At 40.3% G+C, this 62,439-nt stretch overlaps 1 protein-coding gene across 2 annotated transcripts; it reads left to right on the plus strand.

Moving 5' to 3' along the window:
- The first annotated feature begins 30,131 nt into the window (after window positions 1-30,131).
- On the plus strand, window positions 30,132-59,497 carry ACCS (1-aminocyclopropane-1-carboxylate synthase homolog (inactive)). Of its 2 annotated transcripts, none has more exons than XM_032226310.1 (15): window positions 30,132-31,094; window positions 36,349-36,962; window positions 40,915-40,974; window positions 41,773-41,843; window positions 41,974-42,043; window positions 45,750-45,816; window positions 47,703-47,800; window positions 49,958-50,035; window positions 51,039-51,139; window positions 52,150-52,239; window positions 54,428-54,473; window positions 54,603-54,744; window positions 55,279-55,421; window positions 56,450-56,603; window positions 57,220-59,497. In XM_032226310.1, the coding sequence occupies exons 1-15, from the start codon at window positions 30,437-30,439 to the stop codon at window positions 57,516-57,518; spliced, it is 2,691 nt and encodes an 896-aa protein (XP_032082201.1). In that variant the 5' UTR covers window positions 30,132-30,436; the 3' UTR covers window positions 57,519-59,497. The 2 variants fall into 2 exon arrangements, with proteins under 2 accessions (XP_032082201.1, XP_032082211.1); XM_032226320.1 differs by lacking the exon at window positions 30,132-31,094 and adding an exon at window positions 31,849-31,930.
- The last annotated feature ends 2,942 nt before the right edge of the window (window positions 59,498-62,439 follow it).

A 62,439-nucleotide genomic window follows, 5' to 3' on the forward strand; every position in this document is an offset into this window, starting at 1 on the left:
GGGCAACCAGCGCATGTCGTATCCCTAGTTCAGCCAGGAAAGTTTGAAAAGTTGTGGCTGTAAATTGCGGGCCGTTGTCAGACACCACTGTGTCTGGCAACCCATGGGTTGCGAACAACCGTCGCAAAGCTCGCACCGTGCTGTCAGATGTGGTGGAGTGCATTAGCAATACTTCCACCCATCGAGAGTACGCATCCACAACTATAAGGAAAACCTGCCCATGGAATGGACCAGCGAAATCAATATGTAACCTAGACCAAGGCCCTCGAGGCATCTCCCATTCCCGGGAGGGAGAGGAAGGAGGAGAAGGCCGGGACTGTTGGCATGTCTCACATTTGGCAACCCAGGCTTCAATGTCGGCATCTAACCCTGGCCACCAAACAAAACTGCGAGCAAGAGCTTTCATTCTACTGACCCCAGGATGACTTTCATGAAGGCGTTGCAAAATCTGTTGTTGCAGGACCGTTGGGATAACCACACGGTCGCCCCACAACAGGCAGCCGGAATGAATTGAAAGCTCTGCTTGTCTGTTTTTAAAATGTTTGAATTGAGGTGGTAATGTACCAGAAGGCCAACCTCTCAGGACCCAATTAAGAAGTTTTGCCAAAGTAGGGTCAGACCGAGAGTGGGCTGCTATGTCTGTAGCAGACAAAGGCAATTCTAGCTCTGCAATTGCCAAAACTGAAAGGCAAGGAACTGGTTTAACTTCCTTCAATGGAAGTGGGCAGCGACTCAGGGCATCTGCATGCCCTATCTGCTTGCCTGGACGGTATCGTAAGGCGTAGGAGTACGCCGCTAAGAATTCCGTCCATCGTGTCATTCTTGGGGATAGAATAGGAGGGGTCGGCTTATCACCTGCCAAAAGCCCAAGGAGTGGCTTATGGTCTGTAAACAAGGTGAAATGCCGCCCGTATAAGTAATCGTGGAATTTTTTAATTCCTGACACTGCAGCTAGAGCCTCCTTGTCAATTTGGCTGTAATTCCTTTCTGCTGATGTCAGTGTCCGGGAGTAAAAAGCTATGGGAGCTTCTGAACCATTGGGCAGGACATGGCTCAGAACGGCTCCCAAACCCACGGGCGAGGCATCACATGCTAGAGTCAGAGGCATCTTGTCACTGTATTGGACTAAGACTGCATCTGACGTCAGCAGGGATTTGACAGCTGCGAACGCTTGTGCTTCGCGGCTGCCCCATTGCCAAGGCGCTGATCGGTCCAGCAACCGATGCAGGGGCTCGGCCAGTGATGCCTTGTGTGGAATGAAAGGTGCATAAAAATTTAAAAGCCCCAGGAACGATTGTAACTGCGCCTTGGAAGTTGGAGCAGGTGCGTCCCTGATAGCTGCCAATTTTGAAGGGGTAGGGTGAATTCCCTGGGCGTCAATTGTGAAGCCCAGAAATTCCACTTGGGGAACAGCAAAGAAACACTTGCTGCGTTTCAATTTAAGTCCCGCGCCCCTGAAACGGTCGAGGACTTTCCTTAGAACTTTGATGAGGTCTGATCGGCTGTTTGCAGCGATCAGGACGTCATCAAAATATGGTACCACTCCTGGAAGCCCATGGAGCAACCGCTCCATGAGACTCTGGAAAATCCCCGGGGCAACGGATACGCCAAATTGTAGGCGGCGACAACGGAAAGCCCCCCGGTGGGTGACGATGGTTTGGGCAGCCGCCGCATCGTCATCCACAGGAAGCTGCTGGTAGGCTTGCGCCATATCCAGTTTGGCAAAAATACAACCCTGCCCCAGGGAATGGAGCAGATGTTGTACAACAGGGACTGGATATGGGTTTGCTTGCAAGGCGAGGTTGATGGTGGATTTGTAGTCGGCACAGACCCTAATGGAGCCGTCGGGCTTCACTGGAATGACAATTGGGGTCTCCCACGGTGAATGGTCGACTGGCTCCAGTATGCCCTGTGCCACGAGCTTGTCGAGCTCGGCTTCAACCTTGGGCCTTAAAGCAAAAGGCACCCTGCGGGCCTTCAGTCTGATGGGAGCAACCTGGGGATCCAAGTTGAGAGAGATAGGGTTACCCTTGTACCGGCCCAGCTGGCCATCAAAAATGTCAGCGTAATCTGACAAAACTAATGCCACATCAGCAGAAGTGTCTGTCATGGAATGAATTCCATGTATTGAGAGACCCAGTGGGCTGAACCAATCCAAACCTAGAATGGATGGCAAGGGCTTAAGCACAATTAAAACAGGCAAAGTTGTACAATGCTGCCCATAAGAAACTCTGACATTATAGGAACCAACAATAGAAATGCTAGACCCCTGATAGTCCTTTAAGATAGAGTCAGGAGGAGAAAGGTGACAGCGTTTAACATGGGGGCACAAAAGAGAAAATTTGTCCCACGATAACAAGGATTTGGAAGCTCCAGAGTCTACTTCCATGTTGCAAGGTTGACCTTCGATCAATGGAGTGACAATTATCTTGTTCGTACCCTCTGAGGAAGAATTGATGGAGACATCAGGAAGTGGCAGGCCAGCTTGCTTGACGTTGAAGCAATTATCCTGTCGCTGAGCAGACGCGCGGGGCTGAGGACTTCTGTTTGAAGCAGCTGCCCCATAAGGAGGTGGAGGAGCAGACGATGCAGCTGTAGCAGGCTGAGCAGCTCTACAAACTTTGGCCAAATGTCCTTTTTTCCCGCAACGGCGGCACTCTGCAGCCTTAAAGGGGCAGGAAGCCCTGGCATGCGGACCACCGCAGCTAAAACAGGCATTTGAATTAGAAAGTGGACGGCTGATAGACTGCTGCTGACGCGGTTGCTGTCTGCGGGGCTGTGCCCCAATCCTGTCCACCTGTAAATTAAGTAAATAGTCTGGAAGAGGGGCAAGCTCATCAATTAAATTGGTGATGTACGTTGGCTGTTGTAGTGGAGGAGGAACCAAGGCAGTTGAGGCTTGACCCGTTGGTAAACTGCCAGCAACTGTCATCTGCGCGAGGTAACGTTCTATCTCGCTGGATGATGAATCTGCCAACTCCGCAGCACGAGCCTCATCTATGGCATAAACTAACGTGACTTTAGGCTTGCCCAAAAGCCGGCGTCTGAGGAAAATGTCTTTTAATCCACAGACAAATTGTTCTGCAAGATTAGCCTCTAAGTCAGGGAAATCGCACTGTGCTGCAGCAACTCTTAAAGCTTGCAAAAACTGATTGACATTCTCTGCAGGCTTTTGGACGCGCCTGCGGTAAGCAAAACGTCTTGCTATTTGGGAGGGGGTAGGGGCATAGTAAGCCTGAAGCCCATCTGTGAGCTCTTGCCACGAGAGGTCATAAACCGCTCTTGGGGCGGCAAAAGACCTTGCAGTTGCAAACATTTCCGGACCGCAAGCTGTAAGAAAAAATCCGCACTTTCGCGCTTGAGAATAACCCTGGCGGTTATTTGCGATCAGGAAGCACTCAAACCTTTCCAGGAATGCTTCCCAAGTCTCACCTCCGACTCCAAAAGGTGCAAAAGTAGGCATACCAGCCATGACGGTGAGGAGAACTCTAACAACTGAGAGAAGAAAATTGCAGTTGATTTTCTTCAGGTTACAGGTCCCCAGTCTTCGTCGCCAGTATTATAACTGAAAAAACCAGGCAGGTCCTTTAAAATACTGTAACCTTTTATTCAGTAGCTGAAGTAGTGTAACAAAACTCGCAACAATGTATTAAATGAAGCCGGCTGGGCGGCTGCAGGAACAGCTGAAACAATAGAGCAATCAGCAAGGTTGTTGCTTTAACAAGACAGTTAACTGTTTAAACGGCTTGCCTTTTATACTGCAATCACCTGGCTCGTGTTACAGCTCGCGCTGATGACAGCTCGGCAACTGACAGGCACGTCTGATTGGCTAAGACGCACCTGGCTGCTTCCGAGCTGTCATTCGTAACAGCGAGGACTTTCTTCAATACACAACAGGAACAACTTCTGTGAGTAAAAATATTGATGCATGGATGTTATGTAATGAGGAAGATAAATTACCCAGTTGAGTCTAGTTTGTGGGAAATAGTTGTTAAGGTTTTCTAAATTACCAATTAACTTTTGCCATTCTTTACTAAATTGAACATCCAATTTTTACAGTTGTTGTAAAACATATAATTGAAGCTGATAGGAAGAGTTGCACCAATAGCAGCATGATGCTCAGGAGACCAGAGATGAGTGAGCTAATGAGAAGATGCTAGGAAGTGGAGGAATAATATAACTTGTTGCCTAATCTACATAACATGCCCAAATGTGATATAGCAATAGCAGTGGTGGGATTTTACTATCTGTTCTGTGGGCGTGGTTTGGTGGGAGTGACTTGGCTTGGCAGGCGTGGCAAGGGAAGGATACTGTAAAATCTCCATTCCCACCCCACTCCAGGAGAAGTTTACTGCAAAATCTCCATTCCCTCCTGATTAGCTAGGACTCGAAAGGGAGAAAATAGATGGGGGCAAGGCTAGTGAGAAGTGGTATTTACCGGTTAGGGTTAGGGTTAGGTTAACCCTAACCGGTTCTCCAGAACTGGTCAGAACCTGCTGAATACCGCCTCTAGATTTATACACTGCTTTACGGTGCTATACAGCCTTCTCTAAGCGGTTTACAGAGTCGGTATATTGTTTCCAACAATCTGCGTCCTCATTTTACCGTCCTCAGAAGGATGAAAGGCTGATTCAAGTTTGAGCCAGTCTTCTCAATATGTCTAGAATCCCATGTATAGGTTGGGGTAAATGCTACCAGCAGGTGACAAACAGTAGTTTTTGGCTGCCTTAAGTGAAAAGGCTGACAATTTAGCTGTTTAACTTGTCTAGGTAGTTTGCAGAATAAAATAAGTTGTCTGCTTAATTTGGTGTCTAATGATCTTCCTTAGAAGTTCTCAGAACTCTGTGCTTCTCTTTGTATGCAGTGAACATGCTGGTATTGTGCCTTCTTTGGAGCGAGTCAGATGATGCTTCCCATGACCTTATGCATAGCTGGAGAGAGAAAGAGGAAAAAAAAACATGTTTCTGAAAAATCAACTAAAAACAGCTTGGCCTTGAAGAAAGACATTTTCAGTAACTGTGTTGCAAGTATTTGCGTCAAGCAGCTGGATAGCCAAGCAGAAGCTTTCTCTACCAATGCCTGTGTTGAAAAGGTACATTGAGAAATCTGATGTGGGATGATTTGTAAAAATTTCTGGCACCTCATGCAAAGAGCAGTAGTGCTGTTTCTGCCCATCCCATCCTTTGCCTTTTCTGACAATGTTTATAGAATCTTCCCTCCAGTCAATATATAACTTTTTTTTGTTTTCTCAATTCTTGAGAAAGAATTCTTATTGCCAGGATACTTGGGTTGAGGTGACTTTGTCTGATTTCCAGGGGAATTCCTTGGGATTGTTTTCTTTTTGGTATGTTGGAATTTTGCCTGCTCTTTTCAATACATCTTGAGAACCCAAATATGAGGCCAAGGAAAAGGTATCTGGTCAACACACAGGATATAAGGGAATTGCAATATATGGTGTGACTGCTTCTCTACCTTGTCCTAACACGGGAGAAACATATTGGTGTAATACTCTGATGGTGAACCTATGGCATGCGTGCCACAGGTAGCCATATCTGCTGGCACGCAAGCTATCAGTTCCAGTGCGCATGTGCACACTGGCCTGATTTTCGGTCTTCCAGAGGGCTGGGGGAAGCCATTTCCAAACTTCTGGAAGGTCCATTGGGCCCATTTTTCACCTTCCCCAGGCTCCAGAGGCTTTCCTGAAGCCTGGGGAGGGTGAAAACGGCCTTCCCCAGCCCCCTGAAGGAAATACCAAGCTCAGCTGGAGACAAGCAATGTGGTGTGCGTGGCAAGGAGCATGTAGGGGTTGTGTGCACATACGTATGTGGGGGCATGCTTTGCATTATAAGTGCTGGCACACACGTACGCTATTGCTTGAGCACGCTCGGGTTTTTGGACCTAACAACAAAAAGGTTAGACAACACTGGTCTAATATATAAGATTTATAAGCTTCCCTTTATTCAGAGGATCTTTAGTTATTTCAATCAATTTAAATGGCTGCCCATTTTGCAGCAGTGAGTCTGGGCAGCTACGTTAAAACCACAATAAAACAATCAAGAACAATAGCAATAGCACTTAGCCTTATATACCGCTTCACGGTGCTTTACAGCTCTCTATAAGTGGTTTACAGGGTCAGCATGTTGCCCCCAACATTCTGGATCCTCATTAAATATACATATAGTGGTAGCTGAGGAAAGTAAAATTTACATAAATAAACCAACCTCATCCATCTCATGGTCGGTTGTAATTCATAAAAACGAGGCAAAACAATACAACCAAGTGCACTCTCTATTGGAGAGAAAGGAGGTGAGTCATTTTCTCTAGCTACCTTCTAACCATGAGTTGTTTACCTTCAGCTTCCTTAACAAAAGATATGCCACGCCTCAGACTATTAATGCAATTTCGGCCATTCTTCTGCCTTCATAATCTTCTTTTCTCTGAAAACTGTCTTAAATGAGCAACACTGCACCTTCGTTTGCACTACATCAACTCTGTGCTCTTACTAGCTTGTTCAACAAGATATACTCTGATAGAAGATTCTCTCTTCTCAATCTCGGGTGGAGATTTTCTATAGTTTTGCTTCCATCACCAGAATCTTTACCTTGAGATGCCAGAGGAAAAGCATGACAATCTCCCACCCGTGGTAGCTAGAATTTTATATAGATAGAGATCCCAAGCCTAGACAAGCAGCGATGTGAGTCACATGACTTGGGATTGCTACCTTTTATTTTGGTGTTCAAAATAAGCCTGCCAAGTATTTTTAGCAATAGCAATAGCAGTTAGACTTATATACCGCTTCATAGGGCTTTCAGCCCTCTCTAAGCGGTTTACAGAGTCAGCATATTGCCCCCAACAACAATCCGGGTCCTCATTTTACCCACCTCGGAAGGATGGAAGGCTGAGTCAACCCTGAGCCGGTGAGATTTGAACAGCCGAACTGCAGAACTGCAATCAGCTGAAGTAGCCTGCAGTGCTGCATTTAACCACTGTGCCACCTCGGCTCTGTTTTAGGAACATACAGAAGGGTTCCTACTTTTTAAATGGATGGAATGCCACTGAGGATACAATTATTTAAAATTATTTTAAAACAGAGGGATTAACAATTATAACCATTATCACTACCATTACCACCATCAATAATCAAACAATCCCCAACTGTTAATTAACAATCCAATAGCAGACTGTACCCCTATAATTTGATTTCTAAATATTAGGTACTAACCAATAATTTGTACAATCTATATAGTTATTGTGTGTCTAGAAAGAACAAGCTAATCTAAAATAAAACCGATTAGCCTTAAAAATAATCACTTTACTAAGATAACTCCATTATCAGTAATTACATAAAGCTTGGTTGTTCCTACCTTACAGCTTTTTTTTAATTCCAAGTGAATTCCTTCTCCTTGAAGGCTAAATCCAGCCCACAACTTGGAACAATAATTGGGCATCAAAGTGATGTGAGCTTTGCTTAGACTCTCCTTTTTTTACCCCCCCCCTTTTTTTTGTTAGTTGGACTGATTAGCTTCCTCAAAGTCTTAACTAGAAAACATTCATTTATCCAAACAGCACATGAACTGTTAAGTCTCTACTTTGCCTGTTACCTACATTTATAGTTTTGTTTCTCTATCTCCTCCCTTCATCTTACTCAAAGATAATAAAAGATGGAACAGTTTCTTCTCTGTATAAAGAAAATTCAGTGCTGAAGTTACAGTTCCTTTTTGTGGTATTTTGTTTTTGTTATCAAACACCCAATTTCTGAGTTGATATTCCTTAAGCAAAATGTTACTTCAATTCAACTAAGCTGGCAAACAGCCCATCTGTAGACATCTGTGCTGTTCAGTAGATATTCTTACGATGTTGGGGAGAGAAAATTATATATTTTTGCACTGCAATTACTACACTATTTTGCCAAATCGATAAAGCAGTGTATAGTCAGCTCTTCCCCGCTGCCCATATTCTTTTTTTTGTTCTTTCCTTAGCTTGTAGCAAGCTACCACATATCCCACCCAGAAGGAGAAATAAATTGGCTGTTGCCTTATAAAGAATGACGCAGATCCATTTCCTGCTATGGCTTTTCCAAGCACAATCAAGCATAGTTCTAACTTCAGATAGATATATTCTGTAATAACTGAAGTGAGTATAAGATAATTTTGATGTTATTTCCCATTGAGATACACCTATGGAAAGGGAGATGTATGAAAAAGAAAGTATAATGTAGAAAAGGTTTGCCATCAGCTAGGAGAATGACTTATAAAAAATGTTTGTTGACCGATTCAAGACATTATTTGGTTTACCAACTGGAAAGCTACTTAATGCAGATTTACTGCTGCAAAGATTGTAAAATAAATATTTATTGGCTCAGATAGAAGACATATCAATCTTGGGTCACTGCCCTCAACTTTTTCCCTTAACTGCATCTGGGCTAAATCCTGCCTATGCTGATGGATTCTCATAATCTGCTTGCTATGATGCTAACATACTTAGAGGGTCATTTTTGCTATTCCCTTTCAGAATAAACATTATGTGAAGTGCAGAAAAGGAGTAATAAAAGTGAGAAGGCACAAAATAAGAGACAAAAAGCAACTATAACTAAATCTAATTTACACCATCACTATTCACTGATGAAAATGCTCTCAAAAAGTACACTCTCTGTACCTTTTGATCCCTGAGAATCTTCCTTGTTTCCACCATGTCTATCTACTCAGTCATATTTTTCCTTTCCTTTTTTAAACTCAATTCTTTTCTTTTCAGATCCCCATCAATTCCATTTAACTATAACATTTTTGGTTCCTCCCTTCATTCTTCACTGTTCCATCCTTCATTTGTTTTCTAATTCAGTCCTCATTCATTCTTTCTCTATGACAAAACCACCTCAGTATACTTGGTCACCATTTCTGTATTCAAACCATGTTCACTATCTATTCCTCCTTGATTCTATTTTTTGTGGTTTTACTCCCCACATTTTTCAACTCACTTATTCCCACTGCATTCAACTTTTTATGTTTTTCCCATTGTACCCAGTTTTCAACATAGTGGGCAGAACCATGATACTATACACAGTCATGTTCAGTTTTTTCAACAAATCACTTATTTTCCTTACAACACACTACTTCACTAGCCTTTGCTATCATTTTTCTTCCATCTTTAGTATATACTTATTCATCTCCCACCCATCTTTAAAAGCCATTTTCTCAAATTCTATTTTCCCAAATTATGGAATTTGCAAACATGGATTCCACTTCCCAGTCAACCAGAGCTACTTTGGTTCCAATTAATTTTCAGATCTTTATTGCTCATTTCATCTATCTAATTGTCTAACATTTCTTGCAAACCTTGTGGTTTCTAAGTCAAAAGCCCAGAATTGGCTGCATAGAAAACTACCTGCTCATACATATTCTTGTCTGCAAGTAATATATAGTAGTGTTCCAATATTTGAGGGGCTGTCACAGAAGGGGGGCGGTCAAACTATTTTCCAAAGCACCTGAAGGCCAGACAAGGAATAATGGATAGAAACTGACCAAGGAGAGATTCAGCCTAGAAATGAGGAACTTTCTCACAATGAGAATAATCAACCAATGGAACAGCTTGCCTTTGGAAGTTGTGGGAGGTTCATCAGTTGAGAATTTCAAGAAGAGATTGAATTGCCATTTGTCAGAAATGGTGTAGGGTCTCCTGTTTGAGTGGAGGTTTGAACTAGATGACCTGTAAGGTCCCTTCTAGCTTTGTTAATCTGTTAATATTGTCCCTCTGACATCATCAGAAGCATTCCTTATACTGTACATTTGTTTATATGACACACTCATCTCTTACTCCCTGTTCAATGTTACATCATTTGCTAACAATTCCATTTATCCTCAAGCTGTCTTTCTTTCTATCATCAGCTATTCTTATAGCAGTCAGCAACAGCAACCAACTTCCAACTCCATATTTGTGTGAAACTATTCAAATTTACTTTCTCAGCAAAATCACAATAAACTTCCTTTCTCAGTTTCATGATTTTTATAGTCACCTGGTGAAGGGCAAAACTCATGCATCCATATCCTTGCCTAACATGAAACTGACTGTGGTAAAGAGTGATTACAAATTCAGTAAACCAACCAACCAACCAACCAACCAACCAACCAACCAACCAACCAACCAACCAACCAACCATTGATGCAAAGTAACTCTCCATTCTTGGCTTATTTGATCTATTATAGGTCATAAAGATGTGTTTTGTAATAGGAAGACCCTAGTTACCCCTCTAAGAGAAGGGGAAGATAATAATGCAGCTGACTAACTCTCATACTGGGTCCACACATTGGGCTAAGTCAGGAGTGAGCAGTGATCCATCTGAAAAAAATTCAATAAAAAATGCAGAACCCTGGCTACATTCACAGGTGCAATATATTTCCATCATTTTACATCATCAGTCTGCTTGCTGTGGTCTGCACTCCTCCTCCTGTTAAATGAGGCCCCTAGCAAATCATTTCTCTACTTCTACTAATTCCAAATTAGTTTAATCATGTCTTTAAAAAATACATAATTTTGAGATTGCATAAAGTATAATTTCCAAATACAGTGGTGCCTTGGTACAAAACTGCTTTGAAATTCATCAAATTTGGTATTCAACAGATTATGGCTTAATTTTTTTGTCCCAGTACTCATTGTTTGTTTGGTATTCGATGCAAAAGCTAGAACATGTAGGTGTCAGCTGGTAGGTGACTCACTAAATTATTCCTTATGAGAAAAAGTTGTTTGGTACTCATTGTTTTTGGTATTCATCGCACCATCCAACTGAACCAATTAATGAAGGCAACCAAGGTACCATTATAGAATACATTAAGCCCAAATCAAGAAACAGCCCACTTAGGCAGACCATAGAGAAGACCTATCAGGTGCTGACAGACAGTATGGTGCAAGTGAAAAAATAAGTCTAAGGAACACTGTTCCAAAGGTGCTTTTACAAGAGGCAAGTGGATCTTCTAGTTTTTCTTTGAAGAGGTTTCCCTTCTCATCCAAGAAGCTTCTTCAGCTCTGAAGAAGATGAAGAAAAGCTGAAGAAGCATCTTGGATGAGAAGTGAAATGTCTTCAAAGAAAAAACAGAAAGTCCAGCTGCCTCTTGATAAAGCACCTTTGGGATAATCATGATCTGGATGACTGAGAATCTAGACATCTAAAGAGCACTGATTTTCTGGATCATTTAAAATCTTCAGAATGTCCTACATTAGGAGTTAGTGATGTCATACTGGCCAGGAGCCAAATCAAAGGTACTGTACACATTTTGGGAGGGAGCAACTAGTCATTGGGAAAAGAGTTATGTTGGGTGGGTCAGTGCTTTTATTAAACTGACTAAGGAGATGCTTTTACAACAATAATGCATCTCTGTCTCTCTTCATTTTTCACTTTATTCTTGCAGTAAGTATTTATGAGTGAACAGATACTACAAAATTACAGATGGGCCAATGCATCAGATTCTTCGTTTGGTAACCCCAAATCTCAGTGCGAACCGGAACACAATGACATAATTCATTTTTGTGATGTGGTTTGCAACTTAAAAAATATATACAAATTGCTCATAAACATATTAAATCACAGGAAATAATTGGCAAAAATATCATACACTAGGGCAGTGATGCCGAACTTATGGCACGCATGCCAGAAGTGGTACACAGAGCCCTCTCATGGGCATGTGCACTGTCGCCAGCTGCTCTTCTGGTTTCCAATGTGCCAGGCAGCTGGAGTGCCAGAAAATGGCCAAAAATCAGGCCATTTTGGGGGCTTTTTCCAGGCCTTATCTGGGCCGTTTTTGGGGCATTTTTCAGGGCATTTGGGGGGGCCAAAAAACGGCCTGAAAACTCCCCCCCAAGCCTGAAAAATGGTCTGAAAACGGCCCAAAAAACCAGCCAAAAAGTAAGCATGCGCACACTGGCCAGCTGGTTTTACAGTGCTCCAGCATGTGCACATGCATGTGTGTTCTGGTTTGGGCACTCAGTGCTGAAAAGGTTCACCATCACTGCACTAGGGAAAGTGTATACAAACACATGTACAGAACTACGCATATCAGCAAGCATGCATAATACATCTATGAATTTTCATGCAAGCTTTAAAAACGACAGTGGAAACAAGGCCTTACACTTGAATTTATAATTGGAAAAATGTGGAGTCATGGGTGAGCTGACTACATGGAATTAATATTAACCTCTATATTTTTATCCAAAATAAATATGCCCCTCTAACCCTATCCCCCATTCCCCCCCCTTTCGATAAGTGAGGCATTAGGAAGACATGGTTTCATTATGGCACATGTAGCAAGTCATGAGACATTGATGTTAATACTGCAATAGCTATTAGATTCCCTCCCTTTTTGACTGCCTTCACATCTGGATATCAACAGGAATGAAAGTCTTAAGACTGAGCAGCCATGGCTGTGTGCATAGTCCAAGAAATACAGATGACCATTTGAAGCTAATTATAGCATTATCTTGTGCATGTTTACTCAGAAACTAGTCATAGGGTTCAGGGACTTTATTCCTGTAAATCAACGCAGGAGTTGTGCATCAGTGTTAGAACTGTGAAAAACAGGACAATTCTGAAGCTGTACTCATAGGCTTATTGACAGAAATAAAACCTACTGAACTCCATAGGACTTAGTTTTGGGGTAAATAATAGTAGCGTGCACACAAAAAAGAGCCTTATTTATCTTCCATCTGTTTCATTCTTAAATTTCCCATTGAGATGCATAAATAATTATAAGGGTTAAAATGAAGCAAAGGAGCCTTTTCATGGATTTGGAAATAGGACCACTTTAGCTTTGTTTGTGATGTCAGTTTCCACCCTCAGATATTTATTACAATTGGCATCAACAAGTCCTTTGACCTGCCACATGCACTGTGCTCTTCTCATCTCGACAATGAATCATTCCAGGTACTCTTTTGGCTTTGTTGCCCAATAGGCAAAGCTCACACAGCCTCATAATGCTAAAGGTTTACTCCATTGAGTGTAAACTATGTAAGGAAAGCTTCGAGGTGGCTTTCTCTTTCTAGAATAGCAGTAGCACTTAGACTTGTATACCGCTTCATAGTGCTTTACATCCCCTCTCTAAGCAGTTTACAGTGTCAGCATATTGCCCCCAACAATCTGGGTCCTTATTTTATCTACTTCAGAAGGATGCAAGGCTGAGTCAACCTTGAGCCTGGTGAAACCCAAACTGCCAAACTGCTGGCAGCCAGCAGTTAGCAGAGGAAGCTTGCAGTACTGCATTCTAACCACTGCGCTACTGTGGCTATAACAGAAACTTCCTGTCTAGTCTCTAGGTACCATATAATATCTGTTGATAGTTGGGCTCTCTTTGAACATAGCTGCGAAATCAGACTGAATTTTGATAGATGATCAAATAGTTTTACAATCTGTCAAAACCTACCGGTAATTTGAACCCCACTCCAAATTGAAGAAAGTGAGTGATTCCCTTCCCCTCCTGCCAAATACCATCTACTTAAATGTATTCCTGCTAGTTGGTGGTATTTGACAGTTGCAGAAGGAAATAAAACAAGGGCACTACACCAATGCCACTAGCAATGACATTAGCATTTGCTTCATTGTACCTTGGAACAGAATAGGGAATTTATACTAGAAGTAGCAAATGTTATGGTGATACAGTTTTCTGTGGGTTCAAGGAGAAGATCTCTAAAGTACTCTGGAACCAGTGGAGATCTTGGGCTCCCTTTTAAAATATCTGTAGACACACAGCTTATAGGGGATGCAGTGGCTTAGTGGCTAAGATGCTGTGCTTGTTAATAGAAAGGCTGGCAGTTCGAATCCCTAGTGCCGCATAACGGAGTGAGTCCCCTTACTTGTCCCAGCTTCTGCCAACCTAGTAGTTCGAAAGCATGTAAAAATGTAAGTAGAAAACAGGAACCACCTTTGGTGGGAAGGTAACAGCGTTTCGTGCACTTTCGCCATTTAGTCATGCCGGCCAGAAGACCACAGAGACGTCTTTGGACAGCACTGGCAATTTGGCTTTGAAATGGAAATGAGCATCGCCCCCTAGAGTCGGGAACGACTAGCACGTATATGCGAGGGGAACTTTTACCTTTTAGACACACAGCTAGAAATCATTTGGCTCTGATCTGATCAAATAATCTACTTGGTCCTTCTGTTGAGCTTACATTACAAAGCAAATTGCCTGTGGGTTATATAATGCAATGGCAATTACATTTACCACTCGAAGGATCTGTGGAGGCGTGACAGACTGAGAAGAAATGCTTCTCATACAAATATTAGAAAACTTGCTTGCAACACATATGAAAACATGTGCATCCTTTTGTACCTATTTTTTTTTTAAGGGAAACCTGTTTAGAAGTAAGATAAGCAGAATTTAAATGAGAACAATAGGTAATAAATTGAAACTGATGCACAGTACACTTCATTTCTGACTTTGCTCAAATCTTTCAGTAGTAATAAAATAGAAGTTGATCTTGGATGTCCACTGCATCTTTCATGTCTTGGCAGCAGACATGTATCCACTAATCTGTCTGATTGTTGTTTGCAAAGCAGAAATTATAAACATAGAAAAGTGATTTTGCAAAGTGGAAAGAAAGAAGTGCCAATGGAATAATTCTATTGACGTCAATTCCCTTATACCTTGTTCAGAAGCTCTTTTGCTTCCCGTACTTTTTCTCATTTACATGTCTTACATTTGGCTTCTACTTTTATTACTGCAGCTGACCCCACATTTTTGGTAGTTTCTCCATTTCCATTATAGCTCAGTGCTCATTCCTTCTGTCAACATCTTCACAAAACTGTTCTCCAGAGCCATATGCAAGCTGATGTTTTTTATTAGCACATAATCTCCAGATCACGTCCAGACTAATTTATTGCAATAATTTTGGCATTCCACAGAGATATAGAGGTCTGCTGCAATCTGATCTATGCTACATTTTTCTTAGTGTGACTTTTGTCTGGCCCACAACTGTTGGAGCATGTTTTGAAAGCTTCGTTCATCTTCTCATATTTTTCCCCATCCATCTTCATACAAGAGCAGAAAAGAAACAGGGAGTCTCAAAACAGCATGAGATGCTGAGAACATTTGATGTCTGAACTTCTGAAAACATGAACTTTCTCTTATGCCCTTAGCATCTATTGGGATTTGCTTTGACTAATGTTTTAAAATGTGTCTTTTAATTTCAAGAGAATGATTAAAAGTCAGCATGAAATATACTACAGCACCTGCCTGCAACCTCAGGCTTATTTCCAAGAATGAGTCACAGGCATTTATAGAAAATAAGAATACCTGGAACTCCCCTACCAAATCTGAAATCCAACAGGTTCTGACAGGTTCTTGAGAACTGGTAGTGGAAATTTTGAATAGTTCAGAGAACTGGCAAATGCCACTTCTGGCTGGCCCCAGAATGGGGAGGGAATGGAGATTTTGCAGTATCCTTCCCCTGCCATGCCCACTAAGCCACACTACACCCACCAAGCCATGCCCACAGAACCGGTAGTAAAAAAAGATGAATTTCATCACTGTCCCCTACCCAGAAGAAGATCAAACATAACCAGGGGTAGTAGAGTGCATTCTGGAGACATCGCCCTTTCTAATTTGCTTATGGCAAAGGGGTGTTTAGAGACTAGTCTTGCTCCCCATGGAAGCAAAAGTGCAAGAGTTTCCATTTAACAGAACTGAGGAAACCATGCTGAGGAGTACTTTGAAGTCATTTCCTGAAAGCATCATGACTAAGCAGGTCATTTAATACCTTATAGGCTTCTTTTGTGTGTCTGAGGCAACACAGCTTTTTTGCAAAAACCTATCACCATTCTGACATGTCATAGATTGAGACCAGACTGCTGGGATGATCAGTTGTTTCCAATTGATCTACTAAGATCTCCATTCTCCAGATATTCTTTCTCTCTTCAAATTTGTGATTCTTTATTAGAGAAAAGGTCTAGTCTGTGGTGGTATTTCATCACTGAATGGTCTCTGGGCACTTGTTTTAATGCCAGCATCAGGCTAAGATTTTTGGTTTTTTTATTCAGGACTTAAAAATCCTAGTTTTAAATTTCTCTAATACAAGTAGTCCTCAACTTACACTTACAATTGAACTTAAAATTTCTGTTGCTGAGATAGTTGCTAGGTGAGTTTTGCCCCATTTTACAACCTTTCTCGCCACAGTTGTTACATGAATCACTGCAGTTGTTAACTTTGTAACATGGTTGTTAAGCGAATCTGGTTTCTCCATTGACTTTGCTTGTCAGAAGGTCACAAAAGATGACCACATGATCCTGGGACAGTGTAAGTGTCATAAATATGAACCACATGCCAAACATCCAAATTGTGATCAGGTGGCCATGAGGATGCTGCAGTGGTGGGTTGCAGGTGGTACGCCCCAGTATGGGCGTACCAAAGCATGCCCGGAGCACCAGGTACCGTTCCGGTACAGTGCTCTGGAGGGCACAACAGCCCACCCACATTTCTTACCTGTCTTTAACCTCTTCGGCACTTCCAGGCATGGCGTGTACAACACCTGCATGATGCTCCGCTGAGCAGCTGGAGCGTTGCGGACGCGTCGCTGGATGGTAAGATGCATGAGTGTGCTGTGTGCATTCATGTGGAAGACACTGGAGCCCGTTGCAACCATACTGGTTGCAATGGGATCCGGAACCCACCACTGGGATACTGCAACAATAGTCATCAGAGTAAGTAACAGTCAGAAGTCATTTTTAGCGCCAGTTGTAACTTCGAATGGTCACCGAATGAATGGTTATAAATTGAGAACTACCTGTAATTATACACAATTTATTTCCTGAAATTTCATTACCTGAACCTTTAAAAAAAAATTCTTACCTGCTCTGCAAAAAATACTATCAAACAATCAGTAGATTTATACAATTAAAAGTAAGGTGTTTTTGACTCATCTTATATATAGCTTTCTCTTAGTATAAATATTTTTGCAATACATTTTCTCAAGTGCATTATATTTTTTGTTTACTTTCCCTAGGGTATTTTGAGTGCCTCTCAGAATTATCAAGCTATCATTGCTAAATTCAAAAACATTTAAATGGGATTTCTGTTTAACAGCCGACTTCTAATAATCCTGACTATTTTTGGAGCGGAACAAGTGGGAAGGAACAGAAAAAGCATATTTGCATGCCAAGGGAAATTCTAATCAAAGCAAAGGAGATACAAAACTGGACAAGAAAAATGGCTGAACCTGGGATCAACACTTTCCTAATTTACAGAGTTAAGATAAATTGCTGCTAGCTTTTGTTGCTATATAGGGACTCTTATCTTGCAGTTGGTACTATCGGCTAACATCAGCTGCTAGATTCCTTTTGAACACATCTGCACAAAATACTTGTGCCAAATATATACAATGTATGTCAAAATGAGGTGGGGCTTTTGTTTCATGGATGCACACATCATTTGGCTTCCCCACCACCACTATGGACATCCTCTCCTACTCAAAATAAAATTTCAGCTCTTGTATGCTAGGCCTCTTTATCGTTTAGCTAAGGGCTTGAAAATGTTTTCTTTAAAAAAATGGTGAAATGCCAAGTAGAATTCTTTTCCCAAAAAAGGTATTCTGTTTCCACCGGATAGTTCATATCCATCTTTCTGAAATGGTTGGTTTCACGATGAAGCTTGCAAAGTTCTTGCATCTATTTTTTTTAGTTTCTTGTCCTCAGTTTTTGAACTTTAAAAAGTTGGCCATATTACATGACAGCTTTGTCTCTCTTTTTCAATTTCCTAATATCTTATTTATATCTGTAAATATTTGATTTAGAACTAATTTGCTAGGAAAAAAAATGCTGGGCTGAGCTCCAGGCAGCTTAACTTCTTTCTTTATCTCAAAACATTCCTCAGTCTGAAGGCAGAAACTCTGGCAGATGAATATTTAGGAAAAACAGTGGTGTTGTGTTACTCACATACATACACGCACACACTCCCACACACTCCCACAATCTCAAGTTGGATTGAACTGAGTTACCTATTACTTCACTTTAATGGCACTAAACCTCTGATGGCTATTGCTTGTGCGTGCACTGGGCCAAATAATGTTTTTGCAAGAAATTTAATTAGGGAATATTCTCACTTAGGCCAATAGAGGAAAACCAGTAATATCAAAAACTAGTACCATAGCCTCATACCTCAGAGATAGGTTGAGTCAGGAAGATAGATTTGGTTTTCTGGTTCAGGCTACTTCTTGGAAACTAAGATTCCAAACCAACATGACCACATGATGTATCATATGCTTCAACTGTCCTTCTTTTTAAGGAATAATCTCTATGGTTGAATCTCTGTCCGTGGTAAATCAGTGTGTTTGAGTGAATTTGGGGGATTATTATTATTATTTTGTTTTTACAAGTTGCTAATGTGCAAAAACCCATGCAGTAGCTTTCTGTATGTCATATTCATTCTGTCCTCCTAAGGGGGTTAAAATGGCATATTCTCATTCTTATCATCTTCATTCACTGCAACCTATGGTGCTAGGCAAGATTGAACCATCCAGTTAACTTTATAGAGGAAGGATCTGTATCTTTCAAATCCTAATCTGACATCCTAACTCAGCCTTTTTAATTTATTAGGAATTTATATAGTGAGATTTGCAAGGCAAATTGTCTGGTTGGGGAGGATTGCTCTATCCATTGTACCATATTGTTGCTTGAATATGCAAGCATATAGATCCAAACTGCAGCATACTTCTTTAATTTTCAACAACTGTCCAGCATTATTTTCTATGTTTAGGAATATGTTTAGGAAAACACAGAACATATTTTCTACGTTCTATGTTTCTATGCTTCCATACCTCGGTGGTTAAAGGAGTTAAGATAACTGCAAATGTTTTCTACAAGTCACATAACTTTAAATATATTTTGTCAGTAGGCTGGGAAGAAGAGGTGATAGGTTTCCCCTAACTGCAAATAAACCCCAATGATCTCATTAAGCAAATATTATAAACTGTCATCCTCTGCTGCAAGAATATTTTGGGTGACTTTGTTATACTAGGCTAAACATAGGCAGATCCTTGAACTTTTCAACCCAGCTCATACAAGCCTCCTCATTGCTTTTTCCTGAATACCTTCAAGTTACCCATATCTTATCCAAACATAAACCTCAACACAGAAGGGCAAAGGTTTCCCACAGAGGACTAAACAGCAACAATGCTCTTTGGAAAAGAGCTGCCATCACATCTCTGGTAAGAGCTTCAAACTAGGTTTGGTTGTTTTGCAATGCCATTGCGGTACATTCTGGACATTAAGTTCATGCTGTAATCTGTTAGATGTTATTGTCAAATAGATACTTCCCAGAGCTTTGCAAAAGCATGCAGGACAGTTCTCTGCCGCTCTCTTGTACTTACTGTAAATCTTGAGAAGATTCAATGTCTTATTTGGAGATTTGGGTGGAAGTGTTGGAAAGTGATTGTCTAGGAAAATTCCTCACTACAACCAACAGTATCTCTGTAAACTAAACTTGGCCCTCACTTCTTTTAATTTAGTGATTCTAATCAGAAGAAGCTAGATTAAAGCTTTTTGTTCTTTGATGTACAATTTTCCAAGAGTCACTAACTTCATCATCTTCACCATCATCATAGAAGTAATCAATCTTGTGAGCCCCATTACTATGCAGAATTAGTAGTATTAATTTATATGAGAAGGAAGCCCCTTTTTTTGCTGGTTACTTACTTTTTTATGGAATCAGAAGTCCAGTCATTGCAACTACTAATATCTCCACTAAATATTCCTTTCCCCCATTTTTTTGGAATTTAGACTACATAATCATAAGCCTATTTTACAGTTTCATATATTTTCAACATCAGAACGGTCAAAATAACAACAACAATGATGATGATGTTGGCAATTTTCAACAGTGATGCCATCAGTGCTTAGAGCTTGGTTGAGTTTTGGTGCTTCAGCTATCTATACAAGTTTTGTAGTAACTTGTGTAGTGAACATTTTGTAATTGTACATGACATGAACTCGAACGGGCAGGTAAGCTTTGAAACAGAAACTATGCTTATTTCATTGTGATGCATGTAGATGATATTAACCTGAATGGACCAGTTACAAGTCCAACAGTTTCCTGTGTTGTAGCACTTAATAAATGTAGATATTATGTTTGTTTCTTATTTGCCAAAAATAAGAATCTTGTTTTTTATTATCTTCTTTGGCTTACTGGGCATTCTATTATCTTATTTGCCTTACTGGGCATTCTATGGCCAGTGTGTGACATTCATCCATTTGACTGTCCCTCTGTGCCCCACTATGGTGGCTGCGGCAGTGGCCATGGAGATCCTGGGGACTGCAGCGGTGGCAACCCTACTAGTTTGGCCCTCCACAACAGTCCTAGTTTTACTTGTGTCCCTTGGGGAAATTAATTGCCCACCAGTCTGTAAAACTCTGTTTCCACATGGAAGATTCTTGTAAATAGTTTCATATCTGAACCAAATCACTGATGCAGATTTTAAGAGGGTGCTGAAGGCAAGAGGTGTCTGCAAAAATCCCCCCTCTTCTTTCCAAGACAGATATCTCCTGTCTGCAGAAGAATACTGGGATACATACTACCTTTTGTGGACTAATTATACACAAAGGGTATAAATATAATGATTCAGAATCATTATAAATGGTTTGACATTCACTCACATTTAAAATACGTAAAATATGTTTTGTGTAGTCATGCCAAAAATACAATTTCAGTAACATTCATCTGACTCCACATTCCCTCATAAGCCCCCCGCCATCATGACAAGCACGACATCTGAGATCCTTATTGATCTGTTTCCCAGATGAGTGCCCACCGGATCCTAAGCAACATAGAGTGTACTCCCAATTAGTTTATGTAAACAAGTCAAACATGAACTTTGCAGCAATGCTTTCAGCAAAATGATAAAGATTCTTTTGAATCAAGGTTGAGTCAAGGCTGATAATTTTATGGAAATGTCCATGTAGCTTTCTGGCAGAAATGATTTACTGTCACCTTATTCTGGGATGCTTTTAGACTATCCAGACTAGCCTTGACTAGCCTTGGTCTCTTATCAAAGTAATATCCAGATGTGACCTTGCTTAATTTTTTGAAGAGCAGCCAAAGTCATCTAATTATATAAGTGATCTTCTCAGTTGATCTGCACCAATTACTCAGTGAGGCTGTGTTGTGGCTTTGAAAACCAGGGCCAAAGCAGTGCTATCATTTTCTATACTTTTTTTGCTTTCCTTTACAACAACAATAATAAAACAGTCACCTTCTGCTAGCTTGAAAAGGAGCAGAAAATTCTATTTTTTCAGAAACACCAACCAAAGTAGCATTTCATAGGAAGTATGTTAGAAAATAACCAGTTTCTCAGCAAGCCTATCCAGTACATTCCTATCAGTGTTTTAGAATGGCTTAAATATTTTTTTAAGCAAAGTGTGGAATGTTCTTGCTATTTAGATTTACAAATATGAGTATACATTGACCATTTTAAAATTAATCATTTGTTGTAGTGGAAGAGATGAGGTGGGAAGTAGGTGCCTTCAGGAAAAGCTTTTTTTTAATAAAGATTTTTTTATTTTATTTTTGAATAAACACAAACAGACAAAACACAAAAAAACCCCACACAAAAACATATTCCATTACAAATTGTAGAAAGTGTGTCGATTGGTTACAAAAACCTCCGTTCCACAATCATCACCTACAATTCATATCAAATCATATATTTTAAATCAAATATATTTATATATATTACTATCATCATATCTCAACCTTCATTTGACTATAATTGTTTTTATGTCCTTTTATATAAAATATTGCAGATTTAAAGCAAAATCACATAATGGCATTCCATTAGCTCTTCCAAATATCGTCCAGTAACATTACATCTTTATAACATGTTCTAAATAAAAATTGGTTATATTTAATAACAGAGTTTCTAAACCTCCTTTTGTAGTCATCATTTGTAATTTATATCAAATTTCCTCTGATCCAACCAATACATATATATGCATTATTATCATTATCAATCAATTATTTAACTGTATCCATCACTTCATTTTATACATAATGCTTTAAATTTAACTAAATTTGACTTAATTTTTTATTATAAGCTTTCATTACATCAACTTGTGTCTTTCCAATAATAGTGCAGTCTTATGTCTCTTGCTATTTGTGGCATTAGTATTCTGGTTATTTCCTTAGTAAGTTTAGTATGGACTTCTCTTTGCAACTTATTGCTTATTGCATATCTTGTATAAGCTCGAAACCCTCCATCTGCTTCTTCAATCAGCTTATCTTTGGTTATCACTAGTGCTTCTGACAAAATTTCTCTCCTTAGTTCCATCAATTCTTTTCTCTTTTCTTCTATACTTTGAAATCTGGGGTAGAGCTCCAGTCCATGTATCTCCCCTTTCCATATTCCACTCTTTCCATTTCCAACCACGCTCAGGTCACTGTCAGTATCAATAATTTTCTTGTCTCTTTGTTTATTTTTTCCTTCAGTTTTTAGAACTCTGACCTCCACTTTCTTCATTTGATGAACATCCTCAATTTTTCCATCAAACTTTACTGTTCTATGATCTATGTTCTCCAATCTCTTCTCAATTTTCTCTGTTACTTCTAATAATTTTTGAATTTCAAACATAATCTTTTGCAATGTTAAGGTTTCTTTTTCATGTTGCGCCATTCTTCCAACTTGTAAACACTGCCATTCTGACATTCAAAACTTTTTATTAAATTTAACACAAGTTCATTTATAATCTTTCTAGACAAGGCTTTGTTTTCACTCCACTCCAGCTGCCAATAAAGCTCCCAAAGAGAACCTGTATAAACAACCAATGCTCTTCTCACTATCACTCTCTGTAAACAAGCTGAGGAACCTTGAAATGCAAAGTCAAATGATCAAAGATAAAAAAGAAAAGACAATATTTCCAAGTCTTCCAAACCTCCAAGTGGCAGTGTTACTTCCTTTCCCTATGTTATTACAGCCCTCTTTGTATTCCTTTTATATCTTCTTTATATTCCAGGCTTAAAAAAAACAAAATTCTTAAATGGAGCAACAAAAACCCCCATCCAATTCAGCACTATAAAAATAAGGAAAAAGATTTTAATCTATAGGTATAAAAAAAGAATATAAAAAGTAGAAGAAAAACATTTCCAAAGGTTCCATCCGCAAAAGAAAATTTAAAAAAGGATAACACACTGTCTAATGTAGCTTAATTTCACCACTTGTTCCCTTCTGCTTTCAAATTTAATTTAGCTTTAATTTTTTTGGGGTAGTCTCTTTTATAATATTTCCTCACCAGATTGACACACTTTCTCTTTCCATTTTCCTCCCGTTCTGGAGCTGTCCCAACTTCAGCAACTTCAATGGCTGCGCTTCTGTCACCGGCAAAAAGAGATTCTCCTGGATCAATCAGGGACTTTGTGGTGTCCCTGAGATCAGCAGGACGTACTCTTCCCTGTCACCATCTCTTCGGGATGGTTTAGGTCCAAAAGAACTGTCCAGCGGCAAAAGTATCAACTGCGATCTTGGAGCTCCATGATTGCACGTCGTGTCGTTTTGTCGTCAGCTCCTCCTTCCAGGAAAAGCTTTTAACATGCTGTCATATTCAATATCCTATGGGTGGTCCTGGCAACAGGTTACACTTCGTTTCTTCTGACTAGCTGTGCTAAAAACCATCCATGTGGGATTCCGAACAATCTGTGGAAATCCACACTAAAAGACAGCAAGAGACGGTTTATTTTTTCCTTGTAACACTGATTTCTTCTCCCTCCGTAAAAAAAATTACTTTTTTTCTTCCTCTTCTGTCTGTCTCCTTTTTCACCTTCCACTCATGTTATCAGAATCCTCCCCCCAAAAACAATGATCAAGATGCATAGTTGTTGTGCCTCACTTTAATAAGCAGTAGTGTAGAATGTTTTAAGCAATTGACTGTGGATTGGACTATATGGACGCTTGGCTCCATTTGTGAAATTCACTTCAGGGTTAGAGCTCTTGTTTACACTTTCCCTTTTTCCAACTGGAAGCATATAGAATTCTGCCAACTCTTCCTGCTACGCATCTTCTTGATTGGCAGGGCAATGCTGGAAGGAGGACAAGATTGGACATATATACAGTCATCTATCTAAAGTTCCTTACAATGCATAGCAATAGAGCCAGTTTGGTCTAGTGATTAAGGCACCTGGCTAAAAACTGGGAGGCTATGAGTTCAAGTACCATGTTAGCCATGAAAGACAGCAGGGTGACTCTGGGCCAATCACTCTCTCTCAGCCCCACTCGCAGGGGTTGTTGTTATGGGAAAAATAGGAGGAAAAAATAGTATTGTGTGCATTTATCACACAATACTATTTGAGTTATTTGTAGAATGAATCAAAGCAGGAAATAAGCAAACAAATAAGGTTTTGTCCATCTTATACTGAGGTATACATAGTTTGAAGCCGAGACTCAGAATTTCCCAAAAAGAATGCAAGTGACCAGCTGTCTGCATGGAGCATAAATCCTTCCACTCCCCACCATCCAGTTAGAGCTGAAGAAGCTTCTTGGATGAGAAGAGAAACATCTTTAAAGAAAAATAAGAAAGTGCACTTGCCTCTTAAAAAAGCACCTTTGGGATTCCCAAACTTGTTCTATTTTATTATAATCTACAAATATAGGTGCACATAAACAAGCCACGATATTGTTGGAAACAGCATTTTAGCTGCTACATTTTAAAGAATAGATTATACTGTATAACTTCCCTAAATGTTTAAATAATTCCAGTATTAAACAATCTCTGGCTAAATCACTAAGTAGAATTGACGTGAAGTAAATCAATTGTTAGCTATTATCAGAACAATCATAAAATGGCAAGACACAAGACACAATTAGTTTCTTGCAACAGTTGAAATGTTTGCTGTCTAGGTTTAATGCTACTTCTGTCTGGGCAAAAAAGTTTAAGCCTGAAACTTACAAAGGCTAAAAATAATTCTTTCCTCCTGAAATAATCAACATAGAATTAATGGTGACGTTATAGCATGTCTACATGTACAGATCTGATACATCTTGGTAATCACAAGTGATAGGAAGACTAGCAACAGAAAGTGTAGCTTTCAGAGAGGTAGAGCAATTTATGAAGTATTCTGCTAAGGCAGTTAGGAATAATGTCTTCTTTCCCATGCCTTCTCCATAGCTGTAAATACATAGGAATGTGGCAGTGATTTACAGCTACTTGTGCCAATTTATCTAAGTTAACTTGCTTCACTATGTCTACTATAGTTAGCTTAAGCTTGTGGCTATTTAGGAGTAGAGTTTCTCTTCAATTTGATTTCTCTTCAATTCTGTCCTGACTTATCAGAGAGCAAAGATATTAAATTACACTGGCAATTCCTGGTCTTCTCTCTTTAGCCTCCCTCAATGCATGTCCATTGCTGTCCATCCCACTTTTACCATGGCTTTCTCAATATGCTATCGAAAAGCACTTCAAGAGTCTTGCCTCTGGCTCTCCTGGATTCATCAGGCAATCCTTTTTGGTTTACCAGTGATCATTTTTTACTCTCTTTCTTCTCTCTTTCTAGCCAGATCCCCACTTTTCTATGAGAAAGAGTCTGCCTGTGAGGAAAAAAAATGTTATTTTCTCTTCTCCTTTACAAAGAAGAACAACAGGCTTGTCTGGGAGTTCACATGACAGGCTGGCAGGTACTACTTAACTGCTTTATGTATTAACTTCTATTTTACCTTTTTCCCTGTTGATTTCTTTGGCTTACTACTTGAAAGAGAAATTCACGTGTCGTGATGTGTCTATACTTACAAAGATCAGAATCGTGTAATTCATGGAATTCATAGTAAGACTGTTTGGAAACAAAAGTTAGACTTTGAAGAAGCAGAGAAGAAGAGCATTGATGCCTTTGAACCTTGGTGTTCAAGAAGACTCTTGAGAAAATGGGCAGCCAAGGAAACAGACTGATGGATCATCAAACAAATCAACCCAGAGTTCTCAATCAAGATACAAATGACCAGGCTGAGATTATGATACTTTAGGCACATTATGCAAAAATCTAGCTCTCTGGAAAAGGTTCCAATGCTGGGAAAAGTGGAAGGAAAGAGAAGAAGAGGATGACCAACAACACTGTGGATTAATTGGTTATGTGGCAGCAAGAGCACCATTGGAAGATCTGAAGGACCAGGTTAGAGATGGAACAACATGGAGAAAATCTATCTATATGCTTGCTAGAAGCTAAAAATGACTTGATGGCACACCATCAATCAATTTAAAAAAATCTTATTCTCTGAATTTTGAACAATGTTGCCATGAAAGAGAATTGTGTGATAGGTAGATATGGGTATAATGAGCTTGCCTTTAAGGTTGGAAAGAAGAATGAAGAGTTTTCCAGGAAAGAAATTGCACACTGATGATGGCGCCACTATAAATGGAGACAACTACTGTGGCAGAATGAAGAGCTTGTGAGTAGACCATCTCTTCCTAATTTCTCTCTGACAAGGATAGAACTTGGGATCATCCACAAGTGCTTCAGACAGTTGCTCCTTGTGAGGAGATTACAAGACAGCAGTCTCTGGCAGGTTTAGAGCTGGGAGATGAGGGAATAGCATCTTGCTCAAACCATAATCAGCACCTTCAAAAGGACACAGGATTCACATTTATTTTATTTATTTTTCACATTTCTGAACCATCCATCTCCCTCAAAGAACAACTCTGGGTGGTGTACAATAAAGTATCAAGTGTAAGACAGTATACTATAAAATTAAAATGTTAAAGTTAAAATTTTAGAATTAAAATTATTTTTTTTATAAATTTAAGGAAGCAAAAATTAAACCCTGTTAAAATGCTTCTTTTTCTTATCACTTTCATAAATTGCTTGTTTACTGTTTTTCAGTTATTAGGAACTTTTGGATCAATAAGTCTGAAAACTTCAGGTATTTTCCTTCAAGTTTCCTTCAATCCTTAATAAACAAAGTTTTAAATACAACACATATACACAGAACTGATTAGAACTTTGATTTTGGAAAGTTATGAAATGACTTAAGTGTTAAGATGAAATATGATTCTGAATTCATTAAAATACAGTGGTACCTTGGTATTCATCATGAATTGGTTCTAGAAGGCACAAAGAGTACTGAAAAAGATGAGTACCAAACAAGTTTTTTCCCCCTAAGGAATAATGTAGAAAGTCACAAGGCAGTTGACCCTGACAAGTTCTAACTTGCATGTTGAGTGCCAAACAAACAATGAGTACCAGGACAAAATTTTTGTGTCAAAATGCGTTGAGTACCAAATTGGATGAGTTTCAAAACAGTGGAGTACCAAGGTAACACTGTATTATAGGATGGGACTTTGAAGGTTGGACACTAGAGGGAACAAGAACCAAAGATTATAATTAATCTTTTAACTGACTGTTACTCAGAATTGCTCTGAACTGTGAGATGGGTGGCAAATAAATTTGATAAATAAATAAGTAGATAAATAAATTAAAACAGAAGAACACTTCTTTTCTATTTACTTTTTGTAGGAGTGGCAGAACCTGGGGGCAGAGTTAAAAGAGGGACAGCCTCGAATCCCTATGTAATCACAAGTGAACTAAGTCCAACCCCCCATTGAAGTCCAACCCTTATCTAATGTTAGTTGAGAATATATGTGCATAGACATGAGTAGCAATAAATCAGTTTAATTGGATCTTCATGTGTGGACATGATCTTTCATGCCTGACATTTTTCTATTTTCTATTTCCTTTCTACATCCTCTATTTTTCTTTTTTCTTTAGTTTGTATTAATTCTTTGCCATTGTAGTTATAATTTCTAATAACATTACTATTAAAAAAATAAAACACAATGAAGGAGGAACAGCTTCTTTCTTGGTTTTCATGTGCAAATTCTCTGCTGGAAATTCCTATTTCAGATGCCTCTAGGTTTCATGATAGTAAAGGCATAGACATCCTTGCAAAGACATTAGGGAGACAATCACTGGAATTATCATCACCACCAAGCATGATCACCCTAATCTCACTTGAAGTTGGCCATGGTGCAATTATTGACCATGCTTATCTTTCCCCACCACCTGATTAGTTGGTGGCTCAGTTGTACAACCAGGGAAGGGTCTGCCTCCTCCCCCTCCTCCCTGGGAGTGTTATCTGGCCAGATGTCTTCCTCTACGCTTCTTTATTTTACTTTTAAAAAAACTTGGAAGAAATTCAGATAAGTGTGGGAGGAGCAACAGAGTCTACCCCTGGTAGAGTCCTGAAGATGTACGTTCCCCATTCCTGTTCCGATTGATGGATATTTTTCTTACAGGCTGGTGAAAGGGATGGTCCAAAGCCCAAGGAGGAAAAACAACTGTGATGTGTGTAAAGGATGGTAAACTCACAAATCAAGACAATACTGTCTGACAATGAAGCAGAAACAACAGAAGCAGGAAAGGGTTTGGTCACAAGAGCAAGCAAATATTATGCTAACTTTGCTTTGTGTCAATTCTAGGTTGAGTCAACATCACTTCAAGTGAATTGTGGAAAAATGACGCAGTGGGAATGGAAACATGATCATTATGTTACGGTATTGTATACCATGTATTGCTGTAGGCAATGGAAGTCTTGCTCCAAATAAATTGGCTGTCTTCTAGATGAGCCCCCTCCTTACAAAAAAATTCCCAGATATTATGATCTGCATCATGTTTCCATATGCCTTATCAAATCCTCTAAAGTTAATTTGCAAATCTTTGATTTATTGGTTTCATCTTGGGAAATGAGTTGTCTTTACTGACATGGTTTTTATGGGGTGGGGGAACCCTATCCACTTTGGAGAACTAAACAGCACCAACACAACAGCATCAACACAGGATTTGGCCAAATCCTTGAACTGCAGACACTGTACTTGTCACGCACAGTTTCCCACCCTTACTGAACCTCTAAATGTAGCTTGAGAAGTGAGCCTGCTTGCCTTTTCCTGGTTAGAAATTGAGGCTTCAGTGCCATCTGCAGGCAAGATTCTTTTGCAACTGGTGCTGCTTTCTGACTACCTATTTTCTTTCAGTGAGGTTTGCAAACGTTCATGCAACATGAAATGTTTCATTAAAGCATAAAGGAAAGACAAATTAAATCTTCAGAACTCACACCCCCCCAGCAATCTCTTTATACATGCATGCTTTTGATATTTCAGATTGATCCAATAATCACACTGTTTTTCTGCACTAGTTATTCATATGCTGACAAGATTGTGGTCAAAGCATAGGAGCTTGACATAACACAGTTTTGTTATTTGGTCCCTTTCCTCTAGAAATCAATATTTTGGACCTTTACAATTTAGTTTCTTCTTCTGAATAATTTTCTGAGAAATATCTGTGTATTGAAAAAAAAAAGCAGCAGCTGCCTGATAAACAAACATATTTTGTGATTGACTGCAGGGGTCACACATTGCATTAATCTGAACCACATCATCCATAGAATGCAACATGCAAATCCCAAGTTCACATAAAGCCTTAAGCACAACTTGGCTTACTTGTGTGTCTGTCTTGGCATGCTATATCAAATCACCTGCAGGGTTTGTAAATCTTGGTTCATATTTTTGCAAGTTATTGTAAACTCAACCAGTTGTGGTTCATTCATTAAAATAACACACTCAGTGTCTTTATCTTCTGCCTAAATCACTGCCAGGGTAGGTAAAAGTAAACACAACCTTAAATGGAGCTTGACACCAAGTGGCTGCATCTATACAACCTTCTTGTTTTCGTTATGCTCCTGAAGACTACATGGGAGCTTTTCCAAAATAAAAAAAAAGTGTTCAGTCGCTCTAAGAAAAAAAAAACAATTTCAACTCTCTAGCAATTGTACTACACTTTCAGAGTCTCAAACCACGGCGTTCAACGCACTGCAGCTAATTAACAACTGACACTCGGTTCGTCTCGCACGCTCTACTTACGCGGAAATGGTTCCCTCGCCTCTCGCTCCAGCTATTCAAAAGGGGCGGTCTGCGGAGGCGTGGCCTCCACAAGCCGCGCCCCGAATGCATTCTTGAGTTTCTGCCTTGTTTAGCCTAGCCCGGCCGGGTTGCGGATCGTGTGATTGACACGGACCAAAGTTATCCCGGAATAAAGGAAGCACGCATGTGCCATCACACCGGATGTGAACATGCGTACTTGCGCCCCCCCAGCTTGCTTTACCCGGGAACTCGCTTTGTTAAAAAAAATGGAATCCGTGCCGAGCCGTGCCAACTTATCCGATCCGTTCTGCGGCTTTTAGAGCTGCAGAAAGGGGTAGTGGGGGGAAAAGGCCATCTTTCTCACCCTCTCCCTTCTCAATGAACAAAAGCCTTAGGTTTCCCAGGACCAATACACTAAACCAAGCCAAGCCCGTTCCAGTCCCGGGAGGGCTTCCTTGCAACGCTCAAGCCATAGCCGCTGCATGGCTTTTCGTGTCTCCCCTCCTGCGCCTTTGGGGCTTTGACTTTTGATCCTTAACAAAACGGGAGGTGGGCGCGGTGGAGAGATCGGAAGCCGGGGAAAGCATGGATTTTCGAGGCAAGAAGTACGAGCGGGGCACTAACTGGTCGGATCCCGAGGTGGTGGAGCTTCTGCAGCTGTGGGCTGACGAGTCGGTGCAGGCGGAGCTGGAGAGCTGCCTGCGGAACCAGCACGTCTTCAACCGGATCGCTGAAGTGCTGCGCGAGAAGGGCATCCACCGTACCGGCGACCAGTGCCGGGAGAAGATCAAGAAAATGAAGCTGGAATACCGCCGCATCAAGGACAACAACAAGGCTCCGCGCGGGGGCAGGACGTGGAAGTTCTACGAGGTGATGGACCGCGTCCTGGCCAGCCGTCCTCCGCTCGTCTATAGCGCCACTGGCAACGGCAACGGCAGCTACGTGTTGACGCAGCAAGGGCTCCCGGGTGGGGTGGTGGAAGGCTACCATCCCCATTTGGGCCCTTCTTCGGCGCTGACCTTCCCACCCTCTCAGCCCCCCGAGCAGATGGAGATCAAATGCGAGGAGGTGGATTCAGAAGACCAGTGCTTGATGCCTGAGCCTCTGCCTTCTCTCACTACTTACCAGCCTGGGGGCTCTGCTGAGGAGCAGGAGATAGACAGGGCCTTCCTGGAGAGGTCCCAGCCTGACTCACCCATCTCCAGGGTGGAGATCCCCATTGAGACCACTGTCTCCCTCTCAGGTAGGAATGCCACATCGATTCAGGCCATCCTGCAGAGCCTCTGTCCTGCTCCTGAAAAAAAGGCTGAGCAGAGGCCACAATCCCAGGTTCTTTAGGAGCACATTGGGTGGCAGGAACCCTACAGCATCTCTGTGGGTTTCATTGCCCACAGAGATGCTAGTCATTATGAAAGGTTTCTCCAGGTTTCCTATCTTCTTGCTTTTGACCTGAGGAGAATAGCTGCATCTTTTTTGCAGGATCTAACTGGACATCCTGTTAAATGGGCATCTGCCAAAATGGTATGGGTATTGGGAAGCAGTTAAACAGCACACAGTAAATTGTAATCCTCTTTTCCAAAGTCCTACAATAAAGACTTAGAAAAAAACTCCAAGAGGAACACTACTGTCCTGGCCGCTAATCTTTCTTTCCTCCCCAATATTTCCTCCTTAAGAGTTCTGCCATTTTTAGGGAACGTTTCTCACCTCCTTTCTCACCTTCAACTGAACACTGGGGAAAAGAGAAATAGGATCACAGTGCAAGAAGTGAAGTTGGTCTGCTAACTGAGCAGTGCCATGCAGCAGGGTGGATTTGATTTCAATCAAGTCGATTTAAATCACTATTAAAAAGGCTTGATTTAAATAAATTTGATTTAAATCATAATTTTTAAAGTGCAACTGTCATCTCTGTCCCACAGCAGCTCCTCCTCTGACCTGCTGTTGACTCGCCGACAGGACAGTCCCATTCATTTTAATGGGATGGCTGGTGATGTGGCAGTGACACAAGGTGAAGGATGTGGCAGGCAGCAAGTGAGTGGATGCTCACTAATAGGCACTGCCATGATGGATCTGAAATGAAAGGTGCTCTTTAATATATTTATAAGCTGCTTAGAAAGTTTCACTTTCATTTTTACTGCCTGTCCTTCCTTTTCACAATTAAGAGGCTGCTGGTACAGATGTATTTCTCTTCAAACAATCATGCAGTTTGTAGTGTACATAGATTTGCAAAACAATGGAATAAGGGAATATTCCTGAACTTTGTTATATTTTTAAGTCTATCAAATATTTTAATATTTTAAATCAACATAACTGAAGCATGCTTGGAAACTAACCTTTGTAGTGTTTGATGTGCCAACAGTAGCTTTAAATCAGGATTTACAATATTTAAAACAGATTTAAATGAATTCAGGACAGAAGTAAATGGCTTTGGATCTCATAGAGACCGATCAGTTTTGATTACAAGTCAAAAGTACCCTGGAGGTTTAAACTCCACCAAGCAAATATGCAGTACTTAGTTATTTAAACACCCTCAACTCTTCATAAGCAGGCACAAAGTGAGTTTCTGCTACTGTTCTCGCCATTCATTTTTCCCTGGACCATAAGAGCACCTGAACAGAGTAGGCTTTGTTAAAGCAGAAGAAACATATAGTAATACCTGTGACTATGGATTGGTGGAGTTCTGTTATTAGTTTTAGGCCAAGAGGAAACAGCATTCTTGGGAACTTTCTTTTAGCAATCTCAGAATAATTTAGGAAAGGATTTTCCTAAATTTTGGTTGGGAGCAAAACACTGGGATTCATAAAAGAAGTTGATTACTTGGCAAATATTGTCTTTTTCATCAGTTTTGGTCTCTCAGAAGTTATTGGGTCTTAGAATCTTGTAGCGATGACATAGATATTTCAAATAGAATTGTCCATTTGACAATGTCTTAGGAAATCACCTTTATCCTTCTGAGGTCTCAAAATACTTTTACTCAGGGTTTAGTATAATCCAGGATTCTCTGTGTGTTTCTTTATACCGTATTTTTTGGAGTATACCGTATATACTCGAGTATAAGCCGAGTTTTTCAGCCCACTTTTTGGGCTGAAAAAAGCCGCCTCGGCTTATACTCGAGTCTACAACTGGATCCGGCAGTGCTGTTGCCTGTTGGAGGAGGAGGAGGCGAACCAGCCTGCCATCGCCAGCCACCGCTAGCCCTGCCGCTCTTCCCACCCCCTTCCAAGCCCCACAGTCCAGCGGATGGAGCAGCGAAGCCCCGGGGCTTCGCTACTGCTCCCCGCATTTTCTGCACGGGGATCCCTTGGAGAGGGGATTCCAGCCTGCCATCGCCAGCCACCGCTAGCCCTGCCGCTCTTCCCACCCCCTTCCAAGCCCCACAGTCCAGCGGATGGAGCAGCGAAGCCCCGGGGCTTCGCTACTGCTCCCCGCATTTTCTGCACGGGGATCCCTTGGAGAGGGGATTCCAGCCTGCCATCGCCAGCCACCGCTAGCCCTGCCGCTCTTCCCACCCCCTGCTCCATCCGCTGGACTGTGGGGCTTGGAAGGGGGTGGGAAGAGCGGCAGGGCTAGCGGTGGCTGGCGATGGCAGGCTGGAATCCCCTCTCCAAGGGATCCCCGTGCAGAAAATGCGGGGAGCAGTAGCGAAGCCCCGGGGCTTCGCTGCTCCATCCGCTGGACTGTGGGGCTTGGAAGGGGGTGGGAAGAGCGGCGGGGCTGGCAGTGGCCGGCGATGGCAGGCTGGTTCGCCTCCTCCTCCTCCAACAGCACTGCCGGATATCCGCCCAACGCTGCGGGGGCGCCAGCGGGAGCTTTGGCGGCTTCACCTCAGCCGCAGCGCTGGGCAGCAAATGTGCTGGTGCTGTTGGAGGAGGAGGAGGCGGCGGCAGCAATAGCACCTGAGGACAGGACAAGAAGCAATGGAAACTTGTCAGAAGGAGACTCAAGCTGGAAATAACGAGAAATCTGACAGTAAGAACAATTAAAATCCTAGGAAAATGTCCTTTCATGAAAAATTACTTTTTCAGTTAACGCTGCCTGACATTAGTTGGGTGAACAGAAATATTAGTTGGCCAATTCTAAAAGGGAGCACCAGAAAGAACTTAAAATATTTTTTAAGAGAGCTGGGTTTTTCATTTATATTATATGTATGAACAGAATTAACACAAATTGCAGATACCAATCAAACATAAAGAAAAAAAGGATGAAATAATGCTCATTTTAAAAAACTCAGTGAAAATAAAAACAATATACCAAGAAGGTGGCATACTGGTTGTGATTTGATCTCTTCGGGGGATCCCGGGGATCCCCTATACAAGTATTTTAATATTGCAGACTTGCAGTATTATAAGTCATACTGATATTATAGAACACTTTAATTAAGCGGGTCCCTTGAATAAACATAACTTTGAGTTTCAAATAACACTGATTTTTTATTTTTGAAATTTACCGTAGCTGCTGCATTTCCCACCCTAGGCTTATACTCGAGTCAATAACTTTTCCAGCTTTTTGGGGTAAAATTAGGTGCCTCGGCTTATATTCGGGTCGGCTTATACTCGAGTATATACGGTAAGATGCTCCGAAGATGCACCTAGATTTTGGGGAGGAAAAAAAGGGAAAAATATCTGCTTCTGCCTCCCAGCAATTTGCCTCCTTGCAACAAACATTACAGACAATATACACTGTTAGTAGTGTTATATTTCAGACTATACTTGTACAGATGCTGTTAAAATTGATGTGCTTTCTGTAAGTGTAGTTATTCTCTGCTATTTAAAAGAATAGCACTTTTTAAAACAATAGCACTGGGCCTCTTCAGATCAAGCATTTATTTTAAAAAGCTTCTTCATTTGTTAAGTTGTCTAGAACAGTGTTTCTCAACCTTGGCAACTTGAAGATGTCCGGACTTCAACTCCCAGAATTCTGGGAGTTGAAGTCCGGACATCTTCAAGTTGCCAAGGTTGAGAAACACTGGTCTAGAATAATAATAAAGCAGTCTTTAAAAATAAGTTTAATAATTTGAACATTCTATAGGCATTTGTAGTTGTTGATTTACCTCCTTGCAGCAAACAGCCTGATTAGCAGAAGAAAAAAAAATCTGCCTCTCAGCAATTTGCCACCTGGAGCAAACAGCAAGTTTCACTTTCAATTTCTCCCGATCATCAACTGTTACAGGCTGCAGGGATTGCTATAGTTTATTGAAGTTTCCGCAAGCCTCCATTTGCTACAAAGAGGTAAATTGCTGGGAGCCAAAGGCCAAAGGGTTGGGGCCAGTGGGTGGGTGGGACAGCATTCAGTGTATAAGACACACCCAAATTTTCACCCTCTTTTAGGTGGGGGGAGGGGGGAGGTGCATCTTATACTCCAAAAATATGGTAATACGATACCAGAAATTTTAATGGAGAAAGCAAACAAATCTCAGTGCTTCTTTAAGTTTTTTTTTTGTTACTGGCACTTACATTTTATAGAAATATATGTGGCAATACAGATTCAGCCAATCAAATTAGCTTGTTTAGCAGTAAACAAACTGGTAAGGTTTTTTTTAATTGATTAGCTTTATTAAAATGTTTATCACCTGAACTATATCGAAATATCGCAGGGTGGTATATATAACACAAGACATCAAAAATGTTCACAGGAGCTAGAAACCCCCCCCCCCCTTCCTCATATAATATGCTATTTTTTATATTCAGTCAGATGTATAGAGGGAATGATGGGCAGTGTGCTTCTGGGCAGTATATCCAGAGTAACACATTCAGACATAACTATATATTGGGCTGTGTTCCCCATTTCAGCAGAAAATGTAAATGAAGTTGGAAGAGAAACTTTAATGAAGTAATGTATAGGATGATGTGATGATGGAAGTTATTTAGTTGAATTAACCAAACCTTACCAAACCTCCAGTCATAATTATAAGTGGTTCCAAGTAAAAGGTTAGGGTCTGATAACAGTTTATTCATAAGGCTTTATTAAAAATAACTCTATTTTTAATAAAGCCTTATGAATAAACTGTTATCAGACCCTAACCTTTTACTTGGAACCACTTATAATTATGACTGGAGGTTTGGTAAGACTAGGATATCTCTCAACTTTTGCATGTAGCCAGTTTGCCTATTGAATTAATCTGGAACTGTACAATAGCCTTGGTCTGAAGAGAAATGTTGGATGAGATGCTGGCTAGATTTGCATTATACCCTAAGCCAAAATGGGATTTCTTCCCCTCATTTATTGTTTAGTGTATTCAGCAAAGCCAGCTACTGTAAAATATATACTTTATAATATATACACTGTGGATCCAACTGCATTCTTGTATCTGTGTACCATACATTATCTATTATATAAAGAAAAATGTACATTACTCAATATTCTTTAATAAAGTAACTCATTTACTCGGTTTGTCAGGAGTCAGATAACTAAAAGAGGACAGCAGATAGTCATTCAAGCAGCTTTGACCTTTGAACAAAAAATATGTTGTGTTTATTTATCGTTAATCTGCTTACTCTTAGGTTTCAGGGAACCTACTGCAGTTTCTTCATCCCGGATCCAGAGTCTAGGGGCTTGGCCTGGTTTTTCTACTTTGCACCGCTTGAGGAAGAAAAGGAAAGGCCAGCGGTTAAAAGACCCTATGGATGCCCTGCTGTTGAAGACTTTATCTGCCCAGCGGGAAATGGAGGAGCGCTTTCTGCAGATGGAGGAACGTCGCCTCCAGCGAGATGTGGAAGTGGAGGAGCGCCGAATCCAACTGGAGCAGCGACGCTTTGAATTGGAACGGGACCATGACTTCCGTATGTTCAATGTCTTTGCCCAAATGCTAAACGTCTTAAAGCAGGGCAATCAGGGCTCTTGTGCAACTGGAGTAGCTCCGAATGTAGACCTTCACCCAACAGTCTCCAATTCCACAGAAATAGGAGAACGGCTGTCAGAAGAAGCCAAGGCCCCCCAGTTAGAGCAAACCAGATCGGATAGTGCAACTAAGGTGTTGCATTCCTACCATGATGCTGATTTTCAAAACAGCCCTTACCTCTCTGTCCGAGGCAATATGGCAATTGCTTCGATGTTCTCAGAAGAGGTTTACCAGCTCTACCATGCTGACAAGTATGATGAGGACAAAAACCCCAGTGTGAGTAAAAAGTCTTGTCGTTACTTGTCTCTAAATAAGCTCCATCACTGGAGGTTTTAAAGAAGAGGTTGGACAACCGTTTGTCTGGAATAGCATAGGGACTCCTGCTTGAACAAGGGGGTGGATTAGAAGACTGTTCAAACTCTGTTATTCTGTTATTCTTTATCCTGATTTTCAATGACTACTTATTATTTGAGATGTTGAGAGCGTTTTGTGGAATATATGTCCAATGCAGAACGAAATAAAGAAGGACATTTGTTCATTGATGAACTATCTTGGTATATTATATAGATCAGAAAAGAAGATAATTGCTATTTTCTAAACCTACCAAGACATTAATTTATTGGGTTAACAACCATCTTGGACTAAATGGTTTTAAAAAACAACAGAAAGATGAACTTTCTTTAGGCAGTAGCCACACTAGGGGTGAAATGGTTTAATAATTTCCTCTATAACTTCCATGTAAATTTTCTTGTCCCACAAGGCAGAAATGAATATTAGATGAAAAGATCTTGCATTATTTATTTTAAAATGGCTTGATTTTAGAGTTAATTCTCCTAAATATGGCATATAACAAGCTTTTAAGACTAATTCTATTTTTTAATGCCAACCACACAAAATCATTGGGATTGGGTCTTGTTTTTAAGAGACAGAATGGCCCTGATACATACTTTACTTGACATATGTTTCTAAATTTGTTGTGCAGAGGATTTACATAGATGGCTAAATATTTTAAATCAAAGAAGAGCGGTTATGTTCCATTCCATCTCCATCAATGGATTCAAGGTAGATTTTCCCATCCAGAACCAAGCTAGACTATGACCTGTTAGCTTAAGTTAGTTGAAAGTTGAGGCACCAGAGATTTCTCAATTATAGCTCCCAGTATCTGTCAATATCCCATGCTTTCTGGGATGTTGAGAATTCTAATATAGTAGCATTTGTAGGACCATACAGGCACTGTCTGTAAACAAAATAATTTGCTAGAAATACCTATTTTTATGATGGTGTAGAATTCTTTGTTCCATTTCACCCTTCATTGCTGGTATTACATTCTTAACACTGATTATAGTGAGTTTTATCCTGCTGCCAAATTTAAAAGCTAGGGTCATTATAGATTCTATAATGATTTTCACAGTAGCTCTTAGCTTTTTCTCCAAAGCAACATTAGTAGAGTTTTCTGCAGATTAATTTTTATTTTACATGCTTAATATGTGACTCTTCCATCCTAAAGAACTTTTCAGAGCTGCTTACTGTAAAAACAAGCACACTTTGCTCCCATGATAAACATTAAAACAGCAGGGCATTCAAATTGTAGCAGCATTAATACTACAATTCATCAATAAAACCAGCTATGCTAGCTCTAATCAGCATGATCTTTTTATATTATATAAACCTCAAATAGCTACTTTCATTTCAAACTTCATTCAAAATGTGAGGTGCTTTTTAAAAAAAAATCAACTTAATTACATTTTTCTTAGCTGAGAAGCCCATTACAAGAATGCTAATCTTTTAGTTCATTCTCCCATAGCAATCAGTTAATACTGTGTAATATAGCTGAACTGTTGAACTGATTTGGTTTGGATTCAAATCCTCTCTTAGCCATTAATTTTAGGGTTTTTAAAATACTGTTGCTCATTTACTAGACTTTTGCAAAAAAAAATAGCATAAACCAATATATCTTTCCTTAGCAAATAGTAGCAATTAAATATATAAAGTATATTTTATTCATATAAACGTTACCTGTAAAATAGGCACAGTTAAGCTTCCCCTCCCCCCCATGAGGCCAATACCAAGGAATTGGTATGTATCTCTCTGTGTGTTTGTGTAGAATGCTTCACTGCAGTTTTTTTGAGTCTTATATGAAAAATTAAGCTCCCAAACATAAACAATGGTATGGAATAAACAATGGAAAATATAAATATTGGCAAATTTCAAATGAAATAGAATAGAATAGAATAACAGAGTTGGAAGGGACCTTGGAGGTCTTCTAGTCTAACCCCCTGCCTACACAACTTCAGACAAAAGGTTATCCCATCCCTTCTTAAAAACTTCCAGTGTTGGAGCATTTACAACTTCTGGAGGCAAGTTGTTTCCAATGATTAATTGTTCTAACTGTCAAGAAATTTCTTCTTAGTTCTAACTTGCTTCTCTCCTTGATTAGTTTCCACCCACTACTTCTTGTCCTACCCTCAGGTGCTTGAATAGCTTGATTCCCTCTTCTTTGTGGCAGCTCCTGAGATATTGGAACACTGTTATGTCACCCCAGCCCTTCTTTTCATCAAACTACACATACCCAGTTCCAACAACCGTTCTTTATATGTTTTAGCCTACAGTCCCCTTCTCTGCATTCTTTCTAGAGTCTCAACTTTTTTACATCATGGTGACCAAACCTGGGTGCAGTATTCCAAGTGTGGCCTTACCAAGGCATAATGAAGTAGTATTAACACTTCACGTGATCTTTATTCTATCCCTCTGTTTATGCAGCCTAGAACTGTATTGGCTTTTTTGGCAGCTGCTGCACCCTGCTGGCTCATATTTAAATTATTGTCCATTAGGACTCCAAGATCCCTCTCACAGTTACTACTATTGAGCAAGGTACAACATATACCAGTGATGCCGAATCTTTTTTGGCTCGCATGCCAAAAGCGGGGGGAGCGCAGCGGGGTCATGCAAGGGCGTGCCACACATGTATGTACTTTCCCCCTCTGTGCATGTGTGCGCAACCAGTGCTCCCCTGCTTTTTTCACACTTTTTTCACCAGCCCTACGGGCAAACAGGAAATGACTTCTGGTTTGGCTGTAAGGCCGTTTTTCGCCCTCAGGAGCTTTCAGGGAAGCCTCCTAAAGGCTCTTGAAGGTTCCGGAGGGCGAAAAACGCCCCTATGGACAAACTGGAGGTGACTTTTGGTTTGGCCAAACGGCTGTTTTTTGCCCTCCAGAGCCTTCAGGGAAGCCTCCGGAGGGTGAAAAATGGCCTCAAAAGAAGGGCGAAGTTAGCTGACCAGCGTGCACATGCGTGCTGGAACTGACAGGGCAACGCCTCACATGCCCCAACGAATGGCTCCACATGCCACCTGTGGCACGCATGCCATAGGTTTGCCATCATGGACATATACTGTACCTATGCATTTGGTTTTTTTTTCTTGTCTAAATGTAGAATCTTACTTTTTTCACCATTGAATTTCATTTTGTTAGATAGTGCCCAATGTTCAAATCTGTCAAGATCCTTCTGTATCTTAAACCTATCTTCTAGAATAGAATAGACTAGAATAGAATAGCAGAGTTGGAAGGAACCTTGGAGATCTTCTACAACATCCTGCCTAGGCAAGAAACCCTACACCACTTCAGACTTCCAGTGTTGGGGCATTCACAACTTCTGGAAGCAAGTTGTTCCACTGATTAATTGTTCTGTCAGGAAATTTCTCCTCAGTTCTAAGTTGCTTCTCTCCTTGATTAGTTTCCACCCATTGCTTCTTGTTCTGCCCTCAGGTCCTTTGGAGAATAGTTTGACTCCCTCTTCTTTGTGGCAGCCCCTTCTTTTCATTAAACTAGCCATCTTTATATTGACCCAAGTGCATTCAAGACAGTTGTGCTCTATTTCTGTAGAGATGTAGTTATTTCTTATATATAGTGCAATTCCACCTCCTCTTTTATTTGGTCTATTTCTTTTAAATAATTTAAATCCCTCTAGCTGTATGTTCCATTTGTGAGTTTCATCCCACCAAGTTTCCGCAATGACAACAATATCATATCTTTACAAGTCTTCCACACACACAAAACCTACATGAATGAAATATAAACCTCTTGACTCGTATGTATCTTCTATCACAATCCTCTTTTCGGAATGTTTATTGGCTCGAAATGCGAAAGTTTTATAGAACATAATTTTTGTGGTAGCTAATAGGATAGCAACTAATTCTTGTTTTTAATGAAACGTTTATCTGTATTCCCAGGGCATCATTGATTGGGCTATCAGTGAGAACAAACTCTGCTTTGATCTAATGTCCAAAAAGGTAAGAATATTGTAAATGCCCATCATTCGTAAGTAATAGTGATCACTAGGTAATGTCATTTTATGATGATTTCACAAAGAAAATAATTTCCCAGATGAGTCACATAAGGCTTATATTGTTTTTCTAGTTTATTACCTGTTTATATTAGTACTTTTTGACTTTGTTCTCTTCCTGAATAACCGCATGCTTCTTCCTTCATCATGGATTGTGGGCCTTTGAGAAACCTATTTAGGGAGACTTGTTGGGTCACTAATACATGAATTACAATACTAATCTAGTTTTCATCCATGAACCTCAGACAAATGGTTTCATGCTAAATGGATACGTTCTTTTAGTCCCTTTTTCACCATCCCAGGTCTTTATGGAATAAGAGGAGACGGGAGCAGTAGACAAAACCTGGTATGTTGTGATAGGAAGCAAAGCCACTGCTTTCTTTTAAATTGGTGGCAATGCACTTTAAGTACAGTATATGTATGCATTTTATACATATTTGTGACAATTACTCAATAATAGAGATCTATATCACTCAATAAAAACATAAACCTATTTCATACTATTCAAAGTCATGGGTTGTACACTTGTAGCTTCTTAAACAAACAACTCTTGTTTGAGTTCATACAACCAAACCAAAAAGAAAGGAATCACAATATGCACACCCACCCCAACCTCAATGTGTGCAAGATACCTTCCTAGTAAAGAAGGACATTATCAATCTTCATAGCTTTTACTTGCTAATTTCCAGACCATTTCCTGGCAATGTGCTTAATAATTTTGGTCTCTCCTTCTCATTGCTGATAGCTGGCCCAAAGTGCTGTGAACCTCACAGATCCTTCCCTGCTGCAATACCCTGATTGGAGGGGCCATATGTTGTAAGTAGCCTTGGTTATAAATCTTCACCCTCTTTTGTCAAAAAGTCTAAATCTCCGTTTCCATGATACAGCCTAGAGAGGAATGAAGATATCACTTGGAAAACTCTAATTGCTTTTGTATCTTCTTCAGTGTGCGAGAAGAAGTGGCTCGATTTTTGACTTATTACAGCAAAGCCCCTGCACCTCTCAAAGCAGAAAATGTAAGTCAACCTACTTTTTGGTTTGTCTGATTTTTTTTCTCTCCCTGCAAGTGACTACCATTATGTGTCAGAAAGTCTTCAGGTACTCCTTGCTTAACAACTGATCTCTCAAGATTGCGACTAATGAATAAATGAATGTCATTTAGCAACTGTTCAAAGTTTTGATGGACCCACCAAAAACCGGATTTGAATTCTGACATCCACCCCCATGGTTATGGGATTGCATTTTGGACGTTTGTCAGCTGGCCCGCATTTATGGCCATTTGCAGTGTCCTGTGGTCACATGGCTGCAATTTACAGTGTTCCCGTTTCTAGCAAAAATGTCCATTGTGAACAATGGGGCTGCTTAATGACCACAGTATTTTCTTAATAACTGTGGCTTTACTTTACAATCGCTGCATTTGCATAACATTTGCTGCATAAAGATATCATAAAATTGGATTGATGATATGATGACACACTTAACAACCAGCACAATTTATGAGCATAATTCTGGCCTCAACTATGGTTATAAGTTGAGGACTGTGTTAGGAGTGTGTAGAAAGCAAGTGGATGGTACTGGGAAAAGAAGTTGCAGAGTGGTGAAGACAGCAGAAATTATACTTTTGTGTCACAGGTTTTCTGATCTCTCATTCCTGCTCTCCAATTTCTCAACACGTGTATATATTGTAGCAATGCAAAAAGAAAATAAATGTTTTTTTCCCTTGGGGTGGACAAGCTTAATGTAGCTTCTGAGTTAGCTTCTGCCAACACAACACACGTGCACACTTTAAACCAGTGGTTCTCAACTTTCCTAATGCTGCAACCTTTTCATACAGTTCCTCATGTGGTGGTGACACTCAACCATAAAAAAATTTCGTTGCTACTCTATAACTGTACTTTTGCTACTGTTATCAATCGTAATGTAGATATTGATATTGGAAGCCTGCTAGCATATCACCCTTAAGTCCTTCTTTTCATTCAACCAGACATACCCAGTTCCTACAACTGTTCTTCATATGTTTGAGCTTCCAGTCCCCTAATCCTCTTGGTTGCTCTTCTCTGCACTCTTTCTAGACTAGAGTCTCCACATCATTTTTATAGAGGCAGCCAACATTTTGTCTGCTCCTACATTTTGGGTCTGAAAAGAATCACATCCTGGAGGCTGGACAACCTCGGCTGCTATACAATCACACACACACACACACACACACACACACACACACACACACACACACCCTTTTTCTTTCAAGTTCATTCACAAATATACACTCTTATAATTACCATTAATTATATCATTATCATTAATCATTTATCGTTATTTTCTTACAAATATATAGAATACAGTTTGGGTCACTTTCTTGCCACCCCATTTTATTTTGCAACAACCTTGCTCCTTCTATCTTCTCTACCTCCCTTCTCTGCCTTCTTCTTTCATCCTCTCCTTTCCCCCTTCTTCCTCTCTCTTTCCTCCCTCCTCCTCTCTTCTCCTTCTTAACCTCTCTCCTACTCTTACTTCCCCTCCTTTGCTTCCTCTGCTTTTACCCTTTCTTCCTTTCCCTCCTCCTCCTCCTTCCTGCCTTCTTCTTCCCCTCTCTTTCCTCCCCTCCTCCTCACTTCTCTTCCCTCTTACCCTCTCTCCTACTCTTGATTCCCCTCCTTTACTCCCTCTGCTTTACCTTTTCTTCCTTTCCGTCCTCATCTTTCCTCCTTTCCATTGTTGCCCTTGCTTATTTACTTTCTCTGATGGGTTCTCGGGGTGGCATTTCAAGAAATCCAACTTTATATTTTCATTCATATCATTTTCTCTGTTACATTTTATTTCTAATAATAATTCCACTTGTATCATTTTTTAAATTGCTTACTTGCATTGCATTTTTTTTGCTCTTTTCCTTTGTGCATGGTTTATGATACTTTTAGCAAGCAGGTTTTCATTGTGTGAATGGGGCCAATTCTTGATGACAGATCTGGTTGTGGATTTCGATATAGGCAGCTGCGTGGAAAACATAGCCGCGCGCACACCCCGCACAATTACAGCCCAGAGCAGGACCTAAGCCGCTTCCTCCCTCACAGGAACACTTTCCCTCCATTACGAAGTCTCCGAGGCTAATTGTATGGGGGGGGGGGTGCGCGCACCTATGTTTTTTACGGCATGGAGCCATGGTGACGGTCTGCGCAGCCATTCTGGAGCCCATCCACGGGGATTTCAAGGAACGCAAGGTGGAGTCTAAAGTTTAGAGTTGCGCTGGTCTCAGCGGCCCCTGTGAAATGGTCATTCGACCCCAAAAGGGGTCGTGACCCACAGGTTGAGAACCGCTGCTTTAAACCCAAGAATACATTAGGGCAGAAGCTCATTCATCCCAAGGATATAATAGCCAGACACAAACTGAGCAATGTGGTATATGCAGTGCAATGCAGTGAGATATGTGTAGATCTATAATTGGGGAAACAAAACAACCACTTCACAAACACATGGCACAACAGAGGAAACCCATCAGGACAGGATTCAGCAGGGTTCATCTGCATCTGAAAGACAAAGGTCACTTTTTTGAAGACAGCAAAGTTCACATTCTGGACAGATAGGACTGAATGGATTGAAAGAGAGATCAAAGAAGCCATCTATGCTAAAAGTGAACAGCCCTGTTTCAATAGAGAGAAGATTACAACACCACCATCTCCTGTTTACAACAGAGTCCTTTCAGCAGTCCCATTTGTACTCTGATTCAGAGGTGACTCTGAGGATACAGATAAACCCTCAAGTGACCTCAACAACTCTCAGAGCTAATGACCAACTATCAAAATACTAACGACCAGATGACTGCAAAAATGTAAATATTTACATACCCCACCGTTCAGTTAGAACTGAAGAAGTTTTTGGATGAGAAGTGAAATGTTTTCAGGGGGGGGGGGGAGAAACCCCAAGAAAATCCAGTTGCTTTTTGACAAAGCATAGACACAAACAGAAGGAGTTGCTGTAGCCTCAGAAGTCTGAACCTCAGGAGGTGGCTTCCTTTCTTAAGACCACTGCTTCCCTATGTGTGAGACTGGGGGACACCAGTCCATTTGATAACTGAGGGGGATATGCTCTCTGCAATGCAATGCAGAGTGGCTTTCAGATGCAGATGGACTCCTGAATCCTGTCCAGATGGGTTTATTCTCCTGTGTTGTGCCACAGAGTCACCTTTGTCTATCCATTGATGTACTCTGAAGTGAATCACAAATTTGTAGTAAAAAGCTTTACGGGAAAGAAGGACTATCTTTCAAGTTTATTTATTTGTTCATTTAACATATTTATACTGCTCTCCACCTACCATCGTAACATCAAGATGGCACTGTGCAATTCTCAGCACCCAGTGGAATACCTGCTGCCCAGTGGTTAAGGGAACCAGATCAAATAAATCAGGATAAGAGGGTCTATGGAGAGTCTCAGTCATCCAGATCATGGTTGTCCCAAAGCTGCTTTTTCAAAAGGCAACTGGGCTTTGTTTTTCCTTGAAGATGTTTCGCTTCTCATCCAAGAAGCTTTTTTCAGTTCTGACGTCAAGAAGCTTCTTGGATGAGAAGTGAAACATCCTCAAGGAAAAACAAAGTCCAGTTGCCTTTTGAAAAAGCAGTTTTGGGATAAGATGGGTTATAGGAGAGAAGGAACAATCCCTGGTGCTAGAAATGTTATTGGAAGAATAGTCTCTCCAGGAAATAATATCTGTCTGAATATCTTTTTCTCAAGGTGATTCTGCAGAATGGCTGTGGATCTTTGTTTTCTTCTTTGGCTATGGTTCTCTGTGATGCAGGAGGTAAGTGAGCTGGAGCAATTTAAAACACAGGTTTGTTAGATAGCAGCAAAGCAGGATTTTTTTGCAGAAGAGGATTGAAATTGCTTAGGTTTTTCTGGATACCGTGTCTAACATAGTACAGAATGCCTGTACCAAATAACTCACATTCATCAGGGTGGATCTGGAGAAGATTTTTGATTAATTAGTTGCCGTAGTTGATAAAGGTTTTTTTTTAACCTGCTTGATTATGACAGTTTATTCCCTAAACACTGTTACTGTATGTCAGGGGAGTCAAATTCGATTTCTTTGAGGGCCACATCAGGGTTGTGTTTGACCTCAGCGGGCCAGGGTGAGTGTGTCCAGCTCGATGTTATTCGTGTCGGGTGCACTTGTGGTGGCCCAAGCACTCTGCCAGCGAAACCAGGCTCCCAACCTCCATTTTTGGCTGCAATGGCCTCCTGCAACCCTCTGCCAGCAAAAAACAGAGCTCAGGAGGCTGTGGGCAGAGCTCTGTTTTTGCTAGCAGAGGCACCACGAGCTGGTCCTTCTCTGTTTCCAGGCCATCCCCGCAGGCAAGATCTAAGCACTCTGCGGGCAAGATCTGGCTCCCGGGCCTTGAGTTTGACACCCCTGCTATATGTGATGATACCACAAACTACACGGATATTTATTTACTGTATTTGTATACTGCCAACGATTTATGAGCCAAAAGAAGATGAACTCTGTGGAAAAAGAATATCTGTGTAGACATACCTCTATATATTATATAATGGAACTCAGTTCTTTTCTTTTTATTAGTAAATTCGGCTTTATTTCATATGTACAACATTCATACATTTGACTTAGTATGTGCACTTATCCAAGAATACAACAACAAAAAACCCCCCACAGAATTCCCATCTTTAAATAGATATATCTTTAAATAGATAAATCTGAGTATAGAGCTTCAGAAAATTTAATTATTTTTGTCTTCATCAATTCAGGTTTTTCCCCCCGTTTGAATTCTATTCTACTTTAAATGTTCTCTAGAAGTGATGAGCTAGGAAATCACAAGAGGATTTTTTGTGGTGGGGCGGAGGTTAAATCCAAAAGGAGAAAGGTGTACGGTATATTTTCATGGACTCTGCATTGAGTGCTCACTTCATTCTCAGGAAGAGATTTTTGGGATAGACCTATTTTTCTCCCTGCTGACACTGTAAGAGATGAATGATCTGCATTATCTTTTTCACTGGAATCCAAAAGTTTGAGGCTGTTCTATTAGTCATTTTTCTCCTATGCTGCTGCTTGAATTGCCCTAGCATAGCGTTCCATAAGCTAATGCCCATGGTGCTAGAGAGTGATGAGAGTTACAGTTGACACAATTTTTCTCAGGAAGATGGGTAGGACTTCATCTCACAGGGGTGGGCAAACTAAGCAGTCACTATCTTCCCATCATCTCCAACACTTTTCCAATAAAAGCACCTACACTTGTACTTTTCCAGATGAAAATAAAATTGCTTGCCCTGTCTTAGCTCTTTTAAACACTGTTGTTAAATTGACTGAATTCTTGAGTAGTTTTTTTAATTAAAAAAAAATCCCTTTCCATTCCTTTGAGGGATGTATATTTAGTCTTTGAGGTGTGGAAATGACATTAAAACCACCAGAACTTCAGACTACAAAATCAAAATTTAGCCTGAAATTAACGTATAGATTGAAGTCCCAAAGGTGCTTTTTCAAGAGGCAACTGGAGTTTCTCCTTTTTCTTTGAAGGCATTTCACTTCTCATCCAAGAGCTGAAGACGTCAACTATGACTTGGATGACTGAGAATCTCCATAGACATATATATCAAATCTTATGAATAATAATAGAACTGATCCTCTGTAATATAAGGAATGCCAGTAGCAGTAGTTTATTCTTTTTATTTCAGAAGCGTTCCTGATTGCTACTCCGTTCTATGGAGGAATCATCAAAGATGTGAGCAAGTATGGCAGGGTCAAGCTGGTTTATGCCTATTTAGATAGCCAGGTAAGAAAGCATATGAATGACCACCATATTCTGAATCTCTTGGCTGTCCTGACCTAGGCTTTCTGAGACATAAAAAGTACACACTTAGTCCCCAAAAACTATTTTTATTTCAACAGCTGTGAATTATGTTCATTCACAGCCCGTAATGAGTCACGAATAGTTTGTAAAGAGTCTGACAGAAGTCTGCCAAAGTCTTTCGGGATAAGGCTGATAAGCACCGACCTTTATCTCCCTTGAAATGCTGCCAAAGACCTAATTGGTAATTAGCTTTGCAAGGCCATACTGAACATAGAGTCAAAATGGAGCTTCAGATTTTAAACCAATCAGAATGAACAAAGTTGCTTCCTGCAAAGGCTCACATGCCTTTGCTCCTCCTTTATGTCTTATGGGAGGGTCCATTCATCTCCAAGCCTTACTCTCGAGTTGTCCCTTATGTCTTAACTGTTCTTGCCTTCTGGCAGCTCTGTGCATGTGCGCACTGGGAACAGGCTTCTCCTGTTCTGCTAATGTCCGACTCTGGAGGCTTGGGAGGCAGCACATAACTCCCAGATGACCATGGCTCCCTTTTTGCTTCCGACCCAGAGCTCTCGTCCGAGCCTTCCCCAGACTCCAGGACTGGCCCATGTTCTTCCCCAACCTCCTCATTGTCTGACTCTGATGCCAGCTCCGCAAGTCGCTGGTGGACTACAAGTTTGGCATTCCATTCCGCTTTCTAGCTATATCACTTGATCATCGGAACAATAAAATTGAAACCAGTTGGGTTGGCCCTCACATCGACCAAATGTTCTCTGTTGGGTTGGATTAGCGGAATGTTAATGGTAATGTTGGGTGATATAAAAGTAGATAGAGTAGCTTTGGAATTTAAAATAGATCATAGGGATTTGGAGATACAAACATTTGGTGATTCTGGATTAAAAGAATGCTTGTGCTTAGATTAGCATTCCAATATTTTTCATGTTTTGCTGAAATATCTATCTTGAAATAGGTTTGAAGGTTTTATTCGACTTGTATGCTGCCCTATTCCCGAGGGACTCAGGGCGGCTAACAAAACCAAGGGAGGGGGGGAGGACAATACAAAAAGGAAAACCACCCCCCAAAAAAACCCCAGTACAAAACAGTCTAAAAGGTCTCAACATGCATACCCATTCGAGTAGGGGATGGGACTCAGCAGCCCCAGGCCTGTTGGAACAGCCAGGTCTTGACGGCTTTACGGAAAGCCTGAATGTGGTGAAGGTCCGAATCTCCATGGGGAGATTGTTCCAAAGGGCCGGAGCAGCCACAGAGAAGGCCCTCCTCCGGGTGGTTGCCAGCCAACATTGGCCGGCCGATGGAATTCGGAGGAGGCCTAATCTGTGGGATTTAATGGGTCTTTGGGAGGTAATCGGCAGGAGGCGGTCTCTCAAGTACCCAGGTCCAATACCATGTAGGGCTTTATAAGTGACGACTAGCACCTTGAAGCGTATCCGGAGACCAATAGGTAACCAGTGCAGCTCGCGGAGGATAGGTGTAACGTGGGTGTACCAAGGCACACCCACAATCGCTCTCGCGGCTGCGTTCTGGACCAGCTGAAGTCTCCGAACAATCTTCAAGGGCTGCCCCATGTGGAGCGCATTGCAGTAGTCCAGTCTTGAGGTCACAAGGGCGTGAGTGACTGTTGTGAGAGCCTCCCGGTTCAGGTAGGGACGCAATTGGTGTACCAGGCGAACCTGGGCAAATGCCCCCCTGGTCACAGCCGACAAATGATGATCTAAAGTCAGCTGTGGATCCAGGAGGACTCCCAAATTGCGAACCCTATCTGAGGGGCGTATAATTTCACCTCCCAGCCTGAGAGTTGGAGAACATAGCCAATTTTTGGGAGAGAAAAACACAAGCCACTCGGTCTTGTCAGGGTTGAGAGCCAGTTTGTTAATTCCCATCCAGACCCTGACAGCCTCCAGGCACTGACACATCACGTTAACCGCTTCACTGAGTTGGCACGGGGCGGACAGATACAACTGAGTATCGTCCACATACTGGTGATATTTTATCCCATACGATGCAGATTCCAAATTCTGTGAATGTTTGAATGATTCTACCTTAGTTAATAATATTCCTCATTAGTGTTGCAAATGATGGATCTGAAAGCCACTATTCAATCTCTTGTTTCATATATTTCAGGTCACTGGCAGTTGCACTCGTCCATTCCAGCTTACAGTGGATAAGCTAAAGAAAGCCTTGCAGGATGCACAATCAGAGGTGAACTTTGCTGATCCAATTTTTGCTAGATTATTTCAGTGGCCAAGCTAGTCTGCCAGCCTTAACTATTTTTCTAAACATTGGCTGTCAAGTGCAATATGAGCTCATCTGGAGCAGCTTTTCTTGTTCTGTGTTTAAACTCTTTAGAATGAATAAATCTTTTAAAAAAGTTATTACCTTCAACCAGTAATTTCCCTAACCCTGTTTGTCTTTGAATAAAATGAAGATCAGAGTGCTACCTACAAGTGCCCTCTTACTCACCTAACTTGCAAACAAATATATGAGAAAGAAGTTTGCTTTAGCAAAGATTCCCACCATTTGTCTTTCTAACGTAATTGTTTTTTCATTAGAAAATGAAAGAATTGTTTTCACTGTTCATTTTTTTCTTTAGTGTAGATCATTTACTTGGAGAATTTTAAATTACCTGTGTTATTTTATTACCCTTTCTAAATCTTGTGTTTGGTGTGTTTATCAATTAAATGTATTTTTAATGTTCTGTTTTAATAATTATTTAAAAAAAATAGTAGTCTAGAATGAACTAGAAATAGTCTGCAGCTGTAAAATACTTGCAACAATTCATCATACCCAGTCAATTTTATTAACTGGGATGGGGCAGGCATCAGGGACAGTGGAAAGATGTAGCCTCTAGAAGAGTAGACTCTCTGACCTCATCTTATAGCAACTTTCTTGCATTTTCCCAGATCACTTTTAAGGAACGGTTGAGCTACTTTTCTTTGAGATTAATACATAGGGAGGAGGAGGGAGGATTTAAATCCATCAGGATCATGCATTAAAAAAAATTGCCACACTGTAGAATGCACTGATTTAAAGAATGAAATCAAAGTGCATGTTTCAGCCACTTAATAATAAAAAAGTCAGTTTTTACAATCCTCCTCCTGCAGAATAAATAGGTTTCCTGACAGGCTGTATTTGATGTATTGATGTGTTTAGTTCCCATATACACATATATGTGCATTTTTAAATACTCTTCTTTCTTTTATAGGGCATCAAAGTAAGGGCTTTAATTCTCCTGAATCCACAGAATCCCCTAGGGGATATCTATTCTCTCACAGACTTACAGGACTACTTGGAATTTGCAAAAAGGTGTGACAATCTTACATGTTTTAGAGAATCTGATGGGTCAAAATTTCAATATAGTATGTGCCCAGTTAGCACCGAACATCTCCTCATATTATAAACAGTTGTTACATTATGGATTTTGAAAGTATTTAGAGACCTCTCTGTAACTTGCTGGCCAGAATCCGAATGGCCAGAACCAGGAATATCATAACTTTCAAGTGGAAGCAGTTTATGTTAGAGAAGGTGATACAAAAATAATAGTATTCTAAGAGTTTCTAGGTCCTGAGGTTCACTGGCCTTTACTGTAGATTTTTGATGCAAATTTAGTCTATGATCAGCTTTACTTGAATTTGATGAACAGGAAGAATAGAATTAATTATTGTAACATTGCATTTGCAGATAACCTCAAGGGTTTTATGTGGATTTTGAACAGCATGGAAAAGGAAACAGGCCTGTTTAATTATTATGGTGCACCTGCCGTGAAGTGAAAAATTTGGCACCATCTTGAAACATCCACCTCAGTAGAACTAGAGCCATTGAAGAGCAATATCTCCAGTTTCTATGGGAAAGAAAGAGAGACTAAAAAATCAAATAAAATGTGTTGGAGGAGGGCAACAAATAAGAATTGAAGGAAGTAGTACTCAGTTATTAGACAATGATAAGGCTGAAAGACGTATAGTCATGTAGGCTGGGATTTCTAATTTCCTTCCATTTCATTAATTTCATTACATTATTTCTCTATAAGCTTTTATTGGACAGTCTAATCAATGGGCTGATTTGTGTATCAAAGCATTTACGGGAAGATTGTAATATCTGTTGAGGTTGTGTTGTAATTTCTAGCAATGAATGTGTTCTTAATTAGCTGATGCTTGAACTCTATTCTTATTCTCAAACATTCTTAGAATCATGGATGTTCTTTTCTAGTCAATCATTATAGTGACTGTCCATGAAAGAATGCAAAATTCTTGCCTATTTCATGAGACCAAGATATTTTCCTTCCAATTGCTGAAGTTCTCACTTTTCCTTTGTTCTAGACATGAGTTGCATGTGATTGTTGATGAAGTCTATATGCTCTCAGTTTTTGATGACTCTGCCACATTTCACAGTATACTGGAAATGGAGAGGTAAGGTCTGCTTTACATCTTCACTCATTTAGTAGCAAAGTTCACCAATGCTAGCAAATCATTAGAGTTAGAAGCCTTATGCATTTAATAAAATGAATAACTAAATAATGCAATCTGTGAATGATAGGAGTGCCCTTCCAGCTCAGAAGGGGAAATTGTTTCTTGAAGTAAAATATTATATATTCCCTAAATGAGAACAGTAGTTTTTTGTGTATTTCTGCATTGACATATCTTGTGGCTTCAGAAGGTGTCTTTGTAATTTAATTTTGTTCTTATTTTAGAAAGCACTACTGATTCTCTTCTCACTTTATATCATTCTCACATTTTTCTAGCAGCCACATTGCCTCATCTCAGAAGCTAAGCATAATCAACTCTGATTAATACTTTGATCAGGGATACCCAATTGTCTGGGAAGAAGGCAATGGCAAACTAATTCTGTAATGTGGTTAAGAAAATTGTATGGAGGCAAAGAAGTTGAGCTTTACTTCCTTAAACACATTTGGGAAAACCTAGCTTTCAGGAAGGAAGGAAGAAGATCTTGGGTCCTTGGAGGTGTGGGGAGGGGGTTGGACTGCTAAGCTACAGTAGATGGAACTTATGAAACTGCTGTTGATGAATGGATCAAGTAATGGGAAAATTTAATCATTTGTATCAGTGACGTGCAGGCAGGGGAGGCAGGGCCTCACCACTGTCATCATAAAGAGCCAAGGTGGCGCAGTGGTTAAATGCAGCACTGCAGGCTACTGCTAGATCAGCAGGTCAGTGGTTCAAATCTCACCGGCTCAGGGTTGACTCAGCCTTCCATCCTTCCGAGGTGGGTAAAATGAGGACCCAGATTGTTGGGGGCAATATGCTGACTCTCTGTAAACCGCTTAGAGAGGCCTGAAAGGCCTATGAAGCGGTATATAAGTCTACTGCTATTGCTATTGCTATCATGAAAACAAAAAAAATTTAAAAGGAAAAAGGCTGAGGTAGTTGCTGCCAGAGTCATAGTGGATGACTCTGCTTAATGCTTAACTGTTTAAAAAAGCCTCTAAAAAGTGCCCTCTACAGGAGGAGGAGGAGGCGGGAGAACCACATGCCTCATTTAGTTTATCTTTATGATCACTCGAGCAGAGTTAATCAAGGGTTAAAAGCCGAAAAATTCCTTATGTAGATGAGGCACTTGGTTCTCTTGCCTCCTCCTGTAGAGGGCGTTTTTTTTAGAGGCTTTTTTAAACAGTTAAGCAGAGTCATCCATTGGGGACTCTGGCAGCAGCTAACCCAGCCTGACTTCAGCAGCTCTTGCCTTTTTCCTTTTACATTTTTACATTTTCATCATGGCAGACAAGAGCAGAGTTGAAATCCTCTGTGAAACAGCTGGAAAAGGTATGTGGGTTGGAGGGAGGGGGAGGAATTCAAAATTAATGTAATTTGTAAGTAATTGTATTATTGTAAGTAATTTGTGTGCCTGTGTGTGTGTTTCATCCGCCTCTCCTGGCGCGCGGGTTGGCACTTTTTTTTATGTTGGACATAGCGGCAGAGCTTTTGGACATAGTGGCAGGGCTTTTGGACATAGCGGCAGGGCTTTTGGACTTAGCGGGACACCTCTATGTCGGACATAGTGGCAGGGCTTTGGACGCCCCGGCACTGTGCCCGCATAGAGGCGGGACACCTCTATGTCGGACATAGCGGCAGGGCGGCTTTTGCCTCTAGCGCCGGGGCGGCAGGGCAGCTTTTCCCCTCTTGCCTCACCAGCCATAAATCTCACCGCACATCACTTATTTGTATATTGACATAGTCCTGACAGAAACTTTCTCTTCGAAGCTTCTGCTTTCACTTCCAGTAAAGGAGGGGGTGGGGGATATTGTTGACATTTAAAAGTTCCGTTTTTCCACTTTTTCCATATTCACAAAGTTAACAGGTGATTCATTTTGGCCCTATGAGATGACGTTTCTATTAACAATATCAATAATTATTATGTTCTTTGTTGTTTTGGCTTTCTGGTTTGATAGTCAAGAACAACTTTCCTAATTTAATGCCTTGAAGTGTGCTTTACTATACCTCCCACGACTCCAAATGAGGTGACTTTATCTCTGGAAATTTTGGGAGTGGTACTCATTTAGAAAGCACCAGAGTGGAAAAGGTTGATCAAGAAGTCTCAGTTATTAATTGGAAATATTCATATAAGTATTCTTCTTCCATACAGATTGCCTGATCCACAAAGGACCCATTTGTTGTGGGGGATTGGTAAGGTAAGTATTATTCTACAATTATTTAGTTGATACTCTCTTAAATTCCTGGACTGAATGTTGATTGAATCAAAATATTTACAGTACTTACATTATAGAAACTGGATTGGTGATTCTTCTCTTCATTTACAGGATTTTGCTGTGTCTGGAATCCGGTTTGGTGCCTTGTACACACTAAACCAAGATGTTATCAAAGCTGTGTCTTCTTTTAGTTACTTTCATGGTATCTCTGGGCCCATACAATACCAAATTGCTGAGCTACTCAAAGACAGAGGTGAGTAACCTGAGATCATCTATATTTATTGATCTTCTTGAGGACAGACTTTTGCTACAGGTGTTCCTATTTTTTTAATTAAAAATATCTACCTGTCATATAATTTTGAGTTGTATCCTAGAATTTCAGGAAATATATTGAAGGTGATTGCCAGCTTGACAAATTTGAGGTTGTTTTTTTTAAAACCCTCACATTGCATCAGGACCATGTTTATATTATCTCCCTTCACTTAAACCTATGTGTGTGTTCACACTCAAGCACATCCAAAATATAGCCTTGGAAATTCTTGACCATTGTTTTCGTTGTGGCCTAGTTTACATATACACATTCTTATCCAGTGTCAGTGACAAATGATGTCTACAAATGAATTATCACAGATTAAATGCAGCAGGTGGAATATGAATGTTGCCTTATTTTACATAAAGGGCAGTATTCTCAATGGAGTTCATTCATCCATTGATCTATCAGGCTTTTAGAAATTAAGCAGTAATATATATTTGTGTCTTTGCTAAGTATTTTTCTAATCTTGGCTAGATTGGATCAACCAAGTATACTTACCCGCAAACCATGAGAGATTGAAAGCTGCACACACTTTTGTGACAGATGAACTCAAGACCCTTGGAATTCCCTTCCTCAACCGCAGTGCAGGTTTTTTTATATGGATTGACTTCCAAAAGGTCAGTAGTCTTTAGATGCCCTGTATCCAATGGTGAAATTCAATTTTTTTTACGACCGGTTCTGTGGGCATGGCTTGGTGGGTGTGGTGTGGCTTGATGGGTGTGGCAGGGGAAGGATGCTGTAAATTCTCCATTCCCACCCCACTCTGGGAGCAGCCAGAGGTGGCATTTGCCAGTTCTCTGAACTACTCTAAATTTCTGCTACCGGGTCTCTGAACTACTCAAAATTTCTGCTACCGGTTCTCTAGAACATGTCAGAACCTGAATTTCACTTCTGAATGTATCTTTTTGCCAGTGAAAAATATATATGGTTATTTTTACAAGTAGGGTATGAAGGCAACTGGTCTTCTCTATAGTTTGTCTCTAGAATCTCAAATTCCATTTAGTTAAACTTGACAAAAAACAGAAAATGTCTTTACAATCTAGTTTGATCTTTGTGAGAAACAGAATGGATAGATTGGATAGACCAGAAATTCTCTTCTTGGTCTCAGGAAAGGTCTGACATAAATCAAGTCAATGTCTAACTTTTTTTTAAAATGGGAAAAATAGTGGTAGCTCAAATATACATATTTAAAAATGTGGGATTTAAATATTTGACACATTTGGAGAGTCCAAGTTTGGGAGGGCTGAAATATACTCATCATTCTGAGTGTGTTTTATATGTACATGCATTATGTACATATCTGCATCCTCACATATACACAATCATAAATGCCTCTTTTTTGTTGCTGTTTGGATAAGAGATTTTACTTTTTTGCACCTCAGTCTACCCTTAATCTCTTGGGAAGAAGTAGGGAATCTATGGTTTCCAAAGACTGCTGAACTACAGACCTCATCATCTCTCATCATTGGTTGGGTTGGCTGGGACTACTAGGAGTTATAACTTTGTCGCATCTGATGACAAGATCGTCTATCCATCCTGCATGGGTTAAATTTTCTGCAGTTTGAGAGAGAATGATGCAATTACTTTTTATAGGACTATAAGGTTGGCTTTTTTACTTGTTTATTCTCTTCTTTACTGATTCCAGTATTTAAGAAAAAGAACATTTGAAGAGGAGATGCTACTGTGGAGACGCTTCCTGGACAAAAAGGTCTTACTCGCTCCTGGTATCTTATTTGAGTGCAATGAGCCTGGCTGGTTCCGCATCATCTTTTCTGATAAGATGAATCGACTGCGGCTAGGTTAGTGCTGCCCTCATCCATATTGTATCCAAGATTAACCCAATAGGTGATCCAACTCCTACCACGTAAGATAGGATGTTGCACTCCTGGGCAAATGGAATTAGCAATAAAATGCTAGATAGAATTATATGTACACACACCTGATGGACAGTATTCAACTTGGTTAGCCAAATGTTATGTATACCATTCTTTCCTCCTTAGTTTTACCATCCTAGCTCTTCTTTGCATTCTGGTTTTATTGTCTTTATTTTTTAAACCAATAGAGGACAGATGGGCATTCTAGAACAAGAGAAGTAGGAGTAAGTGACTCTCAAGTCATGGACACTTCTTTGGGAAGTAATAAGTCATATTTTATTTAGTTGGTTTGAACACATTTTGAAACACTTTTAAGTGAACCAAAAAGTCCTGGAATGATTCATTTACTAGAAAAGAGATAATTGGTGGCAGGTGTAGATTTTCATGGAATCAGTGTAAGTTCATTGTTTGGATTATCAATTTAGCTCAAAGGAAAAATATGGTAGCTATGTTTTTACTCTTATTAATGTATTCTCAAATATCTGCATCCAACTTTTATTTCATCCTATCTAATTTCCTTACTTCCCACCCATTTTTCCAGGGATGCAGAGACTGTGTGAAGTACTAGAAGAACAAGAACGTGAAATCCTGAATGAAGACAAAGATCTGTTGTGTCTGTCTGAATCAGAAGGCACAGTAGACAGCACAGATGAAGTGATCTTTGTGTCCCACCACCAGGAATCAACTTCCTCTGGGAATTCCACCCTTGGCGATCTAATTGGTCTCCTTCAGCAACAAATGCGCTCATCTGACTGGTTGCAGAAAAATACAGTGGAGCAGTTTGCACAAGAGAAACCAGAAGTCTATGATGTTTTCAGCAAGTTAGTGGGGAAGAAATAGCATTGATGCGTTCTTCCAGAGGCTATCAATCAATTTTGTCTTTTAAATTACTTATTGATATTTTTTTTCTATCTACTAGGAAACCATTTATTTCTTTTCAGCCTTCTCATTATTATGATGGATAGGGCTCAACTAGCAAGGGGTTGGCATCTCTGCAGTCTCTAACCTCTGTATTATCTTTTTTTTAAATAAGTAGACTTGTCTCTTAAGCATTTTTATATTTTTATAAAGGTTTTTTTCCCAGCTGAACAGATAGTTTTCAAAGAATTGATATGCCTTTAGCTGAAACCCAGAACACAACTAATTTGAATCTAAATTACACATTTTGCAAAGTAATTAAAAAAAGTTAGAGGCAGATTTAAATGTATTCGTACTCTTAAAGAAAGTCATGGATCTCATCTGTACCATTGGGGGAAGATTTATTAATGAAGTTGAGGATTCTCAAGGCTAGAAAACATGTCACATTTCCTCTCTCTTTACTGTTAAAGGGAGAGGAGGAGACCCTAGAGCTGTGATGGTGAACCTATGGCATGCAGAGCCCTATCTGCGGGCACATGAGCCGTCATCCCAGCTCACTTCCGCTGCGCATGCGTGTGCATCTCCGTTCAGCCACCTGATTTTCGGGTAACTGCCATGCATGCAGGAGATGCGCACACATGTGTGGGACACACACGGGGTCACGTGCACATGCACGGGGGTGGTATGCACTTGGGGAGTTGCATGCACATCCATGGGGCGGGCCCCCCATGCACATTGCATTATGAATGTGCGCGTGCACATATGCCCTTTCGGCACTCAGCGCCAAAGAGGTTAGCCATCACTGCCCTAGAGTCATCCCCTCCCTGTAGTTCGTCTCCTGTCAGACATGAATTGTTATGGCTGACATTAATTAACTACAATGAATTGTAGGAAATACTATCTTTTAACTAGGGTTTAAAGTGTAGTTAAGCATGTTTCTCAGTTAGGGAGTATGCATTCTTTGTCTTCTTGGGAAAAAAAACCCTTTTGGATCAAGAAGGCATGAAAGTGATGTAGAAATATCACCAGAAGGGTCAGGGCAAAAGCCCTTTTTAAGTTAAAAATACATACATATGTTTAACAAATCCATTTTATGGGGTGGGTTGGTTATAAAAACAAAAAGTAAGGAAAAAATGTATCACATCAGCAGTTGGCAAAGTATTGCTACATTCCAGAAGTTGCAGAAATGGATCTTAGCACACACACATTTATGGACTACAAATCACCACATTTAATTTAAAGCAACTACGCAGAAGCTGTGGCCTTCAAAGCTTGGGTGCCTCTTCCAAAGTTGTACATATTAATGGTAAATTGAAGCATTTACACACAAAAGGGTAATGGGACATGAGGTTCTGAATTCATTCAGGATTATTAGTAGGCTGACATTGTTACACCTACATTGATCTGGAAGCCTTCAGAGTCAACACAAAACGTTAAATTCTGTAATAGTTTAAAGCATTCCATCTTGAGATTACTATGTTCTAAATCTGTATCTTTTTACAGCTTGGATTCATGTCTGAAAAAAAATATCCATTGGTCTCTCATCAGTCCTAAAACAAAACATTCACACTTGGAGAGAAATGCTGTTCTATAATAAATTTTACTATAAGTTGATTGTTTAAAAGTTCTATGGTTGTCATGTGAATAGGCAAAATCCTAATTAAATAGCTGCATTGTAGAAAAGTGGAAAATGTACTATCTCATGAAAAGAAATGGATCTTAAATAAGGATTTGCAAATTAATGCTTATTGAAGAATAGTGGTTGTTTCTTAAATTGTTTTTAGAATACGTTAAGCTGATTTTTATCCAACAGGAAGAAGAGAAAAAAAATCTAAGATTCAATTGTTTTGGCTTCGCACTTTGATAGTAAATGACAATGATGATGGGTTAGTGTGCCTTATCTCGATTGTTTCATAAATTTTTAAAATTTCTTTCCTAAAAATAATAAAAAATAATTGCTATCTGTTTTTCAACATGTAATTGAGTTCACATTCTGAAAGCTGAAGTTTTTGTAAATGGTAGGTTTGATATGAAGGTCATGTTCAAATGACATTCTGAGAATCACTTATCTGAGAATCACGATTTTAACTTGATCTAGTCCAAACTGGATCGGGACTGGTCTGTTTCCATTCTGTATATCCTGCTTCTGTGACAGCAGAACATCTAAGAACAGAATTTCACACTTTTCAGGGAGATGAATGAACCATAAATTTCTTTTCCTTCTTTCAATACTATTCCTCTACTCCCTACACTCAAGCTTCTTCCAGCCAAATAGAATTCTTTCTTTTCAGATGCACTCTTGTTACCTCTTCTTACATAACATCTACTGTGTTTCCCCAAAAATAAGACATGTCTTATTTTCTTTTGAACCCCAAAATAAGCGCTTGGCCTTATTTTCGGGGAGGACTTATTATTTTTGAGGTGCAGGATGAAGTGATCTTTGTGTCCCACCACGGCGAGCGTGGTCACATCATGGCTGCTGCTGTGTTGCAATATTTTCAGGGTGGGCTTATTTTCACGGGAGGGCTTATTTTAGTGCATACGCTCAAAAGCCCGATTGGGCTTATTATCCGGGGAGGTCTTATTTTCTGGGAAACACAGTATCAATTCCAGCAATGATCTCCAAGCAATGATCTCTTCTCAACAATCATGTAATTCAGTCCCAAAGTTCTTCCCAGCATGAACACTTCATGTTTTTCTTTCACCACAACTTTCAAGGAATTCACTTTTTTATTGCTGGGCACTCTGAATCCTCCAGAATGTTCTGACCATCATTACCAGCCCATTTTATAATTCATCATTATTATAACTATATTCCAGTATTTTCTGCTCTCTGTTGACATCTCCAAAGTTCTCAATTCATACCCTTCCACTTCCCAAACTCTCATCTAAATTTTCCTCAGGCTGTACCGCTGCTCTTTCCCTAAATCCGTGATGGTGAACTTATGGCACAGGTGGCACACGGAGCCATTTGTTAGGGCACATAAAACATTGCCCTGTCAGTTCCAGCGCACATGTGCCAACTGGCCAGCTGACTGCGAAAAACCGGTCCTACGGGCAAACCGGAAGTTCAGGAACAGACTTCCGGTTTGCTTATAGGGCCGTTTTTCACCCTCCGGACCCTGAAGGAGGATTCCCTGAAGGAGGATTCTCCTTCAGGAGGCTTCTCTATGGAAAAACCAGAAGTCACTTCCAGTTTGCTTGTAGGGCCGTTTTTTTGCCTTGGGGGGGTGGTGTCCATGCGCGCTGGGGTCGCACGCATAGCATGATGTGTGGCACGCCTGCAGAAAGAACCCCTGCGCTCCCCCTGCTTTTGTCATGCGATCCAAAAAAGGTTAGCCATCACTGCCCTACATCATTGCTCTGTTCATTGGTTCTTCATCCCTGACCTCTCTCCATTCTGTCACCTAGGACTCCTAACCTTCCAGCTCTCCTCCCCAAAGGCAGCCATGCACTATCAATCTTTCTAAAGTTGAACAGAGAGTTAGTTATGGCCATACCCCACCCCCCCAAATCATTATGGGTACATGCTATTTTAAACAAAATAAAGATATAATATCTCCCTAGCTTATAAGGTCCCGATTTCTTTTCAGTAGGTTTTGCTTTTCAAAACTTTTTTTGGTCCTAAGCTGCAGGGAACATTTATTCATAGTAAAGAACATGAGCAAAACAAAACATAATAATCCCATGCTGTATAAATTTAGGAGGCAAATACTATTTTTAGCTATTCTGTATATTCCATGCTGTTCTTCATCAGATTCCGAATGTGCAGAAGGACATGTACGCATGACAGCTTAGCTATTCTAGCCAAGTCCTCCTCGTGACCTTTATTTTCCTCTTCTGAACAAGATGCAGAATATGTATGATGGGTTAAAGATAGATAGTTGATCTATCTATCAACTGTGATTAGTGGTAACAAACATTTTTTCATTGTTTTCTACTTAGAATATGTAGCATCAAAACAATGCCAAGTCCCCAAAAATATTCAAAGGGTTTTCTAGAGAAGTGTTGGCAGAGAACCAAGTCCCACTATTTAAACTCTCATTTTAGAAAACAAAAACATTGAGTATTTCACTCCCATTGGATATTTGATGATACTGGATCAAAGGTTGCTATCTGTGACTCAGTGGCCAGTACAAGTAAAATACTTGCATATTATATAAAATTAGCATCTGGCTTCAGTCCAGGTAATATAGCGTTTATGTAATATGACTCCATTCTGTTACTTTAAGTGCACGTAGCATCTGCAGCTAAATGTAAAGTATGCTATTTCTGATATAGAACTGATGCCTCTTGGGATGTGCCATTTCAGAATGTACATTAGGGAACTACATTTCTAAGCATGCCCCAAACGAAATCACTCTTGTGATAAGTAATCTTCTTTTTGAGCCTAATTTTGATTAGAATGTATATGTACAGTTGCCTTCTGTGAGGGGACTACATCGCATCAGAAATTGCACTTGCAGGTTGATTTCTCATTGAAGATTCTTCTAATAATTTACCTTATTATTTCTAATAATTACAATAATTTCTGATAATCATTATTCCTTCTAATAATTTCCAAATATGATAAATGTATGTTAGGTTAGTGTCTTCTGGGAGATACATCTAGAGAGACTAGTCTTAGGATTCTTCTTCCTGTTCCTGGAGTTGAGTTTCCACCCATTTTTGAGACATGGGGTAACTATACTGCCCTTACATGGTTGCTGTTCTTTGGGGGTTCTTTGCTGCCTGCTTCTTTCCCCACCAAGCTTGGATATTGGTTTTCCACCAAGAAACACGGTTGCTGGCTCCAATTAGCAGCAGCAAGTTGGACCCAAGTCAAGTAGATCCATCCAAGAATTGTTGTAGGAAGTAGTGGCCATGCTCTCCAGCAATCACAGAGGATCGGAACAATGCAATA

This window comes from Thamnophis elegans, chromosome 1 (genome assembly GCF_009769535.1).
Source record: "Thamnophis elegans isolate rThaEle1 chromosome 1, rThaEle1.pri, whole genome shotgun sequence".
Classification (NCBI taxonomy): Eukaryota; Metazoa; Chordata; class Lepidosauria; order Squamata; family Colubridae; genus Thamnophis; species Thamnophis elegans.

Excerpts from the sequence above, each read along its gene's own strand:
- ACCS (XM_032226310.1), top strand. The coding sequence starts at position 30,437 with ATGGATTTTCGAGGCAAGAAGTACGAGCGGGGCACTAACTGGTCGGAT. Across the intron at positions 54,745-55,278 it reads TGAGCTACTCAAAGACAGAG|ATTGGATCAACCAAGTATAC; the intron begins GTGAGTAACCTG and ends AATCTTGGCTAG. Across the intron at positions 56,604-57,219 it reads GATGAATCGACTGCGGCTAG|GGATGCAGAGACTGTGTGAA; the intron begins GTTAGTGCTGCC and ends CCATTTTTCCAG.